Source organism: Centruroides vittatus, unplaced genomic scaffold, assembly GCF_030686945.1.
Source record: "Centruroides vittatus isolate TY-2023 unplaced genomic scaffold, ASM3068694v2 contig_1506, whole genome shotgun sequence".
Lineage (NCBI taxonomy): Eukaryota > Metazoa > Arthropoda > Arachnida > Scorpiones > Buthidae > Centruroides > Centruroides vittatus.
In genome coordinates this window covers 155,658-227,746 of record NW_027120931.1, presented here as the reverse complement: position 1 = coordinate 227,746, position 72,089 = coordinate 155,658, and the positions used below count along the sequence as shown (strand labels likewise).

The 72,089-nt window shown below is 32.8% G+C and overlaps 2 protein-coding genes across 3 annotated transcripts; one reads left to right on the top strand and one right to left on the bottom strand.

Moving 5' to 3' along the window:
- Window positions 1-6,355: 6,355 nt before the first annotated feature.
- LOC136968672 (vitellogenin receptor-like) lies at window positions 6,356-13,686 on the bottom strand. The gene is made up of 31 exons (XM_067262673.1): window positions 13,563-13,686; window positions 13,370-13,495; window positions 13,143-13,286; window positions 12,960-13,073; window positions 12,763-12,882; window positions 12,455-12,682; window positions 12,213-12,381; window positions 11,939-12,140; window positions 11,654-11,849; window positions 11,464-11,586; window positions 11,161-11,374; window positions 10,909-11,094; window positions 10,644-10,838; window positions 10,369-10,568; window positions 10,192-10,305; window positions 9,989-10,105; window positions 9,809-9,922; window positions 9,478-9,735; window positions 9,290-9,409; window positions 9,100-9,216; window positions 8,854-9,015; window positions 8,422-8,781; window positions 8,196-8,359; window positions 7,915-8,126; window positions 7,663-7,851; window positions 7,408-7,601; window positions 7,228-7,338; window positions 7,091-7,160; window positions 6,859-7,017; window positions 6,636-6,783; window positions 6,356-6,558 (listed from the first exon to the last, which is right to left on the bottom strand). The coding sequence occupies exons 2-31, from the start codon at window positions 13,446-13,448 to the stop codon at window positions 6,481-6,483; spliced, it is 4,857 nt and encodes a 1,618-aa protein (XP_067118774.1). The 5' UTR covers window positions 13,449-13,495; window positions 13,563-13,686; the 3' UTR covers window positions 6,356-6,480.
- A 2,236-nt stretch (window positions 13,687-15,922) lies between these two features.
- Window positions 15,923-64,701, top strand: LOC136968670 (WD repeat-containing protein 47-like). Of its 2 annotated transcripts, none has more exons than XM_067262669.1 (7): window positions 15,923-16,177; window positions 32,851-33,050; window positions 35,120-35,289; window positions 37,952-38,122; window positions 49,710-49,850; window positions 51,343-51,561; window positions 64,040-64,701. In XM_067262669.1, exons 1-7 carry the CDS (start codon window positions 16,055-16,057, stop codon window positions 64,183-64,185), a joined length of 1,170 nt encoding a protein of 389 aa, XP_067118770.1. In that variant the 5' UTR covers window positions 15,923-16,054; the 3' UTR covers window positions 64,186-64,701. The 2 variants fall into 2 exon arrangements, with proteins under 2 accessions (XP_067118770.1, XP_067118771.1); XM_067262670.1 differs by lacking the exon at window positions 15,923-16,177 and adding an exon at window positions 21,064-21,734.
- The last annotated feature ends 7,388 nt before the right edge of the window (window positions 64,702-72,089 follow it).

The window sequence follows — 72,089 nt, the reverse complement described above, 5'->3', positions numbered from 1 at the left end:
ATAATAATTGCTTTTATTTGATAATAAAGTGTTTAAATTTTGGCAGCAGTTTGTATAAACTACGTAAGAAATATGTTCGCGTATATATTACGATTCCACACAGGCTAATGCTATGTACTACCTGTCTCAGTAATGATATATTTACTTGATTACTGCGACAATGATGTGTCTATTTCGCGCTATATCATTGTCGCAGTAATTAAGTGAATATAATATATATATTTTTAAAATTATATAATTGTTTTATAAGAATTATAAAAATATAGTTTATTATTTTCTTAGACTCTTTGCCAATAGATGACACTACGTGTAAACCAGCAAATCGAATGTAGATAGAAATTAATTGATTTACGTAAATTCAATAGATATTTTGTGGTGGGATGTAGGACATTATCTAAGTTAGAAGTATGTAAATGTATCTGCCGAGTTTCGTAGCAATTGGTAGAACGGCCTAGGAGTGTATAGCGAACGAACAAACTTCCTCATTTATATTGAATTTACATTAGCAGTTTATGCAATTAATGCTACTAAACTGCGACTATTTAATAGTTTAGTTAATCGAATAAACTATGAGCAGTGGCGTACCTTTATGAGGTCCGGGGCAAATTTGAATTAGGAGGCCCCATGTACAGTGCTGACTTCAGACTTTTTCTTTGGGGAATTTTTTATGGAAATATTTTGTTATAAAAGATTGGTTTGAGGCCCCTCTGTCAGGGAACCCCAGACAATTGCCCCTTTTACCCATAGGATAACGCGCCACTGACTATGCAACAAATAAAGCAAACATACGCAACAGTTTATGCTATTTATCTTCATAATAAATTGCTATTTATAAAGGGTATGATTTTAAAAGGTTCTCTTATGGCCTAAAAGGTAGGAAAAGCTAATCAATGAATGATGACAAGTATAAAAGGATAAAATTAATCGATGAAAACTGGTTTAATATATATATATTTCAATTTTAAACTATAAATAAGTATTTTATGGTCTAATTGCGCTTGGTAATTGAATTTGAAAAATTCCCATTCCTAATTCTTAAAATTATATAATATCGAGTGACGATATGCTAATTCTTTTATTTTTCCCGCTGTTATACATAACAGAGAGAAAGTATGAGGATCCGTCAAAAAATGCCCTAGGATTTTTACATTTTTTGACTCGGGATACCTTGAAACGTCGAGAAATACAAAAATATCCCCCCAAATTTTTTTGCATTTATGGATATTAATGTGTGGAGGGCACGATATTGTTCACCCACTTCGAAGTTTAATAACGCTTGTGCTTTTTGTTGCAAATTTCTGAAATTTTGCAGGGAGGTTTGCTTATTACGGGGATAGATGCTATTAAATTTTGGTGGTGAAAGGTCGAACGAATGGGAAGATAATGGGGGTCGTGTGTATATCCAATAGGGTCGGACGTAATGGCGATTTTATTCGTTATTAGCATTTACAAATTTCTTTTATAAAACTCATCCCAAGCCTCAAAATTAAGCTTTTTGCCATTTTATAATAATTAAAAACATAAAAACCTTTTTTAAAAAAATATGATAACAGATGGCGCCACCAAATGTCGCCGGAAAAGTTAAGCAACTCGTTAAATTTTAAAAAATTCCAGCAAGTTATTCTAAAATATTTCATTAAATTTAAAAAATTTCAATAAACAAACGGAATCATCTGTGAAAAGTTAAAATATTTAAATTTTGGACTTTTAAGTCAGAGTAAATTATTATTCTTTTACTTGGTATTCGAATTTTCTTGAGTAAAACACATTGCCCAATATTTAAATTGCTTTCCTGTCATTATTATGCTGAATTATGTGGTAATTATTTGCTCGTTTATGCAAACTCGAGTCTGCCAGATGAAAAGCGCGATAGGGGCGGGGCGTCAGTCTGCCCCGTAAGGACCCGAGTTCGTGTCCATATTGGAAAATTTACGAATGTCTGTAGTAAGCGTCCTTCCCACTACTGGGTCACCCTCTGTTGTGGATTCTAAAAAGAATTATCGTGGGTTCTGACCAATAAACAAGCAGTCACAAGACGAAAGACGTAAAAGTTGGCATATTTATGTAATCTCAAATTTTATTGGTTTGGTTTATTTGGTTACGGCACGTGACAAGAGGCAATCTGCCGAGGAACTTTCTACAGGAAACTGACCTCCATTTAGGTGTTACTAACCAGTGGTGATATTCAGCGGGTTCGCACAGGTTCGGCCGAACCCGTTGTTAAAATTTTCAGTTTTCCGAACCTTGTTAAACACACGTAACATTTCTCAGTGGTTTTGTTTCTTTTAAAAAATATATTAAAATATATGTATTATACTCTGTAACACTGCTAAACTAGAGCCTTATATCCCGTTCGCACCAAGCATTTCAATCTAGATTGTGAGCAAGGTCGGGGACTATGTCTTGGTGCGATCTCTCTCGACCGTTTCAATCTCGATCGAAACGAGGTTTAATCGCCATCGATTCAAGACAGTTCTTGAAACTAGATCCAGTCATAAGAGAGATCCCACAATCCCACGCGCGCGAGATAATACAAGATGGCTGTGGAACACGTGTCGGGCTATGGACAGCGAAATAAAAAGGATATTGTATTTCGAGAGACGATGACATCTGTCTATTATCAGCAGTGCCATTCGGGGTGAGAAATTTCTCTGCCTAAAAAAATAGAAAAAAAGTCGACGACACTAATATACTATTGTTACCTGGTCCTGGCCAGGGCTGGATTTACATAAGGACATTTGGGGCCGGTGCCCAGGGCCCCCACAAAACTATGTTTAAACATAATTTTTTCCCCCCTATTACTGCAACAGCTTAGTGTGGCCTAATCATGAGGGCCACAGGCGAAGAAAACCTAACCCGGGAAAAAATTTTACATAGGTATTTTTGAATTAAATTAAGATAATTAGTTTTACACAATAAAATATATGCATGTTTACAATAACCTTATTTTTTAAATGAAATTTACAACTTCCTAGTAGAAATCTAGTTGAAAGTACAGTATTTTGTGTAAATTTTCTAAAGCATCAAATTTGCCTACTCTTAAAGGGGGGCCCCCACCGAATTTGTGCCCAGGGCCCTGGATTGGTAAATCCGGCCCAGGACCCCTTACGTTCCAAATACGCCACTGATTATTAGATATATCGCAAGAAAAAGTATTGTATTTATTTCTAGGCAAAACTTTCATTTTGTTTGTCGGTGATTGTTAGAGAAAAATTTTCTGCCAGGCGCGAACTCACGATCCACTCGAACTATGGTGTTCAGTGTTTTATCCACTAGGTCCTTGGTGGGCTCTCAGGTTTTATTAACTCGTTTCTTTAAGATAAATTGACCCTAATCGTTTATCTTTAAGAAAAGTATGTTTAATTCTAAATTTACTTTTAACTCCCTTCTCTATACGAGCAATAATAGGATCTTTTTCGTGCCACAGGTGACAAGGAAAGGGCACCAGATTGGTGCCTTTATTGATCGCTGTTTTCCAACAGGGAACTGGTTCGTGTTCCGCAGACCGAGCGTTCGTTTACAGATTTACAATATGACATTTGTGATTGTGTAATATGTAATTTTCATTAACAATTAATCACAATTTTATTAGTATAAATGATAAATTTCGTATTAAAAATGCATCCGGATAAACTTTATTCTAGAAAATTTTAATTTTTAAATAGGCATGAAATGTTGCGCCACCTGATGTCACGTTTTTTAACTAAAATTACAATTAGTGTGTATTATTTTTCGTGGAGTCTGTCCTCATCCCTCATTGCCAGCCTGTAAAGGGCCTTCTTACTGCCCACAGGGCGAAGAGAGTAAAAACAAAGGGCTATAAAGTCAGGGAAGCCTCAGGTCGCCCATCGTTTAACAGTCCAATTTGTGCCACGTGTTAATTATTTTTGTTACATTTAATTAACGTATCCGTGTCAGTAACTGTTACTTTCAATAGCGATATTGACTTCTTAATCCAATACGAAACCAGAATAAATTTATTTTTTTTAATTTATTGTTCTAACACATGGTATGTTGCATGTTCATTTGAGTTTAAATGGCGGCCGGATATCTGAATGATTTGCATGGCGGCCGGATATCTGAATGATTTGCATGGCGGCCGGATATCTGAATGATTTGCATGGCGGCCAGATATCTGAATGATTTGCATGGCGGCCGGATATCTGAATGATTTGCATGGCGGCCGGATATCTGAATGATTTGCATGGCGGCCGGATATCTGAATGATTTGCATGGCAGCCTATCAAATACGGACGCGTCGAAAACTCCCAGGAATTTTTCGGTAGTAGCCCATCAGGATACTTCGGACCCGTCCCTCACCCCTGACCGCTCCATCGTGGACCTGGCCAAATCCATATTGGGCTTACTAAGAAAAGAGCTCTTAGTACCCACAGGGCGGAAAGAGTTTTAAAAACAGTCATTCTGGCTTTTCATCTAACTCGCATTGTTACTTTTCCAGAAACTATTTTAAATATAGAAATAAACAGTATTTATCCGTATATTTTCTCAAAGTGTGTTCAGTAAAGTCCTCACCAATATTCTCGTTTTGGGTCAGAGAACAATAGCTCAATAGAGGATAAGTAGCAACTAAGTGAACTTCAACTTCAGCCGTAAATGAGTCACTTCATGGATTTTTGGATTGAACAAATCAATAATAATAAACATTCTAATAGCAGAATTTATTTCGCTACTACTGGTTAAAATTCAAAACCGAAACATCTAAATTATTAGTGTAATTACACAGCAGCTGTAGTATTAAGTGCAGTGTGATCGAAAAAAGTCGCGCAATCCAACACTCCGGTAGTCCATAATAGTATAGAAATCATGTGATTTAACAAACGTTTACACAATGTCATAATGTAACCATCTTTTAACAGTGACTTAATGTGTTCAAAATAGCTAGCTTCCCTAATACACGCTCTTTTCATGAGATTACGAACCACTTTACGTAGAGTTGACAAACATATTCCAAATTACTGAAGCAAAGCTAACTTTAATTCTCTGAAGATTACTGTTGTATGCCTCAAGATAAGCTACCGATTTTCGGGGTTAAGATCCGGAAATCTTGGGTCCACAGATCGGTTGAAATGGCATTTCTTAGAGAATTGCTCACGTTGGCAGACGTTTGACACAGGTATCCCTCGTATAATACTGTAGTTACGTTCCGAAAGAGTGCAGTGTTATGCGAATCCGTGCTACGAAACAAAAGGACTAATGCATTTTTTGTTGATCAGAAGTATCGCAACAAGAAGTGTTAATTCAAGAGGCCGTGACAAAATTTATGCTCATTTAAAAAAAAAAATGATACTCCATTTAATCAAGACTAGCAACTGTTGACATTTAATCTAAAATGCTCCCGAAAGTCCTTCGAGCGGTATCTTGGCAGGGTAACTCCACATAACCAGGGCCGGATTTAGATTTGATAAGGCCCTAAGCTATTTGAGATAATATCTGGACTTATTTGGCACTGACATAAATGACCCCCCTATATATGATTTACGGATACCTAGAGGGTTAAGAAGAAGTATATAGATTTCAGTTTAAATTGTTTAAATTTTAGTGAAGATTTTCACTAAAATTGGGTCAAGAGTATGGGACATTCCGGACGTGCGGCATTGGGACAAATGCTGCAGTATATTTAAGTATATGACAATTGCTCACTCGGACAATTTTTTTTGGGCTCCCCCAAGGAAGGGGCCCAAAGCTATAGCTTTGGTAGCTCATACGTAAATACTGCACTGCACAACCTTTTACTGACGATGTATGTACAGTACAAGGTGCGTCGGTTAGTCGACGTATGAATGCTGTTTATCGACATTAAAACATGTTGGTAACTTAGATTAGTTTTAAAAAGCTTGTGGCGAAATTTTTGCAGAGGGTTTTTACACAGGGGAAAAAAATCTCTGCCATGTTTAGGAAATATCCTGAGTTTTACTAGTTAGACTGTTGTGTAAAGTTACGATGAGGAATTAGTCCGGCAAGTTTAAAACTATGTAATGATGTCACCTACAGGTTTAAGGTGACTTCCAGTAAAAACCATAACGAAATTTGTGCCTTTCGTGCTGAGGGAGGGAAGGTAAGCTGTCCTAGTCTAGATGAGTCTTGTTCGGGAAAAAAAAGTCGCGTACAGTGTCTTTCACCGAGGTGTGTTTAAAGTATCAAATTGTTACTTCACTTCTGTGAAGCTTTCCTTTCGAAAGAAAGGAGCTGTTCAGATTTAACTCAAGTTGACTAAATAGAGTAATTCCATATGTAACGCCCGATCACGAGCAAGATTAGGCCGCGAAATAAACGCAGAAATGAGACGTTAGATGAGTTTAAACAAAGCTTTTAATTGCAACAGGTATTATAAAATAGTGAATATAAAGTACTAAAAAGGCTAGATCAAAAAGAGTACAAGTTAAACCCGTTAGACAATATATACATAAAGGGGAAAGTTATAAATGTATCACTTCGTTGAGTTACAATTCAGCAGTTTCTTTATAGGCGATGCCCGTTCGGAGATCTGTCCAGTTCATTATCGAGGTTGCGCCATTTCTTGTAACTACCATTAACTTCCTGCCATGGTTATAAAAAAAATTAAATACTTTAACCTTATCGAACTATGAGATGAGATGAGATAAATGCACACTTACAGTCTTGTTATATAAATCGCTCTCCATTGGTCTAGTTTTTTCTATGGGATCGGAGTATTCCGAATCTATAATTAGAGGTTCCTCCTTTTGCAAAAAGGAATGCCTGAAGGAGACGATTATGTTGCGTCCACGATTACGAATTTTTGTCCTAGGGAAGAGAAACTTTATTATGTAGCCTATAGACTTACGGTACCTGTTTTTTTTGCTTTTAAACTAATCTTACTTGTCCTTCAGACACAAATAAGTGAAGGCGACAATGATTAGGATGAGAATAATGCCAATAATAGCACCAGCAATCCACCCATTTGCACTTTCTTCAACATTTGCTATCATGCTTTGAATTTCGTTCTCGCATCTCTCACCTTCATAGCCAATTAAACAGCTAAAAAAAGCAGCAGCTTTGTTAGTAACAAAAACCAAGACAAGGGAAAAAAGAGCAAGCGCCTAGAACTTACTTGCATTGTTTAGTCGTTCCAACGATTTCGCATAATCCTTCGTTGTAGCAGTAATCGGGCATGCAGGTTTCTATAAGAGGGAAAACCACCACTTATAATATTGAAGTTAGTGGATTTGGCAAAGTTTAATAGCTTACCTTGACATCGGCCAGATACTAGATCGTAGCCATCGCTACATTTGCACACACGATTGTTGTTCTTTAGCAGACAAAGATGGTCACACGGACTTCGTGAACAAGGATTGAGAACTGCAAAAAAGTAGTGTTTTAGATGACGAAAATCGAAGTTAAATCTAGGTCAAGGAAATGAATATTTACCGCTTTGACGAAGCACGGGATGGAAAACAAGCAGTTGCCGCACTACGCTCCCACTCTGGGCGATGATGAGTGGATCTCTACAATTGAATTTGTTGCACTTGCAAACATGATGCGATTCCCATTCAGACCAGTATAAGTAATCCTCGAACACAGATAGAGCGAAAGGAAGCTTTGCTTTCGAGGTCACAATCCGTCTGAAAACGAAGACAGTTAAAAATTCTTGTTTTTCATTTGTAGAAAACAATAGAAACTTACAAGTTGGCTCCGTTATAATCGACAGAAGCGATTACATCACGTTTAAATTCCACCCAGTATGCGTGTTTTAAGATCTGATCTACGGCAATAGCAGAGGGATTCACTACTTTGTGAGAAACTATTTCCTGATAATTGCTTCCATCCATTTCCATTTTACTTATTGCATTAACAAGACCAATGAACATTATTCTGCAAACAACAATAAAAAAGTTAAGAAAACAAATACCAAAGTGTCTTGCTTTAAAGTCTTACCCGTCGGTAGGCACGAGAGTGAAAGTATTGATCCTTTCATTATTTAAGAGAGTGGCACAATAAGCTTTGTTGTTACAAACGTGTATAGAGTGACCACAAACGTAGTAATAATTCAGTCCAACCCAATCGTAGGCTACTAGAGTTACATCGTCCGAAGTATTAAGTAGTACGCCCGATGTAAGGTCTTCCAGGGAGAAATACATGATGGACTTCTATCAAAAGAAAATAAAATTTAAGCGCCTAAGAGCCAACATTCATTCCAGAATTATTGGATCTACCACCTTCTCTGCATCACCCCAAATGATTACACTCTTTTCTCCTGAGTCTACCAAATCCATTCCCTTAATGTTATCTATGTCTTTAACTAAGATGCTTTCATGGTGATGCAACAAGTCTATAGCTCTAATATCATTCCGAACTAACAAAAGCAACAATGAGATGCCTCCTGAAACAATAAATTCCATGAAGTGACTAAATATTTTACCCTATCATATAAAAGTTCCATACCGATAGCTTTGCATGTTCCGTTGTGTTGCAGCGAGTAACCATCGTCGCACGTGCAGATGTAACTGCCTTTTGTATTAAAGCAGAAATGGCTACAAGAACCGAGCTGCTGACATTCGTCGACATCCAAACAGGACATTTTATCGGCGCCTAACTCGAAACCTTCGTGACATTGACAGAATGGTCCTTCCGGTCCATGAATACAAATATGGGCGCATCCGTGGTTGTTCGAACCACACGTGTCCTTACAGTGATCTCTCTCGTCCGAGAAATCGTAACAATCTGCTTTTCCGTCACAAACTCTATCCAGGGTAATGCATGTACCTGACTGGCACCTAAACATGGTTTCTGGACAGGAAGAAACTAAAAAAAAACAAGGAGTTAATTTCTAATGCTATACCATGTAAGCTTACCTCTCGACACTAAAGTTCCTACATTTTAACGGACTCTGAGAAGTGGTCGTTGCTGTTGTACGATGACATTGGGGAAGATCTTCGTCACTTCCGTCTGCGCAATCCGGGGCACCATCGCATTTCCAAGCCGAAGGAATGCACTCACCTGAGTGACAGGAAAATTCAAAGTCTTCGCATGTCACGGCTGCAAAGTGACGTAATAAAATTTGAAGAAGCAAGTACGAGGAAGGTTCACCAGCCAGAGAGAAGGGGAGATTAAAAAACTTACAGCAATCAAGTTCATCGTCTCCATCAGGACAATCTTTTATTTTGTCACATCTATCTTTCTGATAAATACATGTTTTACCATCTTGGCATTTAAACTTGCCTTTCGGACAGTCGTGATCTAGTGTTTATCAACATAAAAAGTCATTACAGTCCGACCTTAAGAATAAAAAAACTGCATTAAAAATACTTACTGCAATTAGTTTCATCTTCTCCGAAAAGACAGTCATTGAAGGTGTCGCAGACCAAACTTTTAGGAATGCATAGATCATCTTCACATCGGAATTCCTCAGCACTACATGTCATGGCCTTGCCTAAATCAAACATAAGTTTAAATACACAATTGTCACGCGCACACGAACAAAAAACAAACAATCCTTACTGCAATTGTCTTCATCCGTATTATCGAAACAATCTCTCTCCCCATCACATTGCCAAGTATCCGGAATACACTGACCGCTGTTACAACGAAACATACCATGAGGACACTGACGACTAGCGCAATAAGTCACATTTTCATCATCCCCGTCAGGACAGTTTGGGGTAAGATCACACAGCAACTCCGGAGGAACGCAAGAGCCATTCTTACACCGAACGTGTGTAGGAGGACAGTAAGCAGGCAGAATCTGTATTGTAGAGGCTAAAACGGGCAGGATTAGAAGAATTCTGCAGGGGGAAGAATTTAAAAAAAAAAAAAAAAAACAAACACCTACGACAATTTTCTTCATCAGAATTATCTTGGCAATCGTTAGTACCGTCACACTGCCATCTTATATTAATGCATCTCCCGTTGGCACAGCGAAAGTCACCGCTACCACATGTTAACGCTGTTTAAAAAATTATTTGGATCAGGGCGTGTTTAGGCACTCAAGTTTTAGAAAAAAGATACTCACGACAATCTGCTTCATCAGTGCCATCCAGACAATCAGTTCTTCCGTCACATTTCTTGTCCTTCTCTATACATTTTCCATTCCCACATCGGAAAGATGTGGAAGAGCAGTCAGCAACAACTGCAAGAGAAACAGCACGGTAAAAGAAAAAAAAATAATGCAAGACAACCAAGTTTACCAATTGAAAACAAAAAAAAGACCCACACCTTCGCAAGAGCGTTTGTCGCTAGACAATGTGAAGCCAGTTTGACAAGAGCAAACGGAACCAGAAGGTGAAAGAAGACACAGTTGAGTGCATCTTGAAGCGGCACAAGTTCCTTCTGTAAATGGAAAGTTTAGACCGAAAGGTTCTTTTCCCGGGTAGAGATTTCGAAGTTACTTACTCTTGGTAATTAGTGGGTTGACGTAGACAAGTTTTCTATTTACGTGCAGTTTGTCTTGATTGCCATAAACTACGGTTTTAGGATTAAAATTTCTGGTCACAAAATTTAACGCACGATGTTCTCCGTCCAACCAATATATATTTTGGTCATCGACTGCGATAGATATGACGTGACCAGTGTTGCGCACTGCGATTTTGGAACTGGGAAGAAAAAAAAAATTAAATTATAAAAGACAAAAAAGTCAAGACCCTAGTTTGTTTATATAAATCAGTTACCTGCTTCCGGGCTCAAGTTCCCTCATTAAGATTCTTTCCCCAAATGTATCGCCCCAATATAGTTTGTTGCCACTCCTGTCGACGAAGACAGACATGTAGAAACCGTCAGCTTCGTTAATTTTTCTTCGATTTTCACCAGTCATATCGAACATGAGCACATGCGATTCGTGTCCCACGACAGCTACAAACATTAGGCTGTAGACAGAACAGTACTTTTAAAACGAAACTAAAAAGAAAGCGTTACGGTTAGTGTTCTTAAACCCACCCTCTTTCTGGATGCAGAGCGACGTCAATGGGTCTCACTAATCCACCGATAAGGGTTTTCCTGAACGATCCGTTTCTCGCCACTATCTCTATCGTGCCTTTGTCACCATCGGTCCAAAAGATATTTCCACCTTCGTAGTCGTAGTCGAGTCCAGTTATTTCGGATATATCACCCTCAATAACCACCCTTTGAGGGAGAAAAGTTTTAAGTCAAGTCTTAGTGTTCTGAAAGATTGTTTAGCAGACAACTTACTTTTTACTGTAATTGGCTACATGCACTGCAGATATTCTTTGCTTCTCGTTCTCTCCTATGTACAAAACTCTGGTTTCTGGATCGTATGTCAAATCAGCTACGGGACCTGTCACAACAGGAACTGGGAAAGGTTTGTTGTTATTCGCAGCTTTAGTTGCTATTTGATAGATATTTCTGTCTTCTATCAGATATAAACGAGGTGCATCCAAGTCAACTGGCAGTGAGGGAGAACAGTTAAACAAAAAAAAAAAATAATAATAAATAAAGTTCTTTAAAGTTGTGGTGTAGAAAAAAAAATCTTACTGAGACAAGTTCTCCCGTCAGAAGACAAGAAGAATCCTTTAATACAAGCACAAGTATAGCTTCCTCCAGGAGCTATGAGACACAGATGACTGCAGGCACTCGTTCTGCATGGGTTGTTGTTAACTGAGAAGGAGGGAAAGTTAAAATGTGGCAAAATTATGTGGTTTCTTAAGAGCTGCGAGTTACTTACAGTTCCCATAGAGGACAGGATGTACTACGGTGACAGTTCCAAAGGGTGTGTAAACATCCTTATGGAGGGTGGAGTGGTTTTTGCCTGTAAATTTATTACATCTTTCTATTGAGAATTTGTTCCAGTCTGTCCAATATATGTAATCTTCGAAAACAGCGATTGAATGAGGGCGAAATATTCTACTGTGAACAATTTTCTAAAAAAGAAGAAAGTCAAGGAATTCTTATTCCTCTTACGTTGACATTGTTGACAATAAGGGGAGAAAAAAAAAGGGGGAGAAGTTACCTTTCTATGTAATCCATTCAAGTTTATCCTGCTTATAGACATATCTTTACCATCAGTCCAATATAACATGTTGCCAACTTTATCTAGTGCTAAACCATTTGGCCAAATTAGGTGTTTTGAGACAAAAACAGTCTTCCGACTTCCGTCCATGCCTTGTTTGTAGATTGCGGCATCTTTCCCCCATGCACTCCAGTACATGAACCTAAAAATATAACAATGAAATTCGCGATTATTGATTAAAAATCACGATAGAGAGGGAAGATCAAGATCTTACCCGGAAGAAGGATCCAGAACTAGGGCTCTGGGATTTGTAATGTTTTCAACCAGTGTTAGACATAATGCGGCTTTCAATTTGCATACTATAATTGATCCCAGATCATGATCAACGATATAGATGTTTCTAGCTACCCAGTCTATTCTGATATCTTGAGGATTTTCCAAGCCTAAAAGAGAAAAAAAAAGCAAGGATTGATGTCTCAATGAAACCATGATTTTGTTGGTATATAAAAACCTTACCTATGGAGACTTCGTTTCTAATGTCGTCAGAAGATCTGATATTTACGGAAACAATAGAGGCATTTTTTTGGAGTCCACTTTTCGTCCAATATACTCTATTCTCTACTATGTCGAAATCCAGGCCAAAAGTTGAACTTCCATGGTGGATTATGGGAAATTTAAATGCATTTCTCAACGGTACAGCGACAATACTAACAGAATCGCTGAAAATTAAGAGAGGATCTTCGCCTGTTCGAGAATTAAAAAGAAAGATGTTAGCTTCCCCATGCAAGGAAGGAAGGGAGGGAGGAGAGGTGGTGATGTCTTACCTAAAGCCACGCAACTGTTCTTGACAGGGGAATAACCATCATAGCAACTACAGACAGCTCCTCCAGGCTTGTTTTCGCATTTTTGACTGCAATAGCCATCCACTCGACATTCGTCTATATCTAAAAAGGAAAATAAATTTGTTGGGTAATGAGCACTTAGTATTACCAAAAACGGAAAAGCCAGTTTTAATTTTTACCTAGACAAGTCTTATTGTCTTTGTGTAAGTGATAACCAGAATTACAGTAACAAGCAGGACCTTCCGGGGTTCTCATACAATTTTGAGAGCATCTGTGTTTTGCACAAGTAAAATCTATGTGTAATAAAAAAAAAAGAAAATTAATTTTACTTAGTCGGGGGGGGGAGAGCAGTAGAAACTTACTGCAGTGGGATCCTTCCTCTTCTCCATTGGGACAGTCTGTTTTATTGTCACACACAAACCTCGGATCTAAGCAAGTTCCGTTTCCACACAAGAAGTGACCTTTAGACACTAAACAAGTAGAGGCGATTTTGGTAGTGGTAGTGTCTAGGAAAAAAAAAGACGCAGATACAGTTACTTTGAGTTTTAAAAGAACTTAGTTAAACTACAGGCGGGGAGGGGGAAGTTACTTTTGCACTCGTGTTCATCAGAGCCATCTTTGCAATCTTGGGCTCCATCACAGACCCATCTGGGAGGAATGCATTCCATGGACTTGCAAAGAAAACCGTCGCAACTGATATTGCTGCCACCAACATCTGAAAACACGACAAGAGTTGTTGAAAATAAAGGATACTTTAGTAACAACACTACTTCCACAAATACCGCAGTTCTTTTCATCGGAACCATCTTCACAATCCTGGTTTCCATCACACCGCCATTTGAGAGGAAAACAGTAGCTTTTATCATTACAGTGAAATTTGTCATCAGGACAAGTCGGAACGATGGCTTTCTTTCCTAGAATAATATAGGGAGAAAAAACTTTATTAGAAAGAAAAGGTAGGAGGGGGAAGAACCATACATATAAACACCGAATTCCTACCACAATCTTCTTCATCTTTGTTATTTCCGCAATCGTTTTGCCCATCGCATGCAAATATATACGAAATGCACTCGCCATTCCCGCAATCAATCCAGTTCAATGGGCATTCTATTGAAAAGATCCATAATTAAACAAATTATAAGATTCTTCTACTATTCTTTACTTACCTTTCTGACTCGAAACACTCGAAAAGGAAAGAACAATTAACCAGACAATAAGACATTGTACATTCCGTATATTTACTCCGATTCCCATTGTAACTCAACTGTCGATGAAGTGATATTGTAACTACCGAGTCACAGCCAATCCCTTTTATTCATTTCATCCAGTCATTCCATTCATTTTTTAATTGTTTAAAACGATTTAATATATAAAAATAAATAATTTTAAAAATTAATAATTTAATCTAAATTGATTTTTAATTGGAAATGTTCATTTTTTTTCTAAATTTCAATTTTATTAGCGTTTCTTATGGGAATTTATGCAAATTAGCAGTTTATGGGAGTTTTTTTTCCCCCTTATTTTTTGAAATTAGAAATTAATTTGAGTATTAAATAAATATGTGGAACGATAGTAAATGTTTATTTACGAAATAATAATAATAATAAGTTTATAAATTGCGAAAATAAACGTCGTCTAATTTATTGCTACGTATTAATGTAAAGAGGGTTTCAGTTTGTTCGACTTAGTTTGATCAAATGGCTGGGGCTAAAAATACGATTCGGGTATCAAATTAAAGCTCTTATTTTGTAAATGATGCCGCTGAAGAGATATTTGAGAAACGTGCAATGGTTCGGGCGTGGCGGAGTGTCAAATGTACTGTACAATGTTAAGTCTATGGACAAACGAATCGGGGTACCACCTCTCTGTTAATTTTAACCCGAAAATTTTTTTTTTTTTTTTTTTTTTTTGTGTTTTGCAGTTTCAATTATTGTAAATACTGAGGTCAATAAATGTGCATTTTAGTTACTAAGACTATTGTTTTTATCACTGTTTCCCAATTCAATCTCACAATGCCCCACCCCCTCAGAAGCCCGAGTAACACCGGACATACGCAGCTAGTTTGGTATAAATTCCATAATATTCTGAAAACTAATTGATTGCAGAATATATAGAAAGAATCGCAAGAAAAAACACAATGTATGGTTTATGCTCAAGATCATTATCTTCATAATGATCCTAAACATAAACAATACATTGTACTGTACATAGCTTACGGCTCCGGGGAAGCCGGAATCGAATCCGGTTGGATCAAAAATCCATGAATTTTTCGCAGATAAATCGGGCCCTTGTTTCTTATCATTGTGTGCCTGGCCGAAGCCATAGTGGGCTTGCTAAAAGAGGCCTTCTTAGTTGCCATAGGACGGAAAGAGTTAAAAACAAAACCAGCCCCATTAGCGAGGTTGAGGCCGAAGTTTTCAACGCGAAAACGTGTACGTCGGACGTTCAGCGCCGCTTTCCTGTAAGCCTAGACGTTTGACAATGGCGTTTAGAATGTCGAGCACGATTCCACTGACTTTCCAAACGCCATTGTCAAACTTCTAGGCTTACAGGAAAGCGGCGCTGAACGTCCGACGTACACGTTTTCGCGTTGAAAACTTCGGCCTCAACCTTTCTATTAGGTTTGACCGAACGCTTAATTTAAAAAAAAAAAATTATTTAGTGCTGCCATCTATGAATGATGCGACACGGTAATTTACACTAAAAAAACGACAATTTTAAACTTAAACAATTTATTTTTCACATACGATAAATCGGCCGCATCGATATGCCGATTAATTCATTTTAAAATGGCAATTTTAATAAATAAAAGTGGAAAAACACGACCTTGATTGTCCGATAGAAATCTCTCCCACTCTTAATGTATGTCCGGTTATCCTTATATGGCCTTCCTACATTCGACCTTATATGGCTACTGTTTACATAAACGCCCCTTTATCTTCACCTTTACCTTATTATGTAATGAATACCTCATTTAATTAATTAATAAATCACGATTAATCAGTAAAAAAAAATCATCCGTCTTCGTAGTAAATCTTAAGGGTAAATTACGGTAAGGATGATGAATTTGGATGATGGATATACGAACGTGACGTAATTTATGATGATTGAGGAATGTATTTTCTATAAAATGAGTGGGTAATAAACTTGTCTACCCGTACTTTTTTTTTCTTAATATTGAAGTTACGTCATTGGGGTGTGGGTATGTGGACTCGCGACTCGACAGCTCGACCTGAATACCTATTTTATCTGCGAGTTAAGTGGAAAGAACATCATGGAAGAAGCCATGATTAAACATAAAATAGACGAACTCTTCGATGATCAGAGGCCCTATCATTACGTACAGATACAGCAGAGGGTTTCTCCCACTTCGTTTAAATCTTCTTCCCCCGTACACGTAAGTAATTTATGTACAAGTTAAGGGCATTGTTTACGCGTATACATCAAACCATATGGGGTGGTATGATGACTTGTTTATATTATTTACTGACCTTTCTGAATTTTAGGCCTATATTTTGCAAGACTCGGTGTTTATATAAACCAATTACTGTTACATTCTTACCGTATAAGTTGTGAACGAGGGCCCTACACACCTGTTTTATTATATAAAGATGGGAGGAACGTGTACTATAAATATTATCAGATTACTCATATATTTTTTGTGGCTTTCGGAGATAGTTGAGGGCCCTGTTTTATATTTCTCTCGGGCCCTCAGTTTAATTATTAATATTATAAACTGTGTTCTTGTTACGTTGTTTAATTGTTTCTGTAATTGACTTATATAATAACTGTGTTGCGAGCTTAGTAAGCAATTTTAATCGTACACAAGGCCCTATAATTGTAAAATAATAGATATCTATTATCGTTTATAAATATATAATGGCATCAGATTTCAACACGAGCTTAGGAAGGATACATCAAGTCACAAATGCGAGGCCTCCTTTCGTCCTCTCGTTCTTTAAAGGCCCCCTCAGGTCCAAAACGATGCGTTTTTACTCATTGTTTTGGACTTGAGGAGGTCCAAATCTTCAAAAAGTAATATTTTAATGATAAAGAGGTAATTTGGACTTGAGGAGGTAAAAACAACTTAATTTTAATCTATATTATATTTGTTTACGTAAAAGATTAAATGACGTCTTTGCTTTAGATATGTCCTTTAGTTAGCGGCGCGTTATAGCTTTATGAGGCCCAAGAAAACTTGAATTAGGAGGCCCCATGTACAGTATACTGTTGACTTCAGAAATTTTTCTTCGAGGGAATTTTTTGGGGAAATATTTTCTTGTAAAAGATTGGTTTTGGGCACCCTATTGGTGAGGGGAGCCCCGGCAATTGCCCTTTTTGCCAATACGATAACGCACCACTACCTTTATTCTGCACTATTTACATTACCCAATCTCAATCAGGCTTGTTCGGGGGGACCAGGGATAGAGGGCCTCCCCTCTTTGCCTTAGCGAGCCTCTTGTATTTTTTTTTTTTTAACAAGTTTTTCATCTCTTATCAAAAGGAAATTAATTTATATAATTTTCATATCCTATTTAAACAAAAAATAAATAAATTTTGGGGCCCTTTGTGACCAGGATAACCAGATATAGAGAGGCCCAAAGTTTAGTTGTCAGGGTTAGGAGGGATTTTTTATATACTAAAATATTTTTTTATATTAATTTCATTATTATTTTAAAGAGAGAGATGCGAAGATGAAGACCAGGAGGCCCTTTCTCTTCACATCTCTTCCTCAAAAGAAAGAGAGAAGTATATTTTTATAGCTTAGGAAAGGGCCCCATGTTTGTGATTGACTCCGGACCTTATATAAATGTAAATACGTGGCGAAATATATTCAGAATAATGTGTATATTGTGAATAATTATACGAATTTGCAGAAATTAAAATATAATGCGTTGTTTCACCAACAGATGGAGCCTAACGTAAACAATCATCTGGAAAGATGGCAACTAAACATTAATTTTCTATTTAAAAAAAAAAATCATAAATAAATAAAAATAATTTATCGTCATTAAAATATTACTTTTTGAAATGTTAATTAATAAATTCAATTAATAATTTTAAAAAAAAGTGCCGAGAACATTGGCTTAATCCCTAATTACTAAGAGGCCCGGGCATGATCAGATGAGGCCCGACACGCGCTTAAATACGGGCTCTCCTCTTTCAGAGAAGGGCCCATATTTGAGTCTGTCGAGTTTTTTTACGTAACAAAAAACATAAAATTTTAGTCTCTAGGGCCTAGTCTAAGTGGCCCTATTGGCACTCCTTTATCTTATGTAAGCCTTATTATTATTATAAAGAAATATCATATTTAATACTTATAATTTGACTTTTAATAATAATAATAATAATAATAATAATTACCATTTTAATTTCTGTTTGTATGGGGGCCTAATTTCTTTGGCCCACTTTAAAGCTCAATAACACGCGTGCTTTTTGTCGAAAATTTCTGAAATTTTGCAGGGAGGTTCGTATATTAGGTCCATTGATACTATTAAATTTTGGTGGTTAAAGGTCGAGGGAGTGGAGAGATAAAGGGGGTCAAGTGTCATATCTCGAGTGGGATTTAATTAATGACGATTTAAATACCTGTATTTGATATTTTGTGTTGTTAGGTATAAAGTCGGTGGCCCAACTTTTATTTTGAAAAATTTACCAGGGTTTATCACGGTACGCGTGAACGACACGTGACTCACGTTTCGCTTGATTTATCTAGCATGTTGCGTGAGGAAGAGAAATCTTTAAATTATATATATATATATATATATATTTTTTAAAAATGTTTATAAAGTTTAATTCATAATTCATATTTCGTTTGCTTTGTTTTAAAGTTATAATGACAATGGTCGAGTGTTGTAACTCGCATTGGATACCCCGCGGTGCCCCACCTAACGATAAAAAGGAAGTTCAAAACGAAAAGTTGACATCCTGTTGTCGTGTCAAACGTTCCTATTTATTAGAAAAATCTATTTTTCTATTCGTTTTTCCTATTAATAACTATTTTTTTCCATTGAAGACGGTTAGATTTAGGAAACAAGAGCGCTTACAAACGAGTAATGGAGCGTGTTTTTTACGCTGGAGCAATTTCGAAGTTCGTCACATCAAGGTCAAATTCGGTTGCTTAAATTTCTTTTTTCTTTTTTTTTTCTAATTTTACGTGGTCCTTTTGGGTATAGTTTTCGCGTCTAAGGCCTCGCGAGCGCTCGCGAGGCCTCTAGCATCTTAATTGGAATCACTCTTACATCGGTTTTATCCACTGGACTCTGGTGTGCCATAAGATTTTGATTGAGGCCTCGTGCATTTAAGGGCTTCACAATATCAGATAACACGATATAAACTTATAATACAAAAGGGTTCTCGTAAGTTCAGGGCTTGACGAAAGGGAAATGTGGGGCACCATCCCTCTTCGAAAAGTATACTTTGGATCGCTTTACTTCCGAACCTTTCTGCTATGCCTTTGTGTGGCAATTGTCGTCCGAATTTTGGTTTTAATAAGCAATCGTTTTCCGTTGTTGAGTAACTTTTAACAATTTTAATAACTTTTTATCGACTTATTTGCTAACATGGTTGAACGCCTGCCGAAATTATGGTCTATTGTTAGTAATTGCTTTCCTTTATTTTTCTATTCTTTGACGTTCCTCCATTAAATGAGTGATTAAGATTCGAGCTAATTATCCATAACTGTTACTTGAATGTAATTTTGTTCGTGTTAACTCTTTCACATTTTTATACAAAATTTCAAAGTTTTGCATCAAAGAACAGTGAAAATACTTCGTTTTTCTTTGATTTTTTTAACACGATTTTACAAAGTAATGTATTATTACCTTTTAAAAGGCAACGCAATCTGCTAAAAGGGGTGCCTCCCTATTTAACAGATTGCCCATTTCTAGGGCCCTATTTAGGTGTTAGAAACCTATAAAGCTCCAGTGGTTTTATCCACTCCCCTCTGATGGGCCCCGGGAGTTGACTAGGGCCTCTCGAGTAGAAATAAATGAAAAGCATCCTTCAATGAGCCTACATTAAGCGTGGATTTTTATCTTACTTTATACCATTTGTTATTATTTTTTTTATAAAGATATTACATAATTGACAGTTATTTACGTGTTCTTAAACATAGATTTAAGCGCTAAGCGTGGGTCGTCCGGTGGGAAGATGATGGCAGTTACGCCCTTGCATCGTTGTTATCGAATTTATTGATGGTTTTATTAACTTCTGTCACAAAATATCCTATTTTTTTCGAAGAATTAAAGGTTAAATCTATGTTAAAATATAGAATACAGTAGCAGAAATTCCTTCACTTACATCACTCACTGCTTCGAGTGATGCCATTGCATTAGTTTTAAAACTATTGATGATTTTAACTTTTACGGGTATTTTTCTTAAAGAATTAAAGTCAAATTCATATTAAAATATAGAAAAATGTACATTTTATCCATTTAATAACAGGAATATTTCTAGTTTCCAACACTTACTCCACTACTTTCACTTTAATGGCGCAATCGTATTATTTTCGACACGTTATCACGGATCTTTAATTAATTTAAAAGTTATTATCCATAAATAAATGAAAATTTATTTAGATTTCCGCCCTTTAAACTTGAATATTTGAATAAATATTTGCTAATCTGAAGTTTTAAATCAACATTTGATTCATACAGATTGCGTGAGAACGGTTTTCTCAATGTTTCTATCACGAAATCGAATCGTGTAATCGTTCGAATCACCGTGTTTAAACTTCGCATACCTCTACTTAATCGGCATAATAATTATTAATTGCAAAATATCCTTCCTTTAGGGAATAAACCGAGTTAACCTTGAATTCGGGTACAAAGGTATTCGTTAGGGAATAATCTTTCCGGATTATTCCCTAACGAATAGGGAATAATCTGGTGGATGACTTTTCCCTAAAGGGTATTCTACTTCCAAATTTATCCCCCTTTATTGACTCCAAACTTATTCCCTAAAGGGGAACTTTCCCTTTATTCCCTAAAGGGAATAAAGGGAAAGTTCCCCTTTAGGGAATAAGATTTTAGGTAGAATTAACCTTGAATTTTGGAATTAACCTTGAATTTCGGATGAAAGAAAGTCAATATTATTCCTATAAAATATTGAAAAGTATTTATATATACAGGACGTTTAAAGGATTTCCTACAAATTTCCGGGAAAACAATAAATTGAAGGTTATTTCTATATTTGTGACAATCCTCTATTTATCACCGTTGTACCTTTTCTGTTACGTCACACGGAATATTTACTTGGAGTTACGACACATCTCACCACCTCCCGCTGTGTATTATTAAAACGTGTAAAGGAGCAAAGACACGAAAACGGGACACCAATAATAGATATACGAAGTAGACCGTCGGAGCCTCTTACAAGTTAAAAAAAACACCCCAAAAAATACTAGATGTATGCGAAAGGTCAGACGTAGAACATCTGTGGTGGGTTCAGGTATCGGTTAACAAACGTAGACCCGATCAATCGGACGTTAACCAATTATCCGGTGGCTTATTTGAACCCGGTTTTAAGGTAGTCTACGAGTCGAGATCGGGAGTATAATAGATCGCCAGCACTGGAGCGTACTTCCTCCTTCGCTCTCTACTGACCGCCTACTATTGTAATGGCTTTTTGCCATTGGAAATCCTCGAAGTAACGTTTATTGTAACTTGAGTATGTACGAACTTTCAAAATATTGACTGGTTACTCCGCATGGGATCCTTTGTGTACGCGTACGAAACGTTATATCGAAGGTGTCATGGATTGGCAACGTGTTTTGGTATGTGAGAAGTGAAGGTGATACGTACTGTACTGTACTGTACGTTCCGTCCTTTACCGTATACGATATGTCTCGCTTCGCTTATCCTAGTTATTGCCATCATCATTTTCGTTTGTGCCCAATAAAAGAAGCTCAGCACAATCAACCATTAAAATTAGAAGACATCCAGATTAATAATGTAAGTCTGTACGTTTTTTTTTTTTTTAATTTAATGCCACGTATTCTGTACGACCGGTTTTTAATATGCGGAACGTATGGTTTTTAATAAGGAACTTTGCTCTTCTAGTTCAATTAATGACATTTGATTAGGGCGTACGAGTGGGAGGGAGACGATTTACAGTCTATAGGGCCTATGAGAGGTCGAACCAGGGCTGATTTGTAGGTCATTAGGGCCTAGGAGTGAGAGAGGACTGATTTGCTGCTTGTAGGGCCTACGAGAGGAAGAACCAGGCTGTTTGCAGCTTGTAGGGCCTACGAGAGGAAGAACCAGGCTGTTTGCAGCTTGTAGGGCCTACGAAAGGAAGAACCAGGCTGTTTGCAGCTTGTAGGGCCTACGAGAGGAAGAACCAGGCTGTTTGCAGCTTATAGGGCCTACAATAGGGAGATCACTGATTTGTAGTTTATAGGGCCTACGAGAGCGGGAACCAAGATTGATTTGCATCTCATTAGGGCCTGTGAGAAGGGGGAAATCAGAGTTGTAACTCGGGAGCTTGAGTCGGGGTATACGTACCGGTACAATAAAACGAAGTGTAACAAATCGGAAGCTTGTATAGAAGTTCCATAAGGCCTTCCGGGCCCCCAACCAATCATCGCAACCTACAGATTACATTAGAAATTTCTAAATTTCCGAGATTATTAATTAAAATTTTCTACATCTTTCGAGAACGTAGAGGAGTCTTCCTTGACATATTTATCATTAGGAAAAAAAAAAAAATTCTCTTAACTAGAATTAAGGAAAATGCTGGTTAAATAAACCTGTACTACGTTCACCTGTTGCTGAGAAAATTTCTCAAAAAACGAAATACTCGTACGGTGTTTCGTGTAGTCGTTACTTTTGACAATTGTCCTCTTATCTTTAATGACTTTATTGTTTGTAATTTAGATGATAAGTTTAGTGAGGACACGTTAATAATCGCCGATGTAATCGCCATTTACACCCACATTACAAAACATCTTGCCAAATGGGAAAGGATGTTACGAAAGAAATGCTGTTGACAATTTTTCTTTATGCAATTTTTATGATAGGTAAACCGTTAAATTTCTTTTGAGTGGGTGTAAAATATTCTGTTTATAAAATTACGCTCGAATGCACAACTCTTTTCTGTATAAATGATGCGTGTTCATTAACGTTCTGCTTCATTTTTCTTTTATTTTTTCACCTTCCTTCTCCCTCTATCTAGATAGGGAGGCCCTCTGAGGGCCTCCCTATCTAGATAGAGGGAGAAGGAAGGCTCTCTAGGCCCTTGCAGATGATATCTAGGAAGGGACTAACAGAAGAAATCTGCAAGGGCCCATTTCCTCTGTTTGTTAATCACTTATCTAAGCTTGTATTTTGGGACCCGTCGAAGAAGGCTCCAAAATTTAGTGTCTTTTTTTATGTAAAAATATATGATAAAATCCGATTTAAATAAAAGTCTGCTTCTTTTTATATTTTATTTGTGTTTCTTTTTTAGCTTCCGGTGAAGAGTGGGGCCTTGTATTTGTAATTAGCGTGGCCCTATTTCACTTCCTTCGGGCATTGGGTGTACAATATAATTATTCCTGTTTAACAGCGCCGTTTTAATTACTCTCAAATCTTCATTTAGATATTAATTTTGTTCGCCTCTTTATACAAATTACATGTTTTTGTGTTGATTTATTCAATTACTTGTTAAAATAGAATTAAATTCTTGATTTTATAATTAAAATCGCCCTAATTTTAATTATAAAATCTATTTTTGGAGCTGGTATTTATTTTATTACGGCAAGAAACCGTATACGAATCGTGACAAGGAGCATTGTTTAGCAGATTATAGTATATATTTGATTGATGGCTTCTTTATGTAAGAGAACTGTTTGCAGTTTTAATATCTCATACTCTACTTTAGGGCCTTAACAATGTATTAAAGGTCAACGGTGAGAAGCAAAGACAAGACTCACGACGTGACGTAAAATCAAATTGTTACGTAGGATTTTTTCCAGTCTTTCCGCCTTGAGGCTCCTTTTTTTCTGTGCCAGACCCACAATGGGCAGGGAGCGAAGAGTGGGACCCGACTTATCTGGTACAGATCGAACTCGAACCCGAATTTCTCGGCTTCCGAGCCCCGGATCATTAGTAACGAGCATTGAGATGAGGCCCCAACGGAAGCCATTTTTATTTATTTATTTTTTATGTTTTAATAACATGTCTGAGGGAGGAACTTTGTTGGTAAACAATCCTTATGCCAGATGTCGCAACACGTGTCTTCTCTAACCAATCGCGACATGTGTTTTGACCGGATCCCGTCACGCATCACGCTCACATCACTGAGTTAATCAGTCCGTGAGAAGGATCCATCTAGTCCTTTTTTCAACCTTATCCAGGTGAGTTCGTAAAGGTGCGATGTTTGTCAACTATCGTGTACCTCCTCATCCTCGTCCTTTCGGCCATACCACTTACAGAAATAGGTACATAAGCCCACCTCCATGTCATATGGTACAGTACAAGAGAAGGAGCAGAAGCGTGGATAAATTAAGATCACAATCCCCATGTAAATATTATAGAGAAAAGGTAAGTTTAACTGTGTATAACACGAGCAAAAATGTTCAAAGTTTTGAGGTAAAAGGTGATTATTTTAACATTTTAAGGCGCAAGTAAGTCAAATAAGTTAAAATTCCAGTCGGTTTTATTATAGTACGAGCTATAAAATCACTCTGCCAAGTCCAAACCTCTATATGCTTAACTTCTTAATAGTCTTTACCATAAATTTGCCATTATTATTATTATTTATCTTAAAGAATTTTGCCATGTTTATGAGGTTAGATGCCTTCAAACAATGTAAAATAATTCAAATTAGGCATTCTTTGTTTTAAAAAATTCATCTTTATCATGGCATTTCTAGGTCTTGATGATATATGAGCATTGATATTTTTCTATAGCTCATGGCATAAGGTATTTCCTTACTTAAAGGATAATTTTCTCTTTGTTTTTTTTAATTATTTTTATATATGTTTTCATTAAATAACGCCACAATTACCTCATTAATGAATCAAAGTTACACTACAGATTCTTTAACAATAATTTTCAATGCATTTCAATGTTAAATTCTTCCATTTTTTTGCCTTATAAATGGAAAAAATCCCGTCGAATTAGGTCATAAAATTATTTTATATTTATAAAAAAAAAAGAAATTCTGTATTTTTTGTATGCCGTGAAATGTAACGCTGCTTAACTAGCGCATGACAACGCCCCGAGTCACGAAATTTCGTGACGAATTTCACGTTTAAAAAAGGTTAGATTAATTTTTTCATATATATAAATTATGTAAATTATCATTAGTTAAATGGGTTATGTTATTATTTACGGTTTTTGTTTCGGTGTAAAATGATTTCATTGCTGATGATCGTCCGTTGTTGTCGATTGCTGATGATCGGTGATTTTGATGCTGATTGCTCTATACTAAAAAAATTAATTATAATATTAACGGTAAATAAAATGGATTTTGTTTTATTATTAGATGACATTTTAGATTTTATGTTCCCATTTTTAATCCAAGAAAAGAAAAAAAAAAAAAAAGAAGAGAAAACATTAAGTTGATGATTAATTTTATGCAGAATTTTAATTATTGATGATCCGTGATACAACATTGATGGCTTTTTACTGAAATTAAACATTATGACGCTGATAGTTGTTATATTACCTGACATTATACTTGATTTTACCTGATCTGTACTTGATTTTACCATTTAACCATTGATCTGTACTTGATTTTACCATTTTACCATTGATCTGTACTTGATTTTACCATTTTACCATTGATCTGTACTTGATTTTGCCATTTTACCATTGATCTGTACTTGATTTTACCATTTTACCATTGATCTGTACTTGATTTTGCCATTTTACCATTGATCTGTACTTGATTTTGCCATTTTACCATTGATCTGTACTTGATTTTGCCATTTTACCATTGATCTGTACTTGATTTTGCCAGTTTACCATTGATCTGTACTTGATTTTGCCATTTTACCATTGATCTGTACTTGATTTTGCCAGTTTACCATTGATCTGTACTTAATTTTACCGTTTTACCATTGATCTGTACTTGATTTTGCCAGTTTACCATTGATATGTACTTAATTTTACCGTTTTACCATTGAAATATACAGTACTTGCTTTTACGATTATACTTGATTTGCAATTGATTTTAGTCCAGGAAAAAAAGAAGAAATTAGCAAAATGAATTAATTTATTTGCCAAGTTATTCCACTGATTCATTCTTTATCTGAATTCTTCAAACAATGAAAATTTTAATCGCTGATGATTACTGATTATCTATTATGTTAGACTTTCCTTCGATGTTATCTACCATTTTAGATTCTCTGTAGTTATTTTTATTCAAAGAAATATTAGAAATTAAGCAATTAAAAAAAAAGGAGAACAGTATTAAATTTATCCAATAAATCATTCTTCATCTCCATTCATAAACACGGAAAACTGTTGTTACTTTTTTTGACTCTTTCCACCCTGCAGGAACTAGAAGGCCTCTTTCTAGCAAGCCCATTACGGCTTTGGCCAGACCTACAATGGGGCAGCCAGGACCTCACGAAAAATTTGAGTTTTTTTCGACCCATCCGGACTCGATCCCGGGTCCCCAGAGAGGTAGTTTGTCATCTTCACCGCTTGGCTGAAATCTTCATTAAAATCCAATCATTAATGGTTAAATTTAAAGTTAAATCCTTATCAATTAATTTAAATTTAAAAATTGATTAATTTTCTAAAATATAAGTGTAAAATACATCTATTGAACTTTTGACACTTTAAAAAAAAATTACATACCGCAAACGCTTAGTAAATTCTTCCTGTTTCAAACCGCTTACAAGAATTTCCATTTGACCTGATGAACAATTCAAATCGATCACGCATTGGCGGATCAACAATTTAAATTCATTAATTTACATTAAAAACATCCATAACCGCGTACAGCACATAATCCAGTATATAAAATAGGAAGTTTCTATGCTAAATCCTTAATTAGAGGGATCCATTAAAATAGAAAAAGAATTAAACCAAATGATCTTATCTTAACTGGCCAACCATTACTTCCTAAATGCGATGATAATCGGAATAAAATTTAGATATTATCTGAATCCGACTATTTGTGTCGCTCTAATTGATGTATCGTGTGACATTTTGACGCTGTTCGTTTCTAATGTTGTACCATTGTTCCTACGAATTCAAAAGACGTGACCTTGGAAGGATCGTCATTTTTTATTTAGTGTATCCAAATTGTATTCGGTTAGTTGGTCATTCGAAAATTAGTTCGGCGGAACTAATCGCCTTTAACTCAGAATCTTCTAAAATATTACGAGATTCAAAATGGCGTATCTCGGATTTAAAAAAAAAGGGGTGCCGCGTGACGTGGATCCGGACGAAGAGCCACAAAAGTTTGTTCTTTATGCAAAATACATCGTACGAAAGTGGTTTAAATTACTTTTCAGCCAGAGATTCGTGCATAACGCTCTTTCGTCCTGGTTTTATTTATGCCAGAATGCAGCTCTGGGGGATCCGAGTTCGAGTGCAATTCGAATTTTCTTACGTGGTTTAGCTCGGATGTTTCGGGTTTCATCCTCCGCCATTACGACTTAGTTAAATCCACGACTTGCATTTAAAAAAAAGAGGGTCCCACCGAAGGCAGAGAGTGTAAAAACGTTTCTTTTTGTAAGCTATAGAAATGCTTTTATTCGTGGCTTTCGGCGAAAGGGCCCGTATTTGCAAATTTATCTGACCGTTTCGGGCCTTGATATTTGTAGAAACACGGGCTTCGATCTCTTCTTATCTTATAACACGTAACGTAAATACACCTGCCGTTCCTCGCTTCGTGAATTCGACAGGTGTTTAATATTATATAATAATTATCGTGTTTCATAATCCATTTAGGAATTAAAGAAATGACAAGGTCAAGGATAACTTTCTGATATGTGAAAAGCGTGAATTCTTCAATTTTTTTTCATTTCCTGTAAACATTTTGTTTCGTGATATTATGTCTATGATTAGAAAATCATGCATCACCTCCATGTTGTAATTCAAGTAAACATACCCGACATTCTTCAAAGTATAACGAAATATAATTAGAGAAATTAGATTCACTCCACTGACGACAAATATTGTTTATTTTTATATAAATTTTCAGTATCATCGGTACCAGTTCCTATTTTTGACTTGGTATAATTTCTCTTATCTACGAAGTGGATGAACCAAATCAGATGTAGATTTAGGTTGATTTTTGCCTATTTCATAACATATTTTTCATTCGATCGGGAATATTCCTTTTTTCTATTTTATTTTTCCATTTTTGCTTCGTATAAACATTAAAAATATGTAAATTTGTGTTAAAATATGCAAATAACTGAAAAAAATCTTCCTCGTTTTACTGCGTAAGCCCATTGCTTTGTTACGTAAGCTGTGTAAAATGGCTTAGCCTGAATCGCTGTAGCAAATTTTTGTGAAGGATTCATAAATATTTCACAAAAGTCTAATTTCAGGCTGTACCAAAGGCTGTTTCAGGCTGTAACTCTTTCACTAAGCGAGTGAAAGAGTTGAAACTGAATGCACGCGCAGTCAATGACTTCTACGTAAAAAAACAACTACTTCAATTATAATTATTGCAATTATTTTTGCATTTAGAAGTATGAAATAATGTTATTTTGTAAATATTTTTTAAAATTTTAAATTACAAACAAGTATTCAGGTCTTATGGAATGTTCTCAATTTGACTACTACGTGAGAATTCGTGTTACCAAGTTTACAGTTATAAAATAAATATTTACGGATGAAAGCTTATATTGTTTATGGTATAAAGTTTTGAAGAAAAAAAAATATTTTATATAAAAATTAGTTTGATTTTTTAAAAATCTTGCATATTATTGAGCTAGATCGCCTCGAGATAAGGTTTTAATATATAACCAGGGAGGAAGCGTTAGGTTCAACTCTCACCTAAGTCCTATTGTGTATCACAATAGGGCATAGTGAGGCCTAGAGAAAATTTAGGAGGCCTCGTTTACTGGTTCCTATTCATATTATTATTGTTGTTTTTATTAACAAAAAATTACATCTTTAAGATTGCTTTTTATTAATAATGATGAAGACGAAATATGTAGGATGCTACGTATTTCATCTATTCAAAAATTAAATAAGACCTCTAAGAATACGAAGCTCCTGGTAGGGCCATGTGTTAAATTCAATGGGTGATGGATTGGATAATAGAGCCGGGTCTAGAGATATTTTTACCAGAGGCAGAAGGATAAATTTCCGCTCCTATGTATAGTTTTTTTTAAATATATATATATATATATAATCTAAACTTGTAGCTGCTTTAAGACCTGGAATTAAAGTTTATTGCCTGATTTTTGATAATAATTCTACAGAATTGTCGGGATATTTAAGGGATAAAGCTTATTAGAGCACTATCGTACGAGGAAACGAGTGCATCGAGCAAGAGCGTCTGACAAAAATCGTTAGTGTGCTTAAAGTATTTGACGAACATTGCAAGATACATTTGACTTTTTATATTGCAATTTATTAATTTTCATTTTTCACCAATTTGGTTTTCTTTTCCATTGTTCAACTTCCCTCGTTTGCCTCACTCTTGTCCCGGCTCTGTTGGATAACACTTAATAATGAAATAACTTGTAGAGGGTTTGGATTTATTCGTGTGCGGCGATGCGACACATGGACGGTCTGCCGAGGAGGGAATAAGGGAGGTCTTTTAAGAGAAACTGGCCTCTATTTAAGTGTTACTAAATTGAAGAAAACCCCGAAAAAGCTCCACGTGCCAGCTGGTTGGCCCACGATCAGCGCTCAATAGTTTTATTCACTCGTACCACTGATTGGTTTAAAATATAGAGAAAGACTCTGTATTCACTATATAAAAAACGAAGCTTCTGTTGATCTAGTTTTTGATGAATATCTTTTAAATTTTTATTAATAATGCCATAATTACGTAATCGCATCCGTGCAACAGTGATTCATGTTACAGGTAAACATTGTATGCGGTATTCACTTGATAGGATTACATAGACTTATGATAATAATGCTATTTTTATGCATGGCTGATTATGTGCCATTTTTTAAAAAAGAAATGCTGTTTTGTTTTTAAATACAGTACAGTTTTGTTAGTATTTGTGTATGTTACACGAGATTGATCCAGTTTTATAAAATTGTTTTTCGGCAAAAGAATTTTCAGCTGTTCCATATATATTATATACATATATGAAAATTTTATTTATTTAAATAAATATTTATTATACAATGAATAAAATATTGTTTTATTGAATTTTTTTTAAATATAAATATTTATTTTTTAAAAAAATAATTAAATTTTTGTTCGATTCAGAAAACGAGGGGGCGTTTTAATACATTGTTTTTCGTTTTTCTGACACGTGGTTGGTTCGTTTCGAAATTGAATCATTTAATATTTACTTTATTTTAGATGTAGAAGGTAGAATGGTTATTATTTAATATTATAATTGAGAAGTGAAGTTAATGCTTTATATAAATATCATATTTTACTAAACTTAATTCAAGTATTAAATTTTAGTATTTGAATTAAGTGAGAAAAGATACGTCCTGACTACACAAAACAAAGTAAATTGCATGTATTTCGTGTAAAAGATATTCAGAAATTCGACCAATATATTAGGAGATTGGTCATGTATGAATTTACAACTGCTGCAATTTGCTTTACCTAATGTAATCAACCAGACATCCCCAATTTTGCCTGTCAATATTTGATTGTAGAATCAATCGTTGAATAGAGCAGTTTAATTAATAACATGCCAATATAATAGAACCACTTTATAGATCAGTTAATAAATGAATTTTAAAAAAATAACCAAAGTTCAATCAGTTTTACACACCGATTTTGTTGATTCTGTACCAAGATGGCCTACCGGTGGCTGAGCGGTTTCGTTCTCTGAACACTGGGAGTTCGGTTGTAGGTTTGCGCCTCGCCGGGACAAGCTGGCCATTTGAAGTTTTCCAGATTTTCTCCACATCTGTAACACCCGAGTAGGGGCCTTAAACTCTTAAAAAGACCTCCCGGAAGGCATTCTCCCTAGGCAGATCGTCCAAGTGTTGCATTGCCGTAACTTACAACTTAAACAAACAAACAAACTGTACCAAGATCCCAGTTGGATTGTAAATGTTATTGTCAGCCAATTTAGTGCATTGTGAAAAAAATTTCTGTCTTACAAAATTTGAAAATAGTTATCAAAGATTGTCTTTAATGATTTGTAACTAATCTAGAAGAAGATGGGAGAAAATAAAAATTTGTACAGAGAATGGAGAGGAGCAAATGGATACTTTATCGTACCCTATAAGAAATTGTTCGTTATAAACACCATATTCTAGTAGAGGAAAGGAAAGAGGACTAGTAGGATGTGTAAAAAGATGAGAACGCCGAGTTATTTCAACAACTCATTTCAAATTTTGTTAGATTAATACTTCAGGATATAAGAATTTTAATTACCAAGTTATTCATTTTTATGATAAAGTATTTCATTGATAAATAATGTGAAGAACTTGAAAACTTTGATTTATATGATTTGAGTTGGTGCTATAATCTTCCCTGAGAATTTTAATTTAAAAATAAATATATTTAAAAAAGTTGTTAAAAAATACCAATTTAACATTATTTTGTGTAGTTTCAGGTTTAATATATTTTTTAATTAAACCTTTAAATTGCTATTTCAGTTAACTTTATCATTTAATTAGGCATTAAACTCTACATACATAAAAATTTTTCAATAAGCATTTATATCAACTTAGTGTTTAAGTTTTTAATTATTTTCTAACTGATGACAAGTTACATGTTGGAAAAATTACAGGAATATAAATTAAATCTTAAATTTATTTCCAAGTTGATTAATTACATATGAATAAAAGTGAATTATTAGAACATAATTAGAATCTTAAGCAGCTGCTTTCTATTTTAAATCTTTAAATCGTCTTCCTCGGTATTTATCTAAATTTGCTATTATTTGCATGAATGGAGAAATAATTTTTTGTGTATTATGTTTGAAACTAATTAAAAATATCTTCATAAATACAAGATAATATATACTACAGTAATTTAATGCAAAGCCAAAGTAGATATGATATCATATTGTCATCTTCGAAGTTATTTAATGAAAGAAAACTCATTAAAAAAGGCAAATAATGTTGCTCAGCAGAGAAAAATGCCGAGTGTTACATTGAATAGAAACTAAAACAAATGTAGTATATAAAATTTTAAAATTTTGTGTAACAAATTAACCATGAAATATTAATTAGAACAACTTACAGAGAAAATTAACATTGCTTGACATGAAATGATTGTCTCTCCATTAGTTATTAAATAAAGTTAATGAGTTATTTAGGGTTTTAAAATATTTTTTATATAATAAGACAATGCAATCAAATATAGCAGTTTCTTGAAATTGTAAATAGCTAATTATGTACTGAGGATAAAGTTAAAATCTTAGAATGTTTAACAAATAAACTAATAACTACTCCTTGGAATAAACTGTTTAGATTATTTTCTCACACTTAATTATAATTTACCTTGAACAAAGATTGTTACTTGCTTTATTAATGTTTACGAACACAACTTTTTAATTAGTGGCTTATAAACAAAATTAAAATAATTGAAAACACGGGAAAGACCTGGTTAACCTAATGTAAATTATATATTTTTCATTTTTGATGATTTAGCAATGTTTTTTTTCATTGAATTAATTAACAAAAATAATATATTTGTAATTAAAAATATAGGTTTCCGTTCTATTTTCTATGTATGGGAAAATAACCTATAAACATATTAAATATCTAATTTAGATTTATTAAAATTGAGTAATAAATTGAATTATTTATTAAATAGCATTGATAGTTTTATAAAGAAAAAGAATATAATTAACAATAAATATAAATTATTTTAATTTATAAACTTATACAATATCTATAGCTTCGGTATTGTATTTAATTCAAGTGAACTGGTGAAGAATGTTTTCTGTTTTAAATTTTTAATTATATTATTACGAAAGATTTTAATTATACTTTTTAAACTTTAATTTAACAGCATCACGAAACCGATCACATTGGAAACAATAACAGATCAAGTCCCGAGGGCAAGAAAAAATCATTCGTGGCAGTTAATCGACTGGAAGATGAACAAGCTATTAGAGCTGTGGAATTCCATCCAAATGGAAAAATGTATGCAATTGGCTCTAACTCTCAAGCTCTTCGCATTTGTTCTTATCCAAAAGTGCATGATTTGAGGTAAATGTATAATAGTTTACTTTTTAATCCAATAAATTATAAATATACCGTCAAACATTGTTGTAGAACACTTCTAAATGGTGCCATTTTTGTAAAGCATCAATGAATACTTGTCTTCAGTGTCTATAAATAGGATTTATAGTTTGTTTTTCAATTTTATAACATCAGTTATACAGAATAATAATTCTCCAAGCCTTATTTTCTATTGCAAAAGTGATATAATTATATAAAGGAAAATTGAATGCTTTAAAATTAACCAACCTGTATATTAATCAATCTATTGGAATAATTCAAAATACACATTCTATGAAAAAATTCATTAACGTAAAATTATTCAAGGGAGCCACAAGATAGCACACTCTCTTTCATTATAGATGGCCTTACAATTGGTTAAGGGAGGGGTCAACTTCATTTTCTTAAATGAGAGCCCCCATTTTTTTATTGCATACAGGGGTTGATCGGTTAACGAACAGTTCAGACTGCGAACAAATCAGACAATGAACACTTTCGCAAAAGATTTTTGTGTTCGGACAATGAATACATGTTTGGATAAAGAACACCTGACAGAACAAACACAAGAGGAAATGCTGCGTTTAAGTTTTGTAAAACTATTTTTTAACGGCATCTACACATAGTTTATGGAATGAGACTTTCACAGTTGTATCCATGATATTTTTAGCACCAGTTAATTTCTGTTCTCTGAACTTTTTATTTAATGAACAATTCAGATAGCAAACATGGTCTTGGAATGGATTATGTTTGTTAACCAATCATGCACTGTATTATGATTCTATGTAAAAAACAAACAAACTTTTATCTGAAACAATTTTTCCAAAAGATGCATTTATCAAAATTTATGAGCATTTGAAGATATGGTCAGGAGAAGTTGAACAGCTTGTACAAACAAGCAGTTTTAAGCACTATGAATTAGCGGAAATAGTGCAAAAAGTACATAAATCATTTTAAAAGAAATGCATCTAATTTATTAAATACTTTCAGAAATGACTGAGGTTTATGAGCTTGCAATGTTCTAGATTAGTGTTCCGCAACCTTTTTCTACTTGCGGCACACCCACGACTCAACGCGGCACACCAAAATGTTATTCCTCTCAAAAACGTATGATATGATACTATTAATAGAATTACGTAATGCCACTAACCTGTTATTATTATTATTATTAAACAGACATCAACATCTGTCAGCAAATTTATTTTACATATAATTTCTTAGAATACATAAAAATGCATGGCTTGTAATAAAGAATAAACAAATATCATCTTATTTCATCGGTGCTGCAGCAGAGAATGAAATACAAGTATAAGAAACACAACAACTGTGATAAAAAATATATAAATAAAACTTGAAATTAACAGAATATGTAAAGTTCACGTCACACCTTTCACCATGTGACGGCACACCGGTTGCGGAACGCTGTTCTAGATGATCTACAATTTCCATTCTAGACTTTTATTGAAATGGCAGATAATGCAGATTAGAAAATAAAGCATTATCAATGAACAATTTTAACTTTGGAAATAAATCAAATTATGGTGAGTCAAATCTGGTGTGTGTAGCTCATATTGACTATGAAAGGGAAGAGAATTACATTGAAAAACTATAGATTCACGAAACAGTTATTTCTTATAATTGTGTAGTAAATTAGTGCATATTTCTTTTGAAATAATCTTCTATAAGGTATGTTTATTTATAATTAAATTAACTTGTGTGAATTTGTTTTTGCTGCTCCCCTTTTTTTGTTTTAGTACAATCTATAACAGTGAATAAATGAAAATAAACATATTTTTAATAAAGTTAAATGCTAATAATCTCAGATAAAGTAAACGTGATGATGAAAAATTTAAAACGTTGGGAAATGTACACTGTAACAATATAAAAATTGAAATAAATACTATCAGTAAAGAATAAAGTTTAAAAAAATGATAGAAAAATATAATGATAGAGCATAGAAACAAAAGATTCTGACGAATCAATAAATAATTGCATTAAATTGATGCTTATTTTAATTTTTTTGTGTGATACATTTAATTATATTTTTATTTTTAATATAGAGAAGATCATGCTGCTCATCAACCAACAATATTGTTTAAAAGATTAAAACATCATAAAGGATCTATTTATTGTTTGGCTTGGAATGCAACGGGTGATTTAATTGCTACTGGTTCCAATGATAAAACAATTAAATTAACAAGATTTAATGCCGAAAAGTATTCTGTTGAAGGTAAGGAAATTTTCAAATCACATAAACATTTTCAGTACAAAATTACAATTATATTCATTGAAATTTAAATTTTTATTTTAAACAAAAGAGTATATTTTTTCCGCATTAAAACTTGACAAAGTTAAGCAAGATATGAATTTGATAAATTGTTAAATATGCCGCAACCTGTTCTTATTTAATGTTACTTTGAATAATTTATAAAATTTATTTTCATGGTCTCTATATGTTAAGTATGGCATGAAAAACACGATATAATTTAAATATATATACATGTAAATTCATTATTTAAATTTCAAATAATTTTCTTTTTCAATTAAATGATATGAGAATAAAGATAATTAACGGACTGATTCCGTTCCATAACATTTGTTTTCCATAAAGAAAGCTAATCAATAAATATAAACTCAATCTTTAATCAATTTTCATATGAAACTTGAAAGTTATATTAATAAATACTTTTCACAGATTGGTCTCTAAAAAGCAACTTATTAATATAACATTTAAGTAAACATTTTGAGAAAAATTCCTTTTGTTATTTAGGAAATTATGAAAAAACAAACTACAATATGATATATATTCAAACAAAAACTGCTTGATTATTAATAGGCTATGATAATGCTATTATTAAGATAATTAAATTATGTAATTTAACTTAAACATGGGCTTTTAGGATGCCATCTTGTTTTAGTATTAATAATTAAATTAAATATTATTAGTACAAGATGGCAGTCTAATCACCTAATGCAGTTTTAATTAACTTCAACTGTACTAATAATTAAATATTAAATTCTGATACATTTACTTTAAAATTAAAAGTAGATTTCAGTTGTTTTGTTTTCTACATTACTTTTTTAAAACGTATATGGATATTTCTTACACAAACGAGTTTTAACTTTTTCGAATAAAATGAACAAAATTTTACTCTTATAGAAACCAAAGTTCAATGGTAGAGTCCCAGAAACTCGATTGTTGATAACTCAACATTCCACAAAATTCAGGTGATTCGAAACACACAAAAATTATATTTAATCTAATTTTTACCTCTAAAATTTAACACTAGGATCAAATAAGTTATCATTCTTGACTGGTGACACTTGATAATAGTATCGATTCCAAATATTAGCGAGGTTGAGGTCGAAGTTTTAAACGCGAAAACATGTAAATCGGACATTCGGCGCCGTTTTCCTGTAAGCTTAGAAGTTTGACAATTGTGTTTGGATAGTCAGTGGAATCATGCTTGACTTTCCAAATGCCATTGTCAAACTTCTAGGCTTACAGGAAAGCGGCGCTGAACCTCTGACATACACGTTTTCACGTTTAAAACTTTGGCCTCAACCTCGCCATTAACAAAGAATATAATCCTTTTTCCAAGTTGTCGCTGCAAAACACTGCAATGCAAGTGTCGCCAAGAACTCGAAAGTAGTCACCGAATAGCCAATATTTTTAAAATTAAATTTTAATGATAAATAGACATTGTCACTATTGGTACAATTAGTACATATAATATTTTTACAAAAATTTCACTATTTAGAATAGCATCATCACTAAGCTGTAAAACTTGTCATTTTCAGTAACACACATGTTTATTTATTTTGTATTTTTATGAAGTTTTTTCATAGAAAAGAAAATTTAAGAATATGATCGATAACAATAAACCTAGAATCTGTTTCAAATTTTAAAAAATTCGTTCTATGCAGTACCTCTTGATCATTTCTTATTTTTCTCAGGCTCATACATCACTGAACTTTTTTCTATGTAAGAGAGATTGTAATTTGATTTAATTTGATATTAATAAATAAATAAAAATATATACCATATTTTCCGGTGTATAAGATGACTTTTTAATCCGAGAAAATCTTCTCAAAAGTCGGGTGTCGTCTTATAGGGCGAGTATATCCCAAACTCTATATTTTAACTGTAAAAGTCGGGGGTTGTCTTATACGCCGGAAAATACGGTAAATAAAATAAAATAAATACAAGATCAACATTAAAAGTTGAATAGAAACATAATATAAAAGAAACAATTAGCAAAACAGAAAAACAAAATTATCAATAACAGAAAAAAGACAGAATAACATTTGAATATTGTTTTTATTCCATTTATGTTGTAAATAAATTAATATTTAGGAAGTTCTGGAAGAAAAGAATTGGCCTGGCCTGCAACTCATCTACCTCTAAGCGGAATTACTCCATTTATATTAATTTTCTTTTTGTTTGAAAGAGTTAAACCAAGAGACTATTTTAATGAAAAAACGGCAAAAGTGCTAGTTTTTTTTATATATTGTTTTTAAGTTTTTTTTTCTTTTTTTGTGAGAGATATTTTCGACAAATGAACCAGATCTACTTTTTATTTACAGTATATAGAAAATTTCCGGTTGACTGCTACACAAATTTTTTTTTTTTCTTTTAGAAAATTCACACACTAATTCCTGGTGAAATATTCTTAAAACATTATTTAAATGTCTACATTTAATTAATTTTATTTTAATAAAATTATTTTTAAATTTGAGTAGTTTTACTCTCTTTGTTTTAGTTGGGTGATTAAATGTATTGAAATTGTTATGTTTAAGTGATGACTTCATATTAATGTTTGAACTATCTATCTGTAAATAGATATAAAATATCATTTATATTTTTATAATACATTTGATGAATTTTTCAGGCAGAGAAACTGAGCTTACTATGCACTCTGGAACAGTGAGAGATTTGTGTTTTATGGAAGATTTAAGCAACAGATTCAATTTATTAATTAGTGGAGGAGCTGGTGATAATAAAATATTTCTTACCGATTGTGAAACTGCAACACCGTTTCAATTTCTTTCAGGACATTCAGGTTAATATATTTTAAATAACTTATTTAATATTTAAGTCAAATTTTTAATATACAGTCGACTCCGCATAAGTCGACACCCGGATAACTCGACACTCGTCGGTTACGTAGTCAGTTTTTTGTGGTCCCGGCACTTACATAAGCATTAATGTTATTAACCTTAAAAAACTCGGTTTGCTCGACATCGTTTAACTCGTCACCACTGGATAAATCAACATACTTTTTCTGTTTCACACTTTTTAGACGTCTGATAAGTCGACTTCCCTCCTGAAAAAATGAGTTCACACCGTACAATAAGCTGTGTTGTGTGAACTCATCTTTCAGGGAGGGAGTCGACTTATCAGAATTCTAAAAAGTGTGAAACAGAAAAAGTATGTTGATTTATCCAGTGGTGACGAGTTAAACGATGTCGAGCAAACCGAGTTTTTTAAGGTTAATGACATTAATGCTTATGTAAGTGCCGGGACCACAAAAAACTGACTACGTAACCGACGAGTGTCGAGTTATCCAGGTGTCGACTTATGCAGAGTCAACTGTATATATATTTTTTTAGTTCACATTTTAACTATTTATAATGTGATTGTGTATTTCATTTTTTTTCTGTAAATCTTTACCATTTGACACTTAATAACTTACTATTAGGGTGATGGAACATTTATATTTAGTTTATTCTTTTTCAGTTCAGTCTCCACAATATTTTAATCATTATTCTATTTATTGATTACAATAAATTATCTTCACATTATTAAAATCATGTGTTTCCTTGAAGCTATACTTTTATTGCAATATTTTACTGTATTTACTACCATTATAATTTAAGGTTTAAAAAGACACACAGTATATAGTTTTCAAAAATAACTTTACAATGGAAAGTAGTCAACTGCCTGAATTTGAGGGTGTAAACAAATCATATTCCCTATCCAATACAGGAGCGTTAATTGTTAGCTCTTGTATTTGGACGTAACAACTATATACGTGATTATAAAATTATTAAATGTTGTTTTACTGTATTTTGGCTGTTTTACAATATTTAAATGTTTTAAAGATATTTACTTGCAGAATTATCCTTTTTAATTGTCCAATGGTAACAACTTAAAACCAACAAATGATATTAAAAAATACATACAATACAATTGTCGCAAGTTGACATACAAGTTGTATGGTTATATTTACTTGCAGTTCACTTTCCTTAATAATTAAATTATACATATAATTTTTCTCTTCTTACTCCTGACTTGCTAATGTTTACCATTACAAACAATAGCCCCATGTAATCTGGCGATTGTTTGGCTTTAATCTAAGAATCAGCTTTGTAGATATAAGTGTTCTGTAAAATCTCTACGGAAGTATAAAAGAACAAATAAGGACTTCTGAAAATAATACAAAAAAATTTATAATACAAAGACAACAGAATGTTTTTATAAACATTTCATATATTTGCATATTACAGAATAATTCGGGTTACATTTTTGGTTGATTATAGTTTCTATATTATCACTCATACTTGATATGATTTGAAAATATAAAGCTGTGCATTAGTTTCATTCAGATTGCTTTGTATCTGAATGAAACTACTATTTTTCTCTAGCAGTCAAAAAAGTATTTGAAGATTTTTTTATAGCTGTGAAAAATATTAATAGCTGATTATTTTCAGATAAAAATAATCTGTAATATTTAAAAACAAATGAAACTGACTCAAGTTACCTACCGTATTTACTCTCGTATAAGACGAGGTAAGTACTCGCATATAAGTCGTTCTATGTGCACGAGCAAAAGATTCTTTGCATTTTTTCAAATAATTTTTGTGAACCGTGTATTCACATTTTTTTACTGGATGCTTACCCTCTTGTATTTAAAAACAAAAGTATCTAGGTCGTTTGAATCATTCTTGTATATTGTCAGGAGTAAAGATGAATAGCAATAGGAAAAGCAAAGCTTTTGAATTGAATTCCAGATCAAAATTCCAAAATCACACGGGAGCACGATATCAGTTTTAATCCATTCCCAAGTGAAAATTCATTTGAAAATCAGAATTCGGAGAAACTCATAAGTGTAATCGACGGAGAGTGGATTTGATCTTTAAGAAAAAAAAAGGTTCCCGATTGTCCGGCTTTACTCGAACAAATTATGTTGTTGATTTTACAAGATTTTTCCTTAAAATTTAAAATGCCAGTAATTTTTGTGGGACAATGTGTGCATTTACATTCATTTGATATTTTACTTGTTATTAAACGAAATACCGTATTTTACAGACTATAAGACGCACTTCTTTCTTCGAAAAATTGCTTAAAAATTAAGGTGCGTCTTATAGTCCGTAGCATCTTATAGTCTGTAAAATATGGTAAATCTAATTTTCTTTATTTTGATCTTTAAAGTCACACCTCGTCCTATATGCGAGTAAATACAGTATATTTCTTTTGTTTTATTCTAAAATTGTAAAATTAATATTGATTTTTTTTTTTTACATGTTTTTGATGTTTGACAACAGTTTAATAACTATCATTACATAGCAGAAAATGTAAAAATAAAGTATACAAGATGTGTTCAAAAAGTAAACATGCTAATATATAAAATAATTATTTAATATTTTCAAATAAATTATTTTAAGCTTCAATAAACTTTTCCCAACAATTTCTCTAATTCAGGAAACATTTAGAAAAATCAGTTTCTTTTGGGAATCAGAAAATTTTCTTCTGTTCTTCTTGTTGGAGTTCTATTAACTCATTGACTTTTAATGCTTCTTCCAACCTTATGTAAGGAAAAAGTCATTAGGAGCTAGATCAGGGGAGTTGGATAGTTATGGAAGAATAGGCTGTTCTAACTTTAAAAGGAAAATAGTTTGAATCAATAGAATGAAATCAAAGAAAATTTTGTGATTCCTAAAAGAAACTAATTTTTCTAAATGTTTCCCGAATTGGAGAAAGCACATTGAAGCTTGGGATAATTATTATTTTTTTTTTGTGTACACCATATTAGATTCCTGCGTCGGCAATACCTGGCATAGGTTAGTAAGTTAGTAATACGCCGAGGTTTCTAGGGAAAGTTACAGCCAGAGTGGTTTCCCATTGCCTTCTCTGGGGCGCGATGTTACGCGAAGGGAAATGCCTTCCAGAAGTTCTTGTAAGGGAAACTGGCCCCTATTCAGGTGTTACAAACGTAGAGAAAACCCAGAAAACTCCACGTGGCCAGCCTCGTCCGAGCGCGGCGCAAACCTGCAACCGAACTCCCAGCGTTTAGCGACAGAACCGCTCGGCCACTGGTGGGCCTGTAATTATTTTGAAAAACTTAAATAATTTCTTTATATTCTAAACACTTTTTGACTCTTTTGAACATATTATTTTGAAATATTTTTATGCGATCATAAACAGGATTCATATAATTTAAATTGGGTGATTACTTCATAAATATAACTTATTCAGTTGTATGAATTGACTACATATAAATTATAATTACAGATATTTGTTTATATAAATACAGTAATACATATTTATATGTATCATTTTTTATACGAGGGAAATATATTCAGTATACGTTAATTTCATTTCAAATATACACATACATATATTTACTTCAAAAATAAATTCTTCGATATCTTTAATCAATAAATGAAAAAATTGTGAATAAAGGTCTTAAGTATTAAGACACATTAATATACAGATGCAATGATAATAAACAATTACTGTCTTAAAATTATAGAATTAAATAATATTTATTGTAAAAAATTTTAAAATCATTAAATATAAGTTTAAAATTGCCAGATTATCTTTCAGTCTACATTAAAGTTAATTTATAATTAACATAATTTAGCCCGAAGGTAGGTACTTACGTTGCCGTCTTATGTAATTATCCCGTAATTTTAGGCAAGTTATGTTAATTAACTCATTAAAGATTAAACTTAATGTAACAAGAAAAATAATTCAGCAGTTTTAAAGTTATTTTGGTAATAGATCCGATTGTTAATTATGTTATTCTGTAATAGTTTTATTGAGACAGGCAAATACAAAATATCAATTAATTTGAATCTATAAGAGTATGTTACGAAAAATACTTTTTTTTTATTAACTTATTTTAAATTATAAAAAATATATATAACAAGAGAAACAAAAACTATTTCTTGGGTCATATATTTGATTTTATCTGTCAAAAATATTTGTCTGTTTGACTTGTCAAAAACATTTATTTGATTTTGTTTGTCAAAATCATTTCAGTTTGATCTTTCAAAACATATTTATTTACTAATCTTTTGAAGTTTCTGTCACTTATTTCTCTTTCTCTCTCTCTCTCTCTCTCTCTTTTTTTTCTTTTTATTTGAAATTTTATAATAAAAATTTTTATAAATAATATACAAATTTCTTGAGAACATTTTTTCAAACCATAAAAAGTAGTATTTTATTTCACTTATAATTATTTATATTTTACATTATTTTGAAAAATTTTACTGTAAAATTATTAGCGAGGTTGAGGCCGAAGTTTTAAACGCGAAAACGTGTACGTCGGACGTTCGGCGCCGCTTTCCCGTAAGCCTAGAAGTTTGACAATGGCATTTGAAATGTCAAGCACGATTCCACTGACTATCCGAACGCCATTGTCAAACTTCTAGGCTTACGGGAAAGCGCCGCCGAATGTCCGACGTACACGTTTTCGCGTTTAAAACTTTGGCCTCTACCTCGCTATTATTTTTTTGAATTATTTATTGAATATTTATTATTATTGTAAGTATTCTAGAAAGTCAGTTAATATATATCATTCACAAAATAAACCACAATTTAATCAGTAAATTTTAAACTTTCAACTTAAATATTTCTACATAAAGAAATTTTAGAATTGATTTTATTAAAATTCTAAATGAAAACATTGAAAACTTTTTAAATACCAGAAAGACTTTAGTACAATTCAGATTTTTTTACTTTTCTGGCTGTTACATGTAACAGAAGGAAAGTATGGCAATTGATCAAAATACGACCCTTCCAGATTTTTACATTTTTGGACTTTGGACCTTGAAATGTCAAGAAATGCAAAAAAATTCGGGTTTTTCTGTGTGTATGTGTGGGACACGATTTTGTTCACCCTGTTTTAAGCTTAATAACTCTTGTTCCTTTTGTCGAAAATTTCTGAAATTTTGCAGGAAGATTTGTTTATTGCAGTTAAACTTTGGCGGTTAAAGGCCGAAAGGTGCGTGAATCAGTTAAAACTTGTACATAACATTGAGAACATAACGGATATAATGATGTATTATTTATAATATTTATTAATATTATTATATTCGGCCAATATGGATATAATATTATAATGTAAATATCTGTAATGTTTCAGTTAATCTTTATAAGTGAAAATTACAGATTGGATATTATTTAAAAACTTATAAAACACGAATACTATAGCATATTTCTTTTTTATTTGACAGACTGCACAAATTGCCTTTATTTAAGATTTTTGAGAGCTAATTTAAATGTTTTTAAATGGCATGCAGATAAATTGATGTTCTATTAAAATGTTGTTACTAGTTTAGAAGCAGAAACTGTTAGTTGTGTGAAGATGGCTAATTGTTTTGAATTGGCTTTTATTACTTTAATAGTATAGGTGATAAAAATGTTAAAAGGAATCCATATACATGTATCAGTATATGGAAACTGCTCTTATAAAGGAAAGATAGAAACAGTTTACAGTTTATATCTGGAAACACATAAAGCATAGATATTATTGGAACAAATAAATGTATTAATTTGGCATTATGCCTTTAAGCTTTTTTTACTTAAAGAAAAACTTAAAAATCTCTGTAGAAGTAAATACATTCTAGTACTTTTATAGGTGCGGAACTTACGTGCACAGAAATTTGGCATTGTGTCATTTTGGCATGTGGACATTTTTTTTAGAAAAAAGAAAAGCCTAAAAGAAGAACTAAATTTCTTCATTTTTCTATTTATTTAAAAAATTAAATAAGCTTAGACTTTTATTAAGACACCAAAGATTTGATAAACTCTTTTTGTAAAGTATTTAGATTTTATTCTTATTAGAATTACAGTATGTGACTGAAACTTGCAAATTTCAATATTAGATCGGTGAAATTTCAAAATGTTGATTCATAATTACAAATTATAGAAGATAAAAGTAATAAAAATGGATCAGAATGTTATGAAAATGATAAAATTGAAGACTTTTATGACTGTTATAATTACTAGTATTAGCGAGGTTGTGGCTGAAGTTTTCGACGCAAAAACGTGTATGTCAGACATTCGGCGTCAAATCCAGTAAGCCTAGAAGTTTGACAATGGCGTTTCGGAAGTCAGTGGAATCGTGCTCACATTCCAAACGCCATTGTCAAACTTTTAGGCTTACGGGAAGGCGGCGTCGAATGTCCGACGTACGCGTTCTCGTATTGAAAATGTTGGCGGCAACCTTGCTATTATTATTTGAGTTCTACTATCTAAAATTATCACCAAAGCAAGCCTTAACTTACCTATAAATTAAATCTTCTAATAGTAAGAAAAGTTTACTTAGCCAAAATACAATATTAAAGGATTTTTTGAGTATATTTAATTTATAATGAAATAGTTAGATTAATTACAAAATTAATATGAATTCTAATTACCAATTAACTATTGGAACTTTTAAAATTTAAAAATATATTATGTTTAGTTGAAACATTACGAAATTCATAAACTTTTCTTAATTTCTTTAAACAAACTTTAATTTTATAATTAATTTTATTTTATCTCATAATAAACAAAAATAGATTCTGAATATATTTTAATTTGTTTTTTTCTATACATAATATGGGTCCAGTTAAGTCCATAATGGGATCAACCAAGCAGAAAAAGTCTGAGACAACCCGATCAGCAAACAGATCTGTGTCCCTCAGAGTGCGAGACATAAGCCTTTACTATCTTAGGCATCTGGACAGTGGCATAGCGAGGGGGGTGCAAGGGGGTGTATCATGCACCGGGCGCCACTTACAGAGGGGCGCCCAGATGGTCTCCAAGACAAACTATATGTGTTTCTGGAGAAGGGAGGGGCAACATAAAGTGTCGTATCCCGGCGCCAGTTATGTTCATTACGCCACTGCGTCTGGATATCAAAATTGATAATGAAGCAGGAATTTGAATCATAGACTTCGGCAATCACCAAGCTTTTTTAATAAAACAATTATGTTAATGAATTGTTACTCTACATCAGCGTTTCTCAACCTAGGGGTCACAACCCTCGAGGGGGTCACAAAACAATAATGAAATCATTTTATGAGAAAAAATTATTTATTATAAACTTATAAACATTTTACTTACAATAAGTACACATGTAAAGAAAAGAAATCAATATGATGGTTGCATTTGTTTACATTTATAATTACCGTCAAAATTCAATTAGTAATAGTAAGGCTTACTGTTATTATTCCTTTGGGTGGGGGGTCGCGAAATATTAATTTTATTTATATTTACTATTTGGGGGGTCGCGGAGCTAAGAAGGTTGAGAATCGCTGCTCTACATTATACAGTGTCATTACTAGGATTGTTATCACTCCCATAGATTTCTTTTTGTATTAGACTGTATCAAGTTGTTAGTAATCTCTTTTTATGACCTAATGTTACTTGTAAAACATAATTTCCAAATATTACTAAATGTAATGGCAATTAACATAAACTAGCAAATTGAAAATTATACTTATAAGTTACAATATCATACACACAGTTTAATATGTATTTATGTATTTTTTGTAATTGAACTATTTAGTTTGTTAAAACTAATATTATTTGACAGTGACATAGTTTCAAATGCAGTTTATGGCACTGAGTTTGGCCTGGATAATTAAGAAAAAAAGAGCCAGAAAGCTGAAAGGTCTTTGAAATGAAATGTATAAAGAAAGTAAACAATACCAAGTGGACTGACAAGAAAGACAGCCTAAGACTGGAGCTAAAATATTCTGACTCTATAATAAGTAAAATCCACAAAATGTAATTGCAATGATACAGACTTATTGAAAGAATGACATCTCGGGCTTCCAATAGCTGCATTGTTTGCCAGGATTAGCAATAAGAAAAAGAGGAAGACCTGGGATCACCTGGATGCAGACAGTGAAGAAAACTTTGGGCTATAAACTTACATACAAATTACCTTATAAACAAGGAAAAGGGATACTTGAAAAAATTTTTGGAGTCATGGAGGACTCAACCGAAATTGGACAGAAGAAGACAAATCAACAAATGAATTATATTATAAATTATAATTGTAAAATGTAAAATATTTTTCTATTTTTATTATAATTTGGAATAATGACAGTTCTTAGAGAAACCAGAGCACAGTAGAAGGTTCAAAAAGTAAATTAGCAGAGTTTTAACTTATAGGTATATTAGCGAGGTTGAGGATGAAGTTTTAAACGCGAAAACGTGTACGTCGGACGTTTGACCCTAGAAGTTTGACAATGTCGAGCACGATTCCACTGACTTTCCAAATACCATTGTCCAACTTCTAGGCTTACAGGAAAGCGGCACCGAACATCTGACGTACACGTTTTTGCATTTAGAACTTCGGCCTCAACCTCACTATCGATACATAACTTATAAGCTGAACTTCAAAAAAATGTTTTTATTGTTATAACTAACTAAAAGGATATTTTTTTAAATAATAAATTTCTGCTGAAATGCTGCACAAAAATTTTATAAGAGTCATTTTAGTTTCATCTCCTCTGATGGTGTCACTCAGTATAGTCTGCACCCAGCACTCCTAGTGACATCACTGCATACATACTACATATATAGTTCTTCATCTATGATATTGTTCTTACCATGCTTCGTTTTTTTTTTGTATTTCAGCTTTCATATCAATAAAAATTTTCTACAGGTTTTGATAATGTGCCATTTAGGCTTGAAAATATTCAAATGCTTTTCTGTTGTTTTATTTATTCATTTTTCTCCGTAAAAAGCCATTTTTCTTTTATAAAAGATCTATTTTATCACATACAGTAGAGTCCTGTACGACACGCAAATAAAGCAAGCAACAACCCTCGAATTTTGTCAGTCAGAGGTATACATTTTTTCTCCAACTTATAGGCCAAGGTTTAAACTTTCATAAATCGTGTGATAATGCAGGTTTCGATAACGCAATTTCCTACAATGCGTAACGAATCCCCCGCGTTGTACGGGACTCTACTGTAGTTGATTCATTTATATTTATGATGCTAATGATGTCTTTCTTGAAAAATTTCTTCTTTAATTTCAAGTGTTTTTCTTGCTTATTCAAGGTTATGTACTGTACTGTTCAAATGATCTTACCATTCCTAAACTTAATTATGTGATACTCTTAATTTACATGTAACTTAAGCTTCTGGGATCAGAATGCATTTTTTTAGAATGTTATATCATGATTTCTGCATAACATCTGTGCTAATATTATTTAAAACTATGAAAATCTGCGAATCTGTTAAATCTTATACAAACCATTTTTTACACTTTTACTATAACTTTAAAGATTTTAAAATAATTCGTTTTTAATGTGGATATTTATAAAGATATTTTCGGGGAAAAATTACATTCAGAAACACAAGAAAAATGCGTCATAAATTCAAACAAAATAATAATAATAATTAACTGATTAAACTGATGTAAGTGTGTATTTTATTATTTCTAAATCTCTTCTGTTATGTTCAAAATTTAGATTCGCTATCTGATTAATCCTAGCAAAAATGTTAGCAATCAGAGCAAAACTAATGTTTTTATTAATATAAATGGGCTGCAATTTTCAAATTGTAGACCTATACATTCCCACTGTCGTTTGTCTGTCCTTCGTTAATCTCGAGAATGGAGTTAGATAGATAAAAATCAAGACCAGATAAGGAAATCTTAGGGGCCAGTTGGTCCCAATTAACCATGTGTGAACTTCTGTTCTGGACTAGAAATCATGTAATTTTTAAAAAAAATAAAAGGTATTTAAAAATTGCAGCCCAGCATTGTGATGATGTCACCATAAATAATTGTTACATTAATGAACTGTCACTGTTAAACATCAAAACATCCTCATACTACGATATTAATGTATTATTTTAATATCAACAATGGATATGATAAACATGAAATAAAATTGATTTACCGTATATCTTGGCGGATAAGACGACCTTCAGATAAGACGAGGTATAAATTTCTTGACTATTCACAAAAACGTCGTATGGGCTATTCTATTTTGTACACCTACCCTACTCTCTATTAGTAAATAATTACGATTTGTCCGTTTTTTTATAATGGTTTTAATTTATACGTGGTACGATTCAAAAGTTTGGGGACTGCAGTAATCTATGACAACAAAAGCATGTATTTGAAGTTACAGCATATGAAATGGTTTCTATCAAACCACCTCTACGTGTTCAGGTTAATTTCACCCATGTCATGTGATTAAACCGCAAGCGCTGCTGTTTTTTTTTCGGAGATAGTTACCTTTGTTCTGCGATGTAATAAAAGTGGAGTTTCAAGAACAACCTCCAACATTAAATTTTGTCAGCGTTTAGGTAAAACACCTACGGAGACTTTAAAATTGCTAAGAAAGGTGTACTGTGATTCTACCATGGCGAAGTCGAAATGTTGGAGGTTGTTCTTGAAACTCCACTTTTATTATGTCGCAGAACAAAGGTAACTATCTCCGGAAAAAAACAGCAGCGCTCGCAATTTAAACTTATTTTAATTAAAATTGGTCGAATATTTTTATTCTTTACATAATTTTTTATCTTGTATATTTTTATATCGTGAATAAATATTTATATATTGTAATCTGATACAGTCAGTTATTTATAAATTTAACTTTTGGACTTAAATAACATTTCATTATACAAACGAATAATAATAATAAAATATCTGTAGATTCAAATGAGATAAAGTAAGAATAATATCTATTATTATGAAATGTTTGATCTCGAATTAGGTGTATTTCAAACAAATAATGATAATTTTTAAAATAAAATTGAAGTGTGATGTATTATAACAACAATAGAAATAAAGCAGTTTTAAGAAGTTAAAAATAAGAGAGAGAGAATGTTTTAATAGTTCCATAATGATAAAAATACATACATTTTCAGCAGATTTTTATAAGCGCCTAGCAAGCCTTATACAAGGTCCTACAAAGTAAGGGGAGAATAAAAACCTAGGAAATGATTAGTTTAAGGTACAGTCGAGTCGCGGTTATCTACGGATAGCTAACCCCAGGGTTTTCGTGTTTTTTTTTTTAATGTCAGTACTGAACTTATCTAACAGTCTAATACCGTGTGGTCTACAGCTTATAGGACTACATTGGTTCCATATTATCGGTATCTTTTATTATCTGGCTCATCGCTGTTCCTATTTAAGCCAAATCGTCGCGACTGTATTATACATCATGGAATAAAAAATTAAAATTTGTAGAAAGATATTTTTCAAACTTATTTATTTAATATTATGTGTCTTGAGCATTTAGATAACGTATAGATAATTTATTTAAACAAATTATCAAATATGTGCATGTATGTATAGTATATGTATATATATATATATAAATTTCTATAGTAATTAAATTAATTTGATATTTGACTATACGAAATTTTTTCTAAACAATTCCAATTTTTCTATTTCTTACTTAGGTCAGATTCTCAGCTTGTATACATGGGGAGGAGCAATGTTTGTAAGTGGTTCTCAAGACAAAACGGTTCGATTTTGGGATCTCCGTAGCCGTAGTTGCACCAACGTTGTACCGACCAAAGGACAAAATAGCTCTTCAGTTGGTAAATATTTATTTTTGTCATTAAGATAATTTTTAAATAAAAGTTGCATGTATAAAGTAACGGTTAAATTTCAATCTTAGTTTTTAATTTACATTAATTTTTAATACTTCCACCAATAATTTCTTTTAGGTAAAACTAAGCATTTGTCTAAAATTTTAGATTCACTCTACTTAAATAAGTTTATTAAGTGATTAATATGTGCTTTGTTTATAATGCATAACATTATAATAATAGCGAGGTTGAGGCCGAAGTTTTAAACGCGAAAACGTGTACGTCGGACGTTCGGCGTCGCTTTCTCGTAAGCCTAGAAGTTTGACAATGGCGTTTGGAAAGTCAGTGGAATCGTGCTCGACATTCCAAACGCCATTGTCAAACTTCTAGGCTTACGGGAAAGCGGCGCCGAATGTCCGTCGTACACGTTTTCGCGTTTAAAACTTCGGCCTCAACCTCGCTAATAGCTAGTCTAAGATCTCGGATAGCTAGTGCAAGTTCTAGTAAATTCTTTCATTATACAAACTCAAGATTCAACATTTGTCTAATTTTTTATATCTATATCAATAAATTATTCACACGATTTCAGATAAATTAATATAATTATAAAATTTAATTTTCTAAATATTTCTACAAGATAATATCAAAATAATATACGCTTATCTAATGTATCTTGATTAATAGCAGAATCATATGATATTCACTGATAGTAGACAATGGAATGTAAATTTGTTAACAGTGAAATGCTTATAATTCATCTGTTTTTTGACTTTATAATTCTTACACTTTTTCTTCGCTAGATAGATTTTTAGATAGATAATTAATTAATGTTTTTTCTATACAAAAAAATATATTAAGCTGCACTAGATGTTTATAAAGTGCTAAATAAATGTAAAGACAAGACTGGAAATAAAGTGAACATATTTACGACGAACAATATTTAAATCCGTATGCTATACAAGTGTAATATAAGATTTTAAAAACATTAATCTTTAATTTAAAAATATATATATTTGTATTTTTATACCGTATCAAAATTCATATAGAATTTCTCAATGTGTAGATATATTTAGTAAAATGCATAAAAATAAATTTATAAAATACCGCTGGCTATCGAAAGGATGATACCATCTGCTTACGTATGTATTTTTTATATATATCGTGTCACTGCGGTGGTGTAATGGTCATTTATTTCCACTCATTTTTGTCGCTACTGCTATTTTTTTGCACCATATTCTTTTACGACATCCTTTTTCTGTTCGTTTATGTCAAATTTCTTTTTCTTTTGAATTAAATATAATTGAATTTGCAGTTATTGCTTTTTATACATTTGAATTATTCTCGATTAATGATTAAAAAAACATCAGAGAAAAATAAATATAATCTAATATATTTCTTAAATTAATTATTTTGTGTATTTTATTATATTTAAATCATATATATATATATAGCATCTTATTAAATTCTGAAATAATAATGCATTTAAAATATATTTAATCAGGGAGTCCTGTAGCCTCGGTTTGTGTGGATCCTTCTGGAAGGCTTATGGTTTCCGGACAGGAGGATTCCAGCTGTTTATTATACGATATACGAGGAGGACGTACAATCCAAACATTCCATCCGCATACCGCAGATGTCAGGAGTGTCAGATTTTCACCGAAAGCATATTATTTATTGACTGGATCGTTCGATAACAAATTAGTATTAACAGATTTGCAAGGTAAAAATAGAATATTTAAAATTACATTATAATTTTTGAATAAAAATGATATAAATAATAAATTTTTTTAACGAAATATTAAAATTAAATATTTAAAATTTTATATTTAGTTATTTGAAAAATAATAATAATAAGTCAAGAATTTTTATAAAAAAATTTACATTTATTGAATATGTGTATATAAATTCTCAAATAATTTAAAGTTATCTGAAGATTTTATTTGTTATTAATATTTTTTTATTAAATTTGATAATAAATGTTCATTTTTATTTAATTTTTTAGTAGTTCTCTTTCTTAAATACTTTTTAAAATTTAATTTCAACCGCTTTTCACGTAGTGAAAACTTCTTTTAAGACTCGAACACTATCAGGTTTTAAACTTGTCATCATGAGTCAACAAGAGAAAAATATATATATATATATATATACACTGTATTTTTTTAAAAATCTTGTTTTGTTGATAACTTCTGATAATAGATGTAAGGCCTGAAAGCACTCGAGTTTTCTTAAATTTTTGTTTCAAGGAAAACAACTTGAATTGGATTTGGGTTGATGTTACCTATGGTAGCGAACATGGCGGCTCGTCTCTGAAACAGTGGGGACGCACATTCTAACCTAACCTAACCTATTCTAATAAATTACCAGAATTATTTCCAACCAAATTATTAGAATAGAGGTAATTTATTAGAATAGGTTAGGTTAGGCTAGAACGTGCGTCCCCACTGTTTCAGAGACGAGCCGCCATGTTCGTTACCATAGGTAACATTAATCTGGATTTGTTTAAGGAATTTCTATAACAACTATAATATTTTAAAAATTGAATTAAAAGTTAAAATACTTTAATTTAATCTTTTTTTTTTATTATTTACTTTTAATATATTAAGTTTTGTTTAAGAATAATTTGTATAAATATTACGAAATGTCATAAAACAAGGACATAATATATGATTAAACAACCATAGATAGGTCCAAAAAGTAATTAAATAACACAAAAATAAATAAGAGAACAAATTTGACACTCTATTCCACAAAGTACCTAAAATCATCTATTGTTATTTTGACATTTTATTTTAAAAATGGTTACCACAGAAATGTAACTGAATAGTTACTGTAGTATCATTATATTTATATATATTTAATTTACATTGACTCGAGAGAAAATTCACATTAAAAAAGGCGTTAAGGAACTTTTAATTTCCTACAAGCACTTTTGACATAGTAACAGGCATCATCCTCGGGCAGAAAAACGTTCCTTAACACCTTTTTTTCGTGTGAATTTTCTCTCGAGCCAGTACAATTATTGGCGTGACATCCACCATACGTGTAAGTTAATTTACATTGACACAACGCTGCAGTGATCTTATATTCCAGAACAAGCTGGCACAAAAGAGCACGCTCTTATAAGCAAAGCAGGAAATATGTTTCAAAAGGGAGAAAAAGAGCAGTTTTCATATACAAGAGCATGCTTTTATTTGCGCAGAAATACAGTATGTTTTTGAACAACCTTTTCGAAAGATGGTTCTGCTTATTGGCCTAGAGCCATAGCAAGAGAAGTTTATATTACTATATTCAATATTGATGTAGCTATTTTGATTTGATTTTTTAAAAATTAGACACAAAAATTTTTTGAAATATTTAAATTTGGTTAATGTTACCTATGGTTCCAAAATGGCGGCTTGTCTCTGATTCCAGCAAATAGAAGAAAGGAAACAGTAGGGACGCACGTTTTAACCTAACCTAACCTAACCTAACCTATTCTAATAATTTTGTTGGTAATAATTATGGTAATTTATTAGAATAGGGTAGGTTAAGTTAGAACGTGCATCCCACTGTTTCCTTTCTTCTATTTGCAGGAATCAGAGACCAGTTGCCATTTTGGAACCATATGTAACATTAACCTTAAATTTTAACTGAATTTCTTGTTATAAAATAAGAAGAGTAACGTGTTTTTTAATTAGATATGTTACAGAGATAATGAAAATAATATACTAAACACAGATTTTAACTTTATAATTTAAATCATTATCTTCATTATATATTATATGTATGTTTAACAGTAACAAAAATCAAATTTAGCTTTATAAAATATAATCAATGTATATATTAAGTTATATTAAAATAATATAGTATTTCGAATAGAATTTCTCCAAATTTCTTAAAAATTGTTTGTAATTATATATAATAATTTCAGGAACGTATAACATTGTATCGTACATCCGATATATTACGCAAGTGAATTAATTAGAGCCTCCAAATTACTAAATTAATGTTTTTTAATCAAAGTATTAAGTTTACGATAAATATTTACTTTTCCGCCAACTTCATTAAAATTAGCCATTTATACACGAGTAAATGGTTAATATACACTGTAGGACTGACGTCTTTAATCTTCGAGAGATATTTGAGATGTTATTCTCTCTCCATTCTTGATATCTACTTCATTTAACATTATATGACAAAGCAGTTATAAACTGCATTCTTTTGATAGAGCATTTACAAGGTAACGAGGTCACGAGCCATTGTCAAAACTGGTTATTCAGATATTACTAGCCATTCTTGTGTTCTGGGAGATGGATATGGTTTAGTTAAGGTCAGTCTTATAAAGTACTATGCTAAAGATCAAGACAGATATCCAAAAATGAATTATGGATTAAAGAACATTGGGGGGATGACTACTTTATTGTCCTTGGTTTAGTTTATTAATTAAAATAGTAATTATTTTAAATGTTACAGAAGGAAACTTTTAATATATTTGTAAGATTATCTTCTATAATATCTAAATTTTATATTTATATATGAAAAGAAATTGGGATATAACATTTTATTCAAACTTTGAGGAATAACAATCGAAATTCGAATTACAAGAAAATTATGTTTTATTACACTATGTTTTTTGTACTTTATCGTGTTTGGGAACGTTTAATTTCTGAAATTTTTATCATTAATAATAACAGTAAATTTTCATTTTGATTGCGTGTATTTATAAAGGAAGATATTTAATCATATTTCTACAATTTGCTATAAAATTCAGTATGAAACATTCATAGGTTTGGCATTATTTACAAAGGCTTGTCATTTGTACTCCATTTTAGTGATTAGAGAGACTTTACGATTACTCGTTTTAAATTTTAGCGAGACTGGGTGTCCTTTCCCGTGGTTATTATGTTGTTTTGTATTTCTTTAAACTTATTTAAAGTCTATTAAAACGAGTTAAAATTCTTTCCCAGGTTGTTTGCCTGCTTCCTCTCCTCTATATATGGAAATAATAAAGGGAAGTAAAAGGCATGCATTGTGGTTACGAAACACTGATCCATACATAAAGAAACACAAAATCTAATTAAAATTAGAATTTTTTTTATTATGACAAGTGAAGTTAATGTCATGTTTAGCACATCAAACAGAGATTAGTATCTAGAATTGATAGCTGGAAATTTTAGATTTATAAAAGAATTACTGTATAGTTTAAAACAGTTCTTGATCTTTCTTAGCAACAACTTTGCTCAGAACACAGCTGCACATTTAAATTCTTTATTTAGTCTTCTGATTTAAACTTTATAATCACGTATATGTCTATAAATTGTGTAAGAAGAGTTGGGACAACCTCGGTCGTCTAGAAGCCCTACAAGAAAAATCCGAAGGGGCTTTGTGGGGTTCATTTGTGTCAAGTGATTGTCTGTAATGTAACTCTGCTCCAGTTTTTATTTTATATAAGTTTTAATATTTCATATTTGTTATGAAATCATTGCCACGTAATTGTAAGAGTTGTTAAAATATTAATAAGAATTCTAAGTTTATTTAATTGTTAAAGCAGATACAGTTAGTATACAGCACACACTTGCTATTCCAAACCAATTTTATTTATTTTTCTGCAAAATGTTACAGCCAAAAATAAAAAGAAATCTTGGATCAGTTTTTAAAAACATGTTGAATTTGTTTTTAATTCTTTTCAACTTGCTTTTCTTTATTTATATAACTCTGCTAGTGTGAACATTCCCACACACAATTAGTCAAACTTAGCAAGAGGTCATTGCAGATCCATTCGAACATACTCTACTTAGAAATATTTTTGAATATTTACTTTAAATTGAGCAGTTTTTAAAAATTGTTATTACCTTAAATATCTCTAAAAATTATTCACGGGCTTTTTTTAATCCTATAATTTTAATATTAAGTTTAACTTAATTAAATTAGATTCATCTAATGCTTTTAGATTATGGTTTGTGTTTGTTTTAACGTCTTAATTTTTAATATATTAGTTCATTCTTAAAGAACTTTATTCATGAAAATTGATTTAAAAAATTATACGTATGGTAAACTTTATATACGTAAAATTTTATTTATTTATGGGTTTACAGATGGAATACTTATATAAGTTGATAGGAATCTATATTTAATTTGTATATACACAGAACGATGTAAACTTCTTCTAGATAAAAGAATTTATCTTGATATACTTTAGTGACAGTGGCGAGGAACATAACTGGCACCCCCCTCCAGAAACATATAGTTTGTCTCGGAGACCATTTGAGCGCCCCTTTGTGAGTGGCGCCTGGTGCACGATACACCCCCTTGCACCCCCTCACTACGCCACTGTCCAAAAGCATATGTATTTTATTTATAAGACAAGAAATTGATCTTAAAAGGTGAAATAAAAATTGTGAACAGATTCGTGGAATTGTTTAGAGAAATGTTCAAACACTAAAATTAAACAGTTATAAAAATATCTACAGGTATTTTAGAAGACAAATAATTTAACAGAGCTATACTGCATTAACTTAGAATTGAAGTTACACTTTTTACCACGTGACTCCGAACATTTAAATCCTAACTTTATATTTTCTGTTAATTATACTTTATTATAAATACATTATTAATGTTTTAAAGTCTATCCAATCTTATTATCATTCAGGTTTTCCGAAAATCCTTCTTAAAGTGAAGACATTTTAAATTTGAAATAATACAATAATTTATATTGAATTTATAAGTTGCGTTTATGATGCTTAATTATTGCGTTTCTGTACCAGGTAAAAACCTTTTCTATGTACGTACAAACGTACTGTAGAACTTCGATTATCTGAGGTTATGCGGATAAATGCCTTCTCGGATACAATAGATGGCCGTGGCCATTTCGAATCAAACATTACGAATTTAAAAGATTTATATGGTATTACTTTCAAGCCACTTTTTATATCCTAGTGAATTTAATCGTGTATAAAAATAACATTTTTTCCATTATTATATGGCTAATATGTACAATAGTTTTTAAAGGAGAAAAGTGTACAGTAGACCCGCCTATAATACGGTAGATACATTCTATGTTATATGAATCCGTGTTGTACGAGTCACTTAAATACATGAGCCAATCACAGCCCGGCACTTGTGCAGTTTAGGGGTTACGGCTGTTTGAAAGGTTTTCTTCCATAAAATTAATCGATTCTGGACTAATTTGACTCAACATTTCCAAATCATGTATAATTTTTTGGGAATAATCCATATAAACTATACTATAAACAAAAAATTGTAGGATTACTTACCAAGTGTGCACCGTTCGACGACACCATTGCTTAAGCATGTTTTCGTCGTGGAGCGGCTTGTTGAATGGCTGGCGCATGTTTCCTGATCGGTGAATTTTTTGCAGAAAAATAACTTAACTTTGGAGACATCATTAATAAAAGTATAATTTTTATGGCCGTTGAATAATAAATGTTTTTTAGTAGGTCCCATGCTCGTTTAAACTCAACGGTTTGTACAATATCCGCTATTGGTCCAGATTCGACCAATCCTGTCGCAACACAAGTCGGCGATGATGTTTTACCGTGTTATATGAACACGATCGCAATTTTTTTGTCGTGTTATATGAACTTGTGTTATAGGGGGGGTCTACTGTATATTACTGTAGTAATATTTTAATACAAATGATTTTTCTCCCATTGAATTTAATGATAAAACTATAACTTCAAAACGAACCTGTTACCGGTGTTCCTTGCGAAAATCGTCTCAGGAGCGTCTCACTAACGAATTCGTTAGTGAGACGCTCCTGAGACGATTTTCGCAAGGAACACCGGTAACAGGTTCAGTTCGAAGTTATAGTTATAGTAACCGGTGTTAGTAGTGAGTAGAGCAGTACTTTAATGATAAAAATTAACAGAAACAAATAATTTTGTAATACTTGTTATTGTTTTAAACTTTCTCTAATAAGATCTTTAGAGTTTTTTGTTTTATAGTGGTTCCTCCCTTCACTGCAATGTTCTGCAGTAACTTCTGCATCATTTTACATGTGTAGTCTGTCCTAGATTTGTCAGGCTCTGTCTTACCACTTGGCCACCTTCATCGCGGCCCAGATTGAACCCACAGTAGGCACGGAAAAACGGCCCTCTCGATGCCCGCAGAGTAAAAAAGTAGTCATCTCGTTGTCGGCCACTTACTTGCTCGACACAATCGAGGTTAAAAATATCACAGTAGTTACACGCTAGATGCACCCGTGGGACAGCTTTTATGAATTACTATTATCCAAGAACGTAAGTTCTTGGATAATAGTGGTTCTACTGTGTATACTGAAAAGAAAGTTTTATTATAAAGCATGTTAGAATACATCTATTGATTTAATAAATAAAGGAGGACAATTTTAATACGCCATTGATTTAATATTAGTCTCGTCTTGTGCTATTTTGGTTATAGAATTGGAAACTGAAAAAGTTTAAAGTTACTTCTGAAAGGTTGTAGCTCCATTGCTTGTATTATTCTGTTATCCATTCTGTAATTTGTCCTTATTAATAAATAAGATGAATATACATTCCTAACTGTACAGTTAGCTTAGTTAGATAGAGAGCATCAAATGAAACAACATAATGGAGAAAATGATGTATTAAATTGGTTACTATGGTAACCAGATAGATTCCTTTAAAGATAATGTCATCCAACAGCTGTATGAGTTTACATATGAATACAAAATCAAAATTACTTCTGTTTCAATTACTCATAGCCAATATTATATGTATATATTTATTCTTTTAATTATCCTTTCGTAAGTAAAGTATTTTTTACGAATTTATTGATAAAATTAATCTGTAGATATTAAGTTATCTTGAGATAATATCGCATCGACATTAGAATATTTTAAAACTGTATAACATTGTTTAATAATTTGTTTATTTCTGTAAATAGTCTTGCAATTAAAATATTGACAAGAATAATAAAGGGCGGCGTTATAATGATATTAAGCTTTTTTATGTAATAACTAATTTTAAAAAAGGATAAATTATTTTTAATGCGTCGATAAATTAATTCTCAAAACAATTTTGTTACTACCAGAGTACAGTAGATCGCAGTTATGGATTAGAACAGGCTTCTGCTTCAAAATTCCGACGTTATTTTTAATTAAATTCTAAATGTTTCGGTACTAGAGGGAGGTGTTAGGCACCATTTCTTGTTAAATTTGGTAATTATAATTAAGTTAATATTTAATAAATAATTTAGAGTATTCCGGAAGAAAAGAACCTGCCCGGAGCGGGACTTGAACTCGTATCTCCCGCTTACTGTACGGACGTGTACGTACACTACTTAGACCTCTGCCGGTACCAAATCATTTAGAATTTAATTAAAAATAATAGCGTAAAGTAGCCCTGTTTAATTCGGCAGTCGTTTGGCATAATATCAGGCAAAATATCGGGCTTCTGGGTGTTTATTTATTAAGAATAAGTGGCTGTCTTCAACGGTAGTTATCAGGTACTAGAATTGAACAAATTTAAATATATTTTTGAATTAAGATTTTTTCTTTCTTCATAATTGTTATATAAAATTCTTTTTCTTCTAAATAAGTCAGGAATGTTATTTTTAAATGTCATTAAATCATTGTAGACTTGTTTCAAGTGAAATTGAATCAGCTGTTACATTACAAACTAGTTTTTACATAATTACTGTAAATAACAATTAAATGAATTATATAATGAGATTTGCGTAATTATATAATTACACCATATATATAATGACAAGTAGATAATAGCCTATTATAGAATTAATCAAAATGTGTTGGTAATGTGTTTCTGTAAACAGCAGAGAATGGCAAACAGAATACTTGCGATAACTCTTAGAACGTTTCAGTTTTCTGCAAAGTAATCGAAGCTTGCCAAAATTTAGAATATTTCAATAATTGTTTGATTATCAAAAGAATAATATTGCAAGTTAGCGATACATTTGCTATTTTACGATTATCTTTCGTGTTTGCTGCCCTTCGTAATTGTAACATCAAAACAAAGAATGACTGTAATTATTAAATAAAGAATAATTATATTTATACTTTAATTGTGATAAATGATTTATTAACTTTTAAGAATTGTTTATTATCTTGATAGTGCTCATTCTTTCTAACATTCCTTAAGTGTTTTGTTTGATTTAAAAGTAAACTAAGTCTAGATAGAAACTAAGAAGTAAACTAAGTCTAGATAGCAAACGAATGCTTTTGAGATTAATTATTTTAACTTTTAAATATGTTTTATACACAAGAAAATGATTTCAAGCTGAAAGAAATATGAAGAACATTTGTTAGCTATTTAATTTAGGATTTATTGACCTAAGGGATGCTTTTGAATTAATGAAGAAGGGATCAAAAACTGACCCCCCTTCTCATTGTTTTGGACTATTAAATTAATAATAATAATTTTTAATCATATATTAATTTAAAAAATAGCATACTTCCAGTCCAGACCAGAAGTTCGTACATGGTTAATCAGAGCCTTTGGTCCCTAAACTTTCTATACCTGTTCTCTTTTTGTCTATCTAACTCCATTATCAAGATCAAGGAATGATAGACAGATGAAGGTGCAGTAGCGTAGCGAGGGGGATGCATGGGGGTGTATCATGCACCGGGTGCCACTCACAGAGGGGCACCCAAATGGTCTCCAAGACAAACTATATGTGTTTCTGGTGGAGGGGAGAGGAAGGGGTGCGCCAATAAAGTGTCGAGTGCCAGTTATGTTCACTACGCCACTGTGAAGGTGGGAATTTTTAGGTCTGCAATTTGAAAATATGCAGTCAAATTTGCTTCATAATGATTAACTAAAGTTTTCACACATTAAAATTTTTAATTAAATCCCTTTTTCTTTAGGAACTTTTCTAAGAAAATTCTCTTTTTAATTACGAAAACTTGAAATTTAACAAAAGATGGACTGTTGGATTAAATAGAGAAATACAAAATATTAACGCAAGTTTCTTTTAAATCTTATTTAGACTTAAAATTAGATCCGGCATAGTTCAGAAGAATCATAACTAAAGCATACTTTTAGTAGCAGTAGCTGTGAATTTCTGTTTTATATAGATGTAGTGTTGTTGATTGTAAGAATTGTTATGATATAAGACTTGTTCAATATATCAATCAATCGGTTAGTAATGCTTATCCCTCCCTGTGCAGAAGGTTTACTTCTACGAACTTCTATTTTTGGCCAGCCTTGTACAGAAAAAGAAAAGTCAAGTCCATTCTTTCACATTATCAAATCATCTAGATGTTCTTTTTCTTCATATTCTGTTATCTTCCATTTTCCTTACCAAGAAAACTTTCTGTGATGAGTTATGTCTTAAAGTATGATCAAGGAATTTGATTTTCTTGGTTTTGATTTAATTTATGACAGTTTTGTCTATCTTTATAATTTCTAACTTTATAGCATTGAGTATGTATTGTATGTATAAAAAAAAAGAAAAAAAAGATGATGTATTCGGATAGAAAGAAAACTATTAACAAACCAGAAAGCTACCAAGGATATGCCGAATTCTGATTATTTTAAGTTGTCTAATTTACGGCATATATTTTTTTTTTGTATAAAAGGCTAAATTTTTGAGCATACAGCTGTGGCCTAAGCCAAATGACCTGATAGCCTTTTTCACGAAGGCCTACATGATACAGGTAACCCCCGTAAACACGGGAATTACGTTCCAAAAAATTGCGGTGTTATGCGAATCCGTGTTATACGAAACAAAGAACTAGTGCGAAAAGGGGGGTTGGGTTCCAAAAATTAAAAAACATGCTGTTAAATCCTTCTTTAAATCGGATTTATTATTTACAAGTCGAAAGGCCCGATGCAGGCAGGCATCGGGGCATACAAAATTACAAATAAAAATAATAATATACTGAATATTATAATGTAAAAATATAAAATAATTTATATTATTAATTTAAATTAATTTAAATACTAGCTAGGGGCGCCCCTAGTGGCCATTTTTGGGATACAGTGATAGAATCCGGTTTTTCAGCTTTATATAGTAGATTTTTTTCATGGGTAAAATACTTATTTATTATTTAAGTAAATATTTTACCAGAGGATTATTCATCCTATATGATGATCTCAGCACGAGCATCATCAACTGGTAACAGTTTTTATTACATTTCATGTTGTACCATACAAGCGTTTTACCTAATTCCCGAACCGTGTTAGAGTGAACCCGTGTTATACGGGGGATGTTCTCAATTCTTGAACCGTGTTAGAGTGAATCCGTGCTATAGAAGTGCCGTGTTATACGGGGGTTACCTGTATATATATTATATATAATAGCAACATTCTCTGCGGAAAAGTGAAAAATAGTAAGACATATCTGTGTATATTTTTAATATTTGTGAAATGAAAGCTTAAAAGCTGATTAGACCTAGCGGTAAAAACTTCATTTGTAACAAATCCTACGGAAAAGTCTTATTTGTAGATCAGTTTAAAGAAACTTCTTAAACTCGATAGTCATAAGAAACGTCTTTGTAGGATGTTCCGTAGACTAATCGTCGGGTGATTTATAAACTGATCATTGTGATGGCACTCTCTTCCTTAAGAATAACCCTTAAACTGTTTTGGGATTGCACGAAGAGCTTGTCTTTACTAGTTAAATGCTTTATTCATTAATCAGTTCTAATTAAAATTTCTGTTTGTTTGCCAGTTTATGAATTATAGATTTATATTAAAAACCATTCGTTAATTTTTGAAATTACGTCGTCATAAAAATTTTATATTTCATAATAGAATTTCTCTATCCAAATTTCTTCGAAATATAATGGTGTTACCATAATTAGAAAGTATTTAAATGAAATTTGTTAATTTAAATTGAGTTTTCGGATCATAAAAACCGAGAGAAATACGAACAATGGATTTATAATTATTATTGAGCAATTAGAAAGATACTATGTAATTATATTAACTACATACAATAGTGGCATAGCATTAGTAAATAATTGGTTAGATCCACACTTTGCAATGCCAATTACCAGCACATACGAAGCGAATATAATTAATGAGAAATATGCCGAGCCATTTCGTCAGAAATAATTATAATAATTAGTATATACACATGGTAAGACGATAAAATTATATTCGTAATTTCGTTCGAAAGTCGACTCTGCCGTCGGTTTTAATAAATATTTATACTTAAAATTGAAATTTATCCGGTTCTTATAAAATAAATAGATTTTCCGTTAAGTTCTAACAGAAAATTTAAGACATTTCGTCCGGATTTTATGGCGATTTCCGGCCACAAACTCTGTTAGTATCGAGTAATTTGGATTGATTTGACAAGTGAAATGCACTCAGAAAGAGAAGAATAAATTTGTAACATCTGGCTTGGATTTTTTTTCCTTCTTGATTATATCACTACAGAAACATAATATCTAATATTAAACTTATCAGAGATGCTAAATATGTTCTCGTCAAGTAGAGAGAAATTAAATGTTTCTTCCTTTTTAGTTAGTTTTATTTTAAATGTTCTACAAATTAAACTCCCTATAAAGGCTTTTAAATGTCATAAATTTTAAAAGATATAGATTTTTTTAAAAATTTGCTACTTGATTGAAAGTTAAAACTATATAAAATATAAAAATATACGGTTGTCAGTATAAAAATAGCTTTTGTTGCGGCTGCTGCTTCAACAAGAAATTTGAAACAAGCCAAGGGAAAATACTTGTAAGAGACATTGATTTTGTAGTGTTGAAGTGACATTGAAGAGCGTAGCTTATAATCTCGAAACATTTGTCAAAATTTTATGTGATGCTGTAAAGTTTCTATTGTTTTATCTTACTTTTTTCTTAGTCCATTTCTTTTTAGATTTAGATAGATTATTGGATTATTACTAGTTCTATGGCAAATGCATATATATCTGTTTGTCCGCGTACAGTCATTTGGCCGGTAACACTTTATACTGTTGACAAGTTTGCATTGCCATCTCTCAACTCTTTATTCAAACTGACATTTACTATAGGAAATAAATCACCTGTGAATAAATATAAATGGAATTTTTTACAAAAAAATAAGTGATTTTTTTTTTTCCTTCTTTTCTTTTGCTTTTGTTTCCAAATACAATTGTAAAATATTTCTCATTTATTATTTATATATTTAATATTATAAATACAGTTTTATTTCAGAACATTAAACATTTCTTATATTTGTATATATCTTTATACTGTATAAAAATCATTTCATTTGAGTTTATTTATTTATTTAATTTTTTCCTATCAGGAGACTTGACACAGCCTCTTCCGAGCGTAGTCGTCGCAGAGCACAGAGATAAAGTGATACAGGGGAGATGGCATCCGCAAGATTTCACTTTTGTGTCGACCAGTGCCGATAAAACCGTTACACTCTGGGCGCTGCCTCCCAAGTAGAGAGATTCCTCGCCGGATTTTGCGACCTTACGGGACCGTCTCCACAAACCACGCCACGGCAGGTAACTCTTCGCTATTGGCCAGAAAAAAATTAAATGCGACATCAAAGAACTTACAGAGCTTTTCACACACTAAATTGTACTTGTATATATGCAAAAAAAAAACCATAAAAAATTCTTAAACTCTACTAAAGCATTCCAAATGTTATATTTATACACACATATATTTAGAATTTAGATTTTTTTTTTTTACTAAAAAAAAAAATAAATAAAAGCAAGCCCAATTGAATTATATCAATATAAACAAATGACAGATAATTTGGTCATTTAATATGAAAGTATTTTATCAATTTTATTAAATTTTGCAGCAATTTTTCATTCTTGTACATTTGTTAATGCACTTAAAGGTTAACAGATGTTCACTAGCAGCCAACATAATTAATTATAATTATTTTTATAAGCATTAAAATGATTGTATATACATTTTATACGATTAATTAAATTACCATTACTAAAATTGCTTTGTGTATTGACATTTATTAATTCAGTAACATATGCATTAGTTATTATAATCGATAACAGATGGCGACAATATAAGTACGGCACGTTAATTCTATAATTTAATATAAAAAAAATTTTTTATATAAAAAATAAAAAAATCACTTACAAAAATAGAATTTATCGAAAAGTCAACTTTTAGAAAGTTATCTGCGAAGAAAGAAAGAGAAAAAAAGAAGAAAATAAAAAGCACGTCCTATCTGCCATACCTAACGGGTCCGATAAGGATGTTAAGTTGCCGTAGGGCATATTGGGCCATTTGACAAGTTAGTTGTTAAGATCTTAGGCCTTTTTTTTCAATCCAAAATAATAATATAACTGGTTCTATACCACGATATAATTAATATCGAAATTGTTTTCGTCACTTAATGAGCTGGATCGGTGCCAAAATATTTGTGTCGTGTCTTCTTTCCTACGAATGTTTGGGTTACTTTGTGTGACCTAGATGACGAAAGAATGTTAGGTCAAGTACCTCAAAGGTCGAATTTCACCCTTCACTGCCAATAATATTGTTCTCGGCATGAGAACATTCTCTCAAAGAACACGAGATGTGTGGATTAGATCATCGGAATCCTTTGCCAAAATAAACACGTGTTGACAAACGTCGTAAGAGAAATGCCGCCTTTTCCCGCTCACAGAAATTCCTTTCACGCCTTTATATTCGGGTGTTAACTAAAATGATTTCCAAATATGGTGGATCCAACGCTTTGCTCCTAACCTAAATTTCTACGTACGAATCCACAGTTGAAAATCTTAATACTGTGTGAATCCTTCCGCACCGTAATGATATATATATATTTTTAAATAAGGATCACCTTATTGCACGAAAATGAATGGTGGATCCTTCAAGTGCAGTCTCTCTACGGGGTATCTTTATAAGTCTCGTTACACAGATGTAGGGCGGATCACAAAAATATAATGGTTCCAACGCATTGCTCCTAACCCAAATTTGTGGATTCGTGCGTATTTGAATCCATAATTGAAAAATTTATATAATACTGTGAAGTGTCTTTGTATTGTAAGGGTATCCTTACACGAAACGTCTCCGCTTTAGTACAAAAGTAGGGGACGTTTCTTATCCTCTATGAAGTTGTGTAGTCGAAGAGAGTGTTGGGCCTCCTGTGCATTCCCTGTACAAACGAGTACACGAGTACTTGTTGACCTAATCCTATTCTGCACGCATTAAAGAGCTGACTAATAAGTTAGGTGTATCGACTCGAAGCAATTAAAATGTATCGTAAAATATTTTAAGATGTAAATTATAAGAATAAGAATTTAAAAAAAGAAAAAGATTCTGAATTTATGTAAGCAGGATGTAGTTAAATCGAGCCGTTTGATTAGTTTAAAAAAAAGGAACTCAAAATCACCCTCTTTGCATATTGCAAAGAAGAGGTTTTTGAAGTGTTAAGATGTAAATATGGCATCGCTTTTAGGGACGAAGATAGGAAAATATCCGCGATAATCTTATTTATTCAGGTAATAAGAGGGGGGGAGATATTTTTGTGGTGTCGCATCAACCCATTCATCGATTCTCCATCAAGTTTCGAGTGTTTGAAGAACATAAATTCCGTTTGACGACAGAACAAAGCATCTCGATCATAAAACAGTTCACTACAATGACTTCTCTGTGCGGAGAGTCGATATCTAATACACTTTCATCCCTCGAATTTCTATCTAAAAGATTGATGCAGATCAAAACTACAGATATAAACGATGTAGAAACCGCATCAGTCTTCTTAATGGTTTATCATACTGGGCAGAATCTTATTGTTACTGCTGCTGCTGCTCCTAGTCTAATCTGGGTTACGTGTAAGATGCGACTCTCGGTATATTCAAATTGCACCCCATTTTTGTATCGATCGTAACGTTCGATCCGTGGGTTAAATATTTATACGATTAAAGCGGCGTTAATACTTTTAGGTAACTTTATGTGGCGCCAACAGGTGAGGTAGTGTGACACGTTGCGTGTGTGTATTGTGTCACGATAGGTTGTCGGTTGTGTGGAGAGATTTACAGTTATTTCGATTGGAGAAGGTTTATCTGACAGTCGGACGTCCGCACCATCTGTTAATCGCCAACTTTTTGTTAGACGCGACAGCGTAGTTCACACGTCACAGGAGGACGACATAATGCTCCTTTGTGACGCTCCAATGAGACGTAAAGCTTTCGAAATTAAACTACAAGTCCAATTATCGAATCTGGCGAACGGTTCTTCCTCCAAACCTTAGGTGGTGTTCAATTAGGCGTTGGTAGCTCTGTGAAAAGAAACCGTGACGCCTGAAGGCTATAGTTTTGTTGCCTTGACAACAGGACGGAGGGGGGGAAGAACGGTTCGCGCGTGCCGAACAGAAAGATGACGTTAGATACGAGAGAGAAAGAGATTTTTATCCCATTTTCCAAAGTAGAACGAGCTCGTAATGTCTTTCGATCGTTGTTGTTAGTCCATAAAAATGTCTTTGACTCCTTTAAAAATCGACAAATTTAAATTAATGGATATAAATTAAGTAACGTTCGTTTTCCTTTTCGTGTGACGTGATGACTAACTTTTATATATATCCGTTAAATGCATACGAAATTCAGACGTCTGGGAAAGGAAGGTTTGTGATGAGGAAGTTCGAAATGAGATCACGTGGCTGCTGGCGATCCGCATCTCCTCTTTAACGCTTAACATTGATCGTATTGACCGTAAAGAGGGGGCGTGTTTTTGCCCCACGTGCTCTACGTAACCGATATTACACCCTAATTAGACGGGCCCTTAAGGGAAGACGTCTGAAGAAAACCACGCATCGACGTGAGGAAAGACACGAAACAGTGGAATCAAGAAAATGTAAAGTACATCTGGCGGTTCACTCGTCCACGTTGTCGTCATGGCGATATCAACGGGATGCACCCATCTTTACGTGTGGGGAGTCGATTTTATCTTTTTAATACACGCTCGAAATCGGCTTTACATAAGTTTATACAGTAAAATTATTCGTCTACGCGTTAAAAATGCGGCAAAATGTAATCAACAACAGACTCCATTTACATATTTTTAAACTTTTCGAAAATTGCTTGGCGTGCTTAGCATCGATTTAGTTTTAAAAATGTTATTTTTTTTCCAAAATTCTTTAACTTTAAACGTTTTAACAAGTTATTAAAAGTCTAATTTCTGTTAATGCCAAAGCTTTTCTAACTACACCAGAAGATCGCCAATAAAATACATTTATTCCATTGCGGACCTCTCATCATCCTATAGTTTAGCGGAGGGGAAAAAAAATGGCTGCCACTAAATACCAGCTCGGTAAACAAACAGAAATCACAAATTTCGATGAAACTAATTAGGTTCTAACTCAGCCAAATCGATTAGTTCAATAAATAGATTCGCCTCGACATCCTCTCGTCTCGTCCATACCTTCGGCAGTGTTATGAGTGCCTTAATATCGCCATATAAGAAGATTATCCTTACCAATATCTACATGTTAATATCCTCATTAAGTAAATTATCATCTATCGAGTGTCGATCTTCTCGTTTTTTTTCGGCGGGGGGCAATGCTGAAGTGTAGACGCGATAGGGAATTTTACAGTTTAAAAAAAAAAAAAAAATACGTCTATCAATTTACAACGTATACAACGAGGACATTGTGAAGAAGGGGCAAAGTTCCCTTTCTCTAGAGGGATGGTCAAGGACGAGAGGGGAACATAGAGAATGCCAGTCTGCCTCATGACCCAGTTATGAGTCAACTGGAGGAAGAAATCAACCGAACAGGCCTAAGTATATTTATAGGGCTCGTATATATCGAAACGGAACGTTAAAATCTCTAGCAATTTCGTTCGGCCATCTTCCTTCCTATTTTTCTTCTTTTATTCTTCGGCTTCCTTCTCTAACCGAATTGAAAGAACGTCTCCATCGATCGTTACAAATAAAATTATAGTAGTCCAATAAAAACTTCACGAAGTGACGTATTTAATTGACAGGAACATCTGCGCCATGTTTACAAGCAATCTCTGTTCGGTTATAGTTCTTGGTTTAACGAATGTTACGTATGTTTGTAATTAGACAGGGCGAAGAACTCGGCAACCATTACAAAGCACGGGCAATTTTTGAATTGTACGCGGCTCGGTATTATGTTTTTAATAATAATATTACTTTTTAAAAATGGCGTATTAAATCTCTAGAGATTCCTCTCTTTATATAAAAAGTCAGTTGCTTTCACACGTATTGACATTAATAGAATCAGTCTGCTCCTATGGTAACTATCCTACCAGCTGAGATTTTTAATCATAGGCCTATATATATATATTTTTTCCTATATATATATATATATATATATATATAAATGAATTTGTGAAATTTAATAAAGTAATTTAATGGTGCGAAAATGACTAAAATTTTGCATTAAGTGAGGATTTGCAATTCATTGTTTGCCATTCTTGGTTCCCTGATCCGTGAAGAACGTCAGTTTATTCTATGGAGTGGAAGTTTCGCTGATAGGGAACTTGGCCAAACATTTCATAACATAGAATTAAAATTGCTCGTTACTTATCTACAAAATTCCATTATGCAACCGTCCATTTGCATAAAAGAAACCGGATAATACGTATGTTTAGATCGTTGATACGCGTTTAATGACGAAGGAACGTATAGATTTTAATAATGGAAGATTATTTTTTGGGTACGAGATAACGAGATATTGCATTGTCTTCTCTTATAATGGGGGATGGCTAACTGAGAAGAAAATGGTTTAGTTACAAAAATCCTGTGCGCTAACGTCTTCATTTACGTAACGGTTACTAATTTGTGTGTTCTGTGAGTTGTTGCATAGTTTTACGTCACCGTAAAATAAACTCGGAGGTGCCATAGACTCGTGTATCGTCATTAAATAGGTTAAGCGTGTATGATTTATGGGCGTAATGCCGATCGTAGGCCTGTAAAGGGGGGTTTTTGTCCGGTAAAAGTTACGTTTAGCTTAGCCCGGATAATATATTTTGGCATAAAATTGCATGGTAACGAGATCTTTACAAGTTCATTTATTGGCGTAACATGGATCTAATAGAAAATTAGCTTGTAGTGGATGAATTTAGGTTATGTTACGTGTTACTTATAGCCCTATAAATACTATCGACCAAATATATTAGTCCAGAAATGCATAGACAATACCGTACATTCAATAGGAGTTGTATGAGCTAGGCCTTTCAGATGTTGGGTGCATTGCTGTTTGAGGCACTTGCCTCGAGCCTGTAATTTTAGAGGGCTCTAATTCTTTCAACAAATAATTAATTTTAAGTTCATCATTATTATAACCCACCAAAGAAAGGGCCAAAGTTTACCGGTTTGCCTAGGACCCGTAAACGTGTAAATTCGCGGCACTGCTCGGGTCGCCAGTCTTTTTGAAGGCCCCAGCATTAAAAAAATTTATTTTATTTTCTAAATAACTAAATATTAAAGGTTTTTTTCCTTCTTAATATGCAATGGAATAATTTGTAACAAATGTTTTCGAGGCATTAGTAAATGCAAGGCCCTCCTGGGGTCCTACGATAAGATTTATGTTTAATTAAAAGGCCCAGGGTGGCCCACCAATTCGAATTTATTGGCGAAAGGGCCGAAATTTATATTATCCGTGCCTGTTCGAGACCCGATTTACACCTGTTGTGGTCTCGAAGTATCACGTATGAGGCCCTATTCTTCCGCTTAGTAATGACGTAAAGATACGAGGCCCTAACTGCACACTCGTAGCGTCGAGTGTATGAAGTACTGTACGTAATATCATTGTCTAACTTAAATTTAGAGTGGGCTACTCTTGTCCACATATGGAGGGAAGAGGGGCATGTATCGAGGGCACGTGATCTCGGAGCGCGCGACCAGGGCCCTACTACTACTACTACTGGAGAGGGATCGGGGTGATAATACACTATGACGTTTATAGAATATTTGACGTAAAGATAATTTATATTCCGGTATATATTTAATTCTGTTTAATCAATCGACGTACAGTACAAGTTACACATTTACTGCACGTTAAAATGATATTTATTTTGAGTGTTTGGCGAGTTTCTGCACCGAATAACGATGACTTTTTCAATTATTAATAAGAGAATTTCCGGTAAAATATTTATTTAATTAATTTAAAAAGCGGAATATAAATTTATAATAACGAAAAGTAATAAGAATTATTAAATATAGATCAATTCTTTTGTTTTATTTTTTTAACTGTTAGAGGTGGCCATAAAGGCACATAAAAGCTGCCTTTGAAACGAATTTCTTTTATTAGAGATAAAGTAAATAGAAAAAAGGGAATTTTATTTGTTAAAAGTAGCAGAATGCGCCCAATTTTCCTTTACATTTATAGTAATACATGTTTGATTTATTTCTTTATAAAATTCAGTAAACGGAAGGTTGCCGCAGCAGCACCGTTTCTTCGTTACCATGATGCATAGCGCGGCTGATCGTTACCTGCGCCGCCGTTCTGCGTCAAAATCGATCTACCGAAAACCCATTTAAATTAATACCGAACCGAAAGGGGTCGGTCACGTCTACCGAAATCGTATTCTTGGGATTATTTTAATTTTTTCCCCGTTTTAATAAGCGAAAATTTAAGCCAGGAAACGTATTTTTCGCGCGTTGTGAAATAGTTATTTACACAACCGCCTTCCCAGAAATGATAAAACTCGACTCGCGCGCTGCATAACATGGCGTCAGACGTATCGATCCAGCGGCTGACGGTGAGTCCGTTTCCATGGAGACAACTGCCGTTGGGGCTCCCGAAAATGTTCCCGAACGGGCGACTCCACGGCACAGTAGCTCGGGACTGATCGATGTTCGGTCGAGGAGATTTAGGTTAAGGCAACCATAGTTATGAGGCCGGAGAGGAGGAGGATGGAGAAGAAAGTTCATTGAACCTGTGCGCTGGCTTCGACTAGACGAAATTTCCTTTCTTTCTTTTTAAAATAATATATATATTTACCTCTTTATTAATTCGTACCGATCGAAAATTCGATCGTTTTTATTAAATAAACGAGTTCGTTGCACCGATCCTTCTATCAGAAATCGATAACGCGAAATGTATTTACACGAAAAAGACGATCCGCACGTGCGGTCGAATCACCCCGAATGGCGTGACCTTGACAAATGTGCCCAATTATAATCTGTCCAGTTTCCTCTCCCCCTTTTTTCCCTATTTTTTTTTTTTTTTGTTGTTTTTCATTACCTGTTCTGCAGACTTTACTTTCTCCATTGTTCATCCGATGACCTAACGTCGGCGGTGATTACAGCGTAAGAAAATCTGGTTTGGGTACCATTTACTCTATCCACTTTTACACGCGCTGCAGAATAAATATTGCACGAGAGACGTGCGTAAACTCGTTGGC

Coding starts and splice junctions, on each gene's coding strand:
- LOC136968670 (XM_067262669.1), top strand. CDS start 16,055: ATGGAAGAAGCCATGATTAAACATAAAATAGACGAACTCTTCGATGAT. Junction 35,290..37,951: donor CGAAAAGTATTCTGTTGAAG/GTAAGGAAATTT, acceptor TGAATTTTTCAG/GCAGAGAAACTGAGCTTACT. Junction 49,851..51,342: donor ACAAAATAGCTCTTCAGTTG/GTAAATATTTAT, acceptor ATATTTAATCAG/GGAGTCCTGTAGCCTCGGTT.
- LOC136968672 (XM_067262673.1), bottom strand. CDS start 13,448: ATGGAATGCATTCCTCCCAGATGGGTCTGTGATGGAGCCCAAGATTGC. Junction 12,683..12,762: donor GAACAGTTGCGTGGCTTTAG/GTAAGACATCAC, acceptor ATTCTCGAACAG/GCGAAGATCCTCTCTTAATT. Junction 7,602..7,662: donor GATTATAACGGAGCCAACTT/GTAAGTTTCTAT, acceptor CTTCGTTTTCAG/ACGGATTGTGACCTCGAAAG.